General features: G+C 37.5%; 3 protein-coding genes across 5 annotated transcripts; 1 reads left to right on the plus strand and 2 right to left on the minus strand.

Moving 5' to 3' along the window:
- Window positions 1–47,672: 47,672 nt before the first annotated feature.
- lepa (leptin) lies at window positions 47,673–49,736 on the plus strand. 2 transcript variants are annotated; one of them, NM_001104720.3, is given in 3 exon segments: window positions 47,844–47,937; window positions 48,670–48,866; window positions 48,963–49,736. In NM_001104720.3, coding segments are annotated over 2 exon segments (468 nt in total). In that variant the 5' UTR covers window positions 47,844–47,937; window positions 48,670–48,716; the 3' UTR covers window positions 49,281–49,736.
- Window positions 49,737–49,781: 45 nt separating this feature from the next.
- Window positions 49,782–56,468, minus strand: rbm28 (RNA binding motif protein 28). The gene is made up of 19 exons (XM_023955911.1): window positions 56,093–56,468; window positions 55,734–55,880; window positions 55,546–55,649; window positions 55,392–55,467; window positions 55,219–55,311; window positions 55,076–55,147; window positions 54,365–54,682; window positions 54,211–54,277; window positions 53,956–54,065; window positions 53,802–53,875; window positions 53,578–53,713; window positions 53,394–53,458; window positions 53,100–53,258; window positions 52,836–52,985; window positions 52,648–52,722; window positions 52,461–52,569; window positions 51,892–52,030; window positions 51,616–51,730; window positions 49,782–50,374 (listed from the first exon to the last, which is right to left on the minus strand). Exons 1-19 carry the CDS (start codon window positions 56,208–56,210, stop codon window positions 50,237–50,239), a joined length of 2,265 nt encoding a protein of 754 aa, XP_023811679.1. The 5' UTR covers window positions 56,211–56,468; the 3' UTR covers window positions 49,782–50,236.
- Window positions 56,469–56,627: 159 nt separating this feature from the next.
- On the minus strand, window positions 56,628–60,078 carry LOC101156969 (transmembrane protein 53). 2 transcript variants are annotated; one of them, XM_004069678.4, is made up of 4 exons: window positions 59,975–60,078; window positions 59,259–59,520; window positions 58,771–59,017; window positions 56,628–58,634 (listed from the first exon to the last, which is right to left on the minus strand). In XM_004069678.4, the coding sequence occupies exons 2-4, from the start codon at window positions 59,493–59,495 to the stop codon at window positions 58,273–58,275; spliced, it is 846 nt and encodes a 281-aa protein (XP_004069726.2). In that variant the 5' UTR covers window positions 59,496–59,520; window positions 59,975–60,078; the 3' UTR covers window positions 56,628–58,272. The 2 variants fall into 2 exon arrangements, with proteins under 2 accessions (XP_004069726.2, XP_011474511.1); XM_011476209.3 differs by lacking the exon at window positions 59,975–60,078 and adding an exon at window positions 59,656–59,952.
- Window positions 60,079–60,948: the final 870 nt, after the last annotated feature.

Raw genomic sequence — 60,948 nt, forward strand, 5'->3', positions numbered from 1 at the left:
TTTACATAGTTATTTAATCTAGCCACAGGGGTTGCAAGCCAGTAACTTCTGTGCCGGTCCCAAGCCCGGATAAATAGAGAGGGTTGCGTCAGGAAGGGCATCCGGCGTAAAAAATTGCCAAAATAACCATGCGAATCATCCACAACACTTTAGACATACCGGATCGGTCGAGGCCCGGGTTAACAACGACCGCCACCGATGCTGTTAACCTACAGGGTGTCGGTGGAAATTTGACTACTGTTGGTGGAAGAAAGAGGGGAGGCAGAAGGGTCCGTGGCCAGAGAGAGAAGGGAAAAGGCAGGAACATAGGTTTGAGAATAGGGACTCTTAACGTTGGCACAATGACAGGGAAAGGCAGAGAGCTGGCAGACATGATGGAGAGAAGGAAGGTAGATGTACTGTGTGTGCAGGAGACAAGGTGGAAGGGCAGCAAGGCACGTAGTATTGGAGGAGGATACAAACTGTTCTATCATGGTGTTGATAGGAAGAGAAACGGGGTAGGAGTGATTCTGAAGGGGGAGTTTGTGAACAGTGTTCTAGAGGTGAAAAGAGTCTCAGACAGGATGATGAGCCTAAAGTTAGAAATTGAAGGGGTGATGGTGAATGTAGTCAGTGGGTATGCGCCACAGGTTGGCTGTGAGTTAGAAGTGAAGGAGAGATTCTGGAGTGAGTTGGATGAGGTCATAGAGAGTATCCCCAGAGGAGAGAAAGTTGTTATTGGAGCAGACTTTAATGGGCATGTTGGTGAGGGCAACAGAGGTGATGAGGAGGTGATGGGCAGGTTTGGTGTGAAGGAAAGGAATCTGGAGGGACAGATGGTGGTGGACTTTGCGAAGAGGATGGAAATGGCTGTAGTCAACACTTACTTCCAGAAGAGAGAGGAACATAGAGTGACATACAGAAGTGGAGGTAGGAGTACTCAGGTGGACTACATCCTATGTAGACGAAGTCATTTGAGAGAGGTTAGTGACTGCAAAGTGGTGGTAGGAGAGAGTGTAGCCAGACAGCACCGCATGGTGGTGTGTAAGATGACTCTGGAGGTCAGGAAGAAGAAGAGATGGAAAACAGAAAAGAAGACCAAGTGGTGGAAGCTACAGAATGAAGAAACTTGTGAGGAATTTAGGCAGAAGTTGAGGCAGGTCCTGGGTGGTCAGGATGAGCTTCCAGAGGACTGGGAAACTACAGCAGAAATTATCAGGGAAACGGGTAGGAAGGTGCTAGGTGTGTCATCTGGAAAGAGGAAAGACGGTAAAGAGACTTGGTGGTGGAATGAGGAAGTACAGGAATGCGTCCAGAGGAAGAGGTTGGCTAAAAGGAAGTGGGATGTAGAAAGGACTGAGGAAGGTAGACAGGAGTACAAGGAAGCGCAGCGTAGAGTGAAGAGAGAGGTGGCAAAGGCCAAACAGAAAGCTTACGATGAGCTATATGACAGGTTAGACACAAAGGAAGGAGAGAAGGACTTGTACAGGCTAGCCAGACAGAGAGACAGAGATGGGAAGGACGTGCAACAGATAAGGGTGATTAAGGACAGAGAGGGAAAGGTGCTAACAACCCAAGAGAGTGTACAGAAAAGATGGAAGGAGTATTTTGAGGAGCTGATGAACGAGGAAAATGACAGGGAAATAAGGGAGGAAGATGTGGTTGTTGTGGAGCAGGAAGTAGCAGAGATTGGAAAGGATGAGGTTAGGAAGGCTCTGAAAAGGATGAAGAGCGGAAAGGCCGTTGGTCCTGATGACGTACCTGTGGAGGTATGGAAGTGCCTAGGAGAGACAGCAGTGGAATTTCTAACAAGGTTGTTCAATAGGATTTTAGAGAGTGAGAAGATGCCTGAGGAATGGAGGAGAAGCGTTCTGGTCCCGATCTTTAAGAACAAGGGTGACACGCAGAACTGCAGCAACTATAGAGGAATAAAGTTGATGAGCCACACAATGAAGCTGTGGGAAAGAGTAGTGGAAGCCAGGCTTAGGAAGAAGGTGGAGATTTGTGAGCAGCAGTATGGTTTCATGCCCCGTAAGAACACCACTGATGCCATTTTTGCTTTGAGAATGTTGATGGAAAAGTACAGAGAAGGTCAGAAGGAGCTGCATTGTGTGTTCGTAGATTTAGAGAAGGCGTATGACAGGGTGCCTAGGGAGGAGCTGTGGTACTGTATGAGGTCGTCTGGAGTGGCAGAGAAGTATGTCAGAGTAGTTCAGGACATGTATGAGAGAAGTATGACGGTGGTGAGATGTGCTGTAGGTCAGACAGAGGAGTTCAAGGTGGAGGTGGGACTACACCAAGGATCAGCTTTGAGTCCTTTTTTGTTTGCTATGCTGATGGACAGGCTGACAGACGAGGTAAGACAGGAATCTCCCTGGACAATGATGTTTGCGGATGACATTGTAATTTGCAGTGAGAGTAGAGAGCAGGTGGAGGAACAGCTAGAGAGGTGGAGGTTTGCTCTGGAAAGAAGAGGCATGAAGGTCAGTCGTAGTAAGACAGAATACATGTGTCTGAACGAGAGGGATCAAGGTAGAAGCGTTAGGTTACAGGGGGCTGAGGTGAAGAAGGTGCAGGAGTTTAAGTACTTGGGGTCAACAGTTCAGTGTGATGGAGAGTGTGGAAAAGAGGTGAAGAGGCGAGTGCAGGCAGGTTGGAGCGGTTGGAGGAAAGTGTCAGGAGTGTTGTGTGACAGAAGAGTGCCAGCAAGACTCAAAGGAAAGGTGTACAAGACAGTGGTGAGACCAGCTCTGCTCTATGGGTTAGAGACGGTAGCAGTGAGACAGAGACAAGATGCTGAGATGGAGGTAGCAGAGATGAAGATGTTGAGGTTCTCCTTAGGAGTGACCAGGTTAGACAGGATAAGGAACGAGTACATCAGAGGGACGGCTCATGTTGCCTGTGTTAGCGACAAAGTCAGAGAAGCCAGACTGAGATGGTTTGGACATGTTCAGAGGAGGGATAGTGGATATATTGGTAGAAGGATGTTGGAGATGGAGCTGCCTGGCAGGAGGGCAAGAGGACGGCCAAAGAGGAGATATATGGATGTCTTAACAGAGGACATGAAGTTGGCTAATGTTAGGGTAGAAGATGTCCATGATAGAGTGAAGTGGAAAACGATGATTCGCTGTGGCGACCCCTGATGGGAAAAGCCGAAAGAGAAAGAAGGAGTCTTTACATAGTTATTTATTTACGTATTTATTTAGTTGTATTTATCTGCAAACCACTCGTTCAACTGTTAAAAATCCCACCCTATAACCGAAATAATATCAAAAATTAACCATGAAAAACATTACACACATCCAGTTTACCAGCCAGTCACAACACAAACCTTAATTACAAGTTAAAAATTGTTTTTTAAAGATACGTTTTTTTTTTTGTTTAAAACAACAAATCTATGTAAATGTGTGTGTGTGTTTTTTTTTTTTTTTTTTTTAGCTCAGATTACAAGTGTTTTAGTAACACAGTCTGTTTCAGGAGATTTTCTGACCACAACTGTAACCTACGCTGAAACTGAGAACCAGCTTCCTCTGGGAATTTTCAGTAGTAGGAGTTTATTTCTTCTCCTATCTGTGACACAGCATTGATTGTTATATATCCATCAGTCTCAGTGGACCACACAGTAGATGATGAATTTTTTTTCTGTTTATAAATGGCAGCAGACAAGGTGACGGACACATTCTGCATCTGACCGTATTTAAATGCAAGGCACACTTGACAGTAGATGGACCAAAGCATCAAAAGAACATATATAATGCCCCTCCTGTCAAAAGTGAGTCTACAATTTGCACATGCACTTGTTAAATCTCTCAAGTTATACAACAACAGCACATCTGTGTCTGCTTAGAGGTTGAGTGGAAGTCATTGAGTATTCTTTCAGAGAAATCTCCAATCATAGGTTATTTTGAGGTTACTGAGCACTGGATCCATATTATTAACTGTCACCAGCTGCTACAAATAAGATCACACCATAATTTACAAAGCCTCTGCATGCATGTACATTCACAAACTTACTGCACACAAACGCCTCGGAGCAAACACCTACTTTCCACCCTGTGGTTGAGATGTAAATCCATTAGGTGCTTGGTGAGGCTGCAGATGACTGCCAGCTCACACAGGTGGCACAGAACAGAGATACAATTTATTATAGCTTATACAGAAATCCAGATGGGGCTGGCTACTAAAACAACAAATATAAGCAGTGTGCTGGCAAAGAAAGACAACATCGGGAGATGGAGATGGGTTTGAAGAGCAGCAGACAGAAAAGGAGAGCAAGAAGAGGAAAGGAAGAAGAAAATTTTTAAGCAAATTGGACACAAAAAAGGAACAAATAAAAGGCAGAAACAAGCCCAAAACTTTTTCAAGAACTGCTGAGTTTTAAGACTAGTTGGTCAATGATTACTGGCACTTTATCAATTGTTGGTTAATCCATCTTTTATTTTTTTAAAGATTAAACTGACTTTCTCTTAAGCATCAATATTATCTCCATTTAAAAAGAAAAAAGCCTAAAAATATTGTCATGTAAAAAATGCTTTAATATTTTAATGATTTTCTCCATACATGGCCTAAAAATCCCCATAATGTACATAATCTCAAGAAGTCTAGCAAGTTGGAGATCTGTTTACAAAAAGTTCTTAATCTAATGTATAAGAGACAAAATATTTTACTCTATATAGTTTTGAAAGTCTTGCACTATCGATCATGACCAGGTTTGTTTACCAAATAATTTACTTCTATGCTTCACAGCTATTCTCTAAAGCAACTGTGACTCTCAAGAAGGATGCCAAACATTTGTTTTCTAAGCCAAGCAATCGGTATCTTTTATAGTAATTCCAAGTTGGCTTTTCATCCTTTTTTTACAGAGCAGTTTCACTTCTTATGCAGATGTCAATATCATCATATTATATAATACTATGCATTTTAGGAACACTATTTTCCCCCTGTTTAAGTGTTGAAGTGACATAAGTGATTGCTCACATGTGTTTTTTTTTTTTTTTTGAATAACACAGGGTGTAATTTAAAAGCTGGAAAAGAGACAAAGTTTATATCAAAGTTATTTTACTCTTTATAAAAATTTTAAACCATAATATTTATTTAAAGTTTTGTAATATGTTAGAAATATAAATGTAAAAGTTTATATTGAACATCCAGAACAGAATTTAGGATGCCTTTAAAATAAGCAATAGATTTTTCTCTCAGTATTGTTGAAATAGAAAACTTGTTAAAAAAATATTTTTTTTCCATTTTGTTCTTTAGCAACCACAGCTCCATAGTGTAATATGTGAATTTGTGCTTTCATGTGAAGAAAAAACATCTAAAGGAACGTGGGATGAATACTGCGCCATAAGAAAACTTTTAAACTTGCCCAGTGTCTGCATTCAAATGATGGTGCAGCCCTAGAAATAATTATAACCTCTACCAGAAGTGCTCATTCACACAAACAAATCTCTTCACGCACACAGATCTGCACACACACATAGAATGGGTCATATTCACTGCTGCAAGGCAAACTGTGTGGACTTGTAAAAGCAATACTTATTTGACTTCACTGTGCCTGTGGCGAGTTTTCAGTATAAAGGGCTAAATAAATGGTCAGCTCCTGAGGCTGGCCTGCAATATGCCATTCTCTGCTCTTTATGAGAGAAGAAGTGTGAGGATAGGAATGTGAGATTATGAGGCAATGAAAGACAATGACAGAGATGAGAGAATTATGGGGGTTAGGAGTCGGCACAGAATGAAGAAGGTAGAAAGGGCAGCAGAAAGTTTGCAAATGTGATGCCTCTATTAAGCTCTATTAAGTTTTTCTTGCAGCTGGTGAAATAAACCGTAAAAGAAGACTGAAGTCAAAGGTCATGTGATTTTTATTTTATTATTTTTTAAAGAAGACAAATTGTAAACAAAAGTTAAGAAAAAAAAAACTTTCGAAAAAAGTGTAATGCTTTTTGGCTGTCAATACTAGCTGCACTTAGCCAACAAAATACAGCTAAAGCTGTCGCAATTTTTAAAATGTCACTTTGTAATGACCAGTTGATGTTCCAGCAGTAAAATAGGTACACAATTAAAGGTGAAACAATAAAAGCTATTAAATAGTCGTTATATTTCCTTGTAAATATTGACATTTTGATTACATTTTCCTATTAATGGTTAAATTTATTTGAAAGAAAGTTTGTCATTTGATGCAAAAACCAGCTTTGAAACAGCTGCAAGTTTAGATTATAAGGATACCTTTAGGTCTTCACGTAGTAATGTCACGTAGTTGTTTTGTACTGAAACTCAAAGATGATTGGGATATGACTTTGAAATTCAGTCAACATAAATTCCCATTTAAATGTTTTCAAAATTTGCACCATCACAATTTTAAGACCAGGCTGCTGGTTTGGGCTCTTCCATTCTTAGCATGGTATAGTATGGTTTAAATGAAATGACCCCTGAAAACACTTGATTACACTGCTACTTTAGCCAACGCATGCCAGTTCAAAATCGTGTAAAAATGTTGCCATATTTGAAAAGATGTCATGATAATTTAACCTTGTGTGGAGCACTCAAGGATTAGATCAGGCTTTGCAAATCCTTGGCTCACTTGGAGGGTTTCCTTTTATTCATGGCAGATTAGCTGCTGCCCTTTTTTAATACTTTTAAACCCCGCAAAAATGATTAAATTTTTTGGGGTTACAGAAAAAAAGAATGAGAGAAATTTCAAAATTCAAGATATGCTAAAAATGGCTGCTGTTAAGGTTTGTTATTCTTGGCTCAAGTTTTTGTTTAGGCCCTGAGGATTATTTGCATATCAGTCTTTTAAATTTTAGCCAAATTAATTGTCTTGTGTTCCCTTGTTCATCTGCTTTTATTTGAAAATATCAAAACTTTGTGTTAAATAATTATTTTTAGTTTTTGTTTGATTTTCCAACCTGACAACTGAGTTTTTGACACAAGTGTCTCAGACCTGCACATTATAACAAATAATATCTACATGATATGATATCTGTCATTATTCTTTTGACTTATGTGTGTTTTGTTTTGTCTAGGGTTTTGTACGGTGGCCCTGAAGTGCAAAGCATTCAACAAATCACTCGATACAAAAACATTTTTAAGATCACAACAACAATTACAAAAAAAAATAAAAAATTAAAAAGCAGCATTACATTTTAGAAAACAAAACAAAATTTCAGAAACCAAAACTTGAAAAACAAAAATGACAAAAAAAAACATTTCAGAAAACAAAATTAATTTCCAGGAAAAAAAAGAAATATTAAAAAATGAAAACATTTCAGAAAAAAAAAAAATTCCAGAAAAAAAAAGAAATATTAAAAAATGAAAAACATTTCAGAAAAGAAAAAAATCCAGAAAAAAAAGAAATATTAAAAAATGAAAAACATTTCAGAAAAAAAAAGAAATATTAAAAAATGAAAAACATTTCAGAACACAGAATGAATTTCCAGAAAACAAAACGAAATCTTCAAAAATGAAAAACATTTCCAAACCGGAAGAGACAGGTACTATGGGACAACGCTGATTGGATGATGATTTTTGTCAATCATTTGAACTGAAAAGTATTTTAAATGAAGCGATGACGGATTTTATCGTCCAAACAACAATGTACTATAATAATCCACGTATTTCCCATTTATATATCAAATAAAAAATGCAGAAAACTGTTAATGAACTTTAAAATTATTTTTTTAACATTTCGCCTGACACACGGTCACCCGGAAGTAGTTTGTGAGCACTTTTACTTTGAACGCTGTGCGCTAATGTCTACGGCTGCGAGGTTCACGCTGTCAATCATCTTTAGGTAAGAATCAATTCTGTGATCTTTTCTTTTGTCAGTCACATGTCTCTAAGGATGTTAATTTTAGGATGTTAAAGTGCTGCTTTGAAAAGATAATTTCTTTTTATCTTGCGCATGCGCAAAAAGAACCCGATGGAGACGAACCGTCTTCACATGATAGCCGTTCCCGTTTTCGGTGACAACATGAGAGAAAAAGCTCCGAGCCAGCCTGATTCTGTGATTTATACAGTAATTACAGTAATTATATGGCATCAGTGTTGCTAAAAATCGACTTTAAGACTGAAATCAGTAAACAAGTTCTTATGGGAAATAATATTTAAGTGCATTGTATATTTTTGAACCATGCATATACACATATACTGAAACTTAAAAATGAACTTTAAAGTTTATAAAATACTTAATTGAATTAACATGTGATATTTCTGCAGGTGAAGTTTCTCAAAGCGAAGTTCCAGAAAGGTTTGTGCTGCAGAAGAACAGATGGCAGCTCTACATGGGAATACAAGAAGACTAAAGTCATTCATATCATTGTGCAGTGTACAGGCAAGTCACCATGATTTATGTGAAATGTAATCAATAAATATTATTTAACCTTAATATCTAATTTTTTTTTTAAAATTGCAGGTCCTTTAAAAAAACGTCTTTAACCTGCTGCATAAGCCTGATTAGTTGTAAATGATGCAGTGGGGAGTGAAAAACGAAGCACAATTCCTGGCTTTAGCGTCGGGCTGATGATCTGGAAATCACATCTGAGGAATCGCATCAAACACTTGTACAACTCCAAACAACTTAATGTTCCTTTAAGCAAAACTCCAGTTTAAAATGTTCATATTAGGCTTGCTTCATTTAGGAGTTTTTCCATGTTTACCATTTTAGGTTTTAAAGCTTTATTAACAAAGATGATGTTTGATTTTCAAAGCTGTTGTTTAGAAATGTTTTTTTGTCAATGAAAAAACTGAATGCTGATGTGAGGATTGTAATAATGGATATGAAAATAAACAAATTTGTTTCATAGCAATGCAGTATATTTATTGAAAACTTAACATGAATACGTTATTCAGTAACAGAAACAAAGAAACAGTTGTGGATTTTCCTTTATGGGCTTCTTCATGCAGTCAATCAAATGTTGCGCTTACAATCAGCATTTACTCAGCGTACCTGTCAGTCACATTTATTAGAGGAAAAAATGCATCTGGGAAAAGTCTGTTTGTGCTTAACAACTATATCAAAAAGAGTCATGTCAGGGAAGTTTTGTCCACATTGCTGCTCAGCATCCCATCCAGAGGAAGATGCACAGGTAAGGGACCCCAGTTCCTGCTCGTACATGCTTGCAGCTTCCTCTGCCCTGGACTCCAGCTCCAGCTCTTGAAATCCCTGACAGAGATAAATTAATAAATTAAAAATCCCTGACAGAAAAACATCGGCTACCGTTCATCTTTCATTCAGGAAAAAGTTGAGTTCATCAAAATGAGGAGAAAATGGGTTAAACCAGAAATTCATTAGGGAGGGGTCAAAACACCAAACTCAGAATAAAATACATTATTTCAGTCTTATAAAAAATACATTCTAAAACAATTTGGTATTCCTCCTCTGCCTGAAAGACTAAAACGTTTTTTTTAAAGATTTATTTTACACTACAGACTTTTCACCTTTAGTTACACACCTGGACGTGTCTGATGATGTGCACATCCAGTCATTTACTGTCATGTTTCTGTGCACTGACACACTCTAAAGTCACAGATCTTAATAGTGTGAATGAGAAGCATTCATAAATGTTATTCTGAGACACAAACTGCTGCAGTTTACCTGACAGCTTTGCTGATTTATGCTGCTGGTACACCTGTCTGAGAATCCTGCCCACGTGACCCCCCCTCTCCAGCTGATGAGTTAACCTGTCATTAACGTATGACTGAAGGATCTTGGATCTGTCTGTAAACACCCACCTAGAAATCACGTTTAACGCTACATTTATTAGATCAAACAAATGTGCCTCCATACCTTATCAGTGGATGGCGGGACTGCATTTCCTGATGTGCGCCGTCTTTAACACCCGTTTCTTCGCAGCTGCTGCTTTAGACAGAATCCTCTCACGACATTTTGAAACATTTGTCAACCTGGTTGGTGTTGATATTTCTGCGTGCGTTCTGTCATCACATCCGCTAAATATTCAAAGATTAACGTTTATGTTAACGTTTTACCGTCCCTTTCTTTGTTTACCTGCAGAACGGACGTCATCCACACAAACTACTTCCGGGTGACCGTTCTGCCTCAGACGAAATATTCAAAAAATAATTTAAACCTTCATTATCTGTTTGCTGCATTTTTGATTTAATATGCAAATGGTAAATACGGGAATTATCATTGTACATTGTTGTTTGGACGATAAAATCCGTCGTCGCTTCATTTAAAATACTTTTCAGTTCAAATGATTGACAAACATCATCATCCAATCAGCGTTGTCCCATAGTACCTGCTTCTTCCGGTTTGGAAATGTTTTTCATTTTTGAAGATTTCGTTTTGTTTTCTGGAAATTCATTCTGTGTTCTGAAATGTTTTTCATTTTTTAATATTTCATTTTGTTTTTCTGAAATGTTTTCATTTTTTTATTTCATTTTGTTTTCTGGAAATTAATTTTTTTTCTGAAATGTTTTCATTTTGTAATATTTCTTTTTTTTTCTGGAAATTAATTTTGTTTTCTGAAATCTTTTTTTCTTTTTTATTTTTTATGTTTTGGTTTCTGAAATTCTGTTTTGTTTTCTAAAATTTAATACGCTTTTTAAAGTGTTGCTGTGATCTTAAAAATGTTTTTGTATCGAGTGATTTGTTGAATGGTTTGCACTTCAGGGCCACCGTAGTTTTGTCCCTTTTTGCTCTCTTGTTTATGCTATTATTCTGTCATCCATCAAAAAATGAATCTTCCATTTTAGGCTGCCAGTGGAGATAACGTTTAAAACATTTATTAACGTCTACTACAGCAATGTGCAAGACAAAACAGTCTCATGAAAGACTTCATCATGATAGACTTAACAATATGAACACTATCTAAGTATTACCTGCTTTTAAATCTATTCAAAGATTTACAGTATAAAGATGTTTGTTTGTTTGTTTTTTATTCCACAGCAAATATTTTTCTTGTGCTCCTTTTTTTAACGCCTGGTTTTCAACATTTCTCAAGAATCCTAATGTCTGTTAAAAAACTTAATCCAAAAACACTGCTAATGACATTTATTACACAAAAAAGTATTAATTTAGTATCAATAGCATTTCTTACAATTGATTGCTTTTATGTCATATTTTATCTAGAAGCAGGTCACATGGACTCTGTACAAAGGTCACCATAATCTTCAGTTTACCAAAAGAGATGCTGATCCTTAAGGAGTTGAGAAACATATTATCTACATGGAGTCCTGGGTTTCCACTGATGTCTCTTGCAGTAAAGCACTCACTAAGTACTTTCATCAAAGAGCAACTTCTTCAGAAAGCATTCAAAAGGCGTCATGGCTAAATGCCAAACCACCTGAACAGAATGTGTTTTTTATTTCAAGATTACTAAATTACTCTGCCTTTCTGAAAGGGTGAGCCCAATCAATTTCAAGATCTACTGTTTTGGGTTAGTTTTGCATATATCTACAAACATTCTTGCTTGTTAATCTATAAATACACTTTTATAAATGTGTTTTTAGCCTATTAGACATTCTGTAAAGTATATGTTTAAACAGGTGGTCACAATGCTTCGGTTTTTTTAGAACTTACAAAGTCTCCTTACTGCTTCCATGTTTCTTCTTCCTCTCACCCTGTGATTCTGTAATTAGGTGATTGACCTCTGCTGTCTGGGGCTAATTAGACATGGTAATTAAGGATTAGACGTGTCAGAAAAGAGGGGGTGGGATGTGTGTGGCTGGTGAAGGTAGGGGTGGGAGGTTGTCTGTGTGTGAGTAGATGGATGGGTGTACATAAAGTCATAACTGATAAGAAGTGTCAAAGTTACTTCTAGTTTTAAAGGACAAAAACATCTGTTTGGTAAAAAGGCACTTCTATGAGGGCAGAACAGTCTCATAATTCAGAAATGTGTGTGTGTCATAAATGTACACACTCCGATTCATAACTGTAATTTTATGCAAACTTGCAACATAAATTTGGAAATGCACGCTAAAGGTTTCACAAATGCACACCCTTTGTATCACAAACACACATGTTGTGTTTCACACATTCACACTAAATGTTTCCCAAATTCACAATAATTGTTTCATACATATGCATGCTGTTTCTCACAAATGTGCATGCTGTTTTTTACAAAAACACAATGAATGTTTCAGAAATTCACAATAAATGTTTTGAGAAATTGACAGTAAATGTTTTCAGAAATTGACAGTAAATGCTTCACAAACATAATTCACAATTCACAAACATAGATTATCTCTACTGTTACTGTTCTGGCTTCATACTTTTCTCCAGAAATTTATGATAAATGTAAAACAATGTTAGTTAAAAACTGAAATTTAAGACAACTTGACTTGTCAGACTTATCTGACTATGAAAGAAAAATACTCTGCTGGGAAAAGAAGTGAGGAGTTAAAAGATAAGCCCTAACGTAAATCCTAAAACCCTGCCATGTGCAAATACCATGTTACTAAGTTGTGTATTTGCAAAAGGTTTACCAAAATGATGGCACAACATCAACCCTTCCATTTTTATACACACTTACTCCTGGTCACAGGGTTGTTGGAACTCACCCAGCCAAAGTTGGGCAAAGGCGGGGTACACCCTTGATAACTTGCCAGGCCATTGCTGAGCCACAAAAACACACTTTTAGATGAGGGACTGTTTCATAATCACCAATTAATCTATGAAGCATGTTTTTTGGACGGTGGGTGAAAGCTGTAGTGCCAGTAACTCCACAAACAAGCATATGTTTAACTACTTCACATAAATTGGTTAAAGAAGGCTATCACTGCAAACTTCTAAAGTGACAAAGATGGTACTTTAAAGCACATACTGCGAATCAAGCTCACACTATCACAAATTATTTGTAGAAAAACCTTTAGCCCTCAGCTTAATGCCTTCCTTTAGCATTATCTGCAACGCATCCACTGCTAGCTGCACGTTCAGTGTCAGGAGTCAAGAGTGCAATGGGCTGTATTCCATCATTTTACTTACTGGTTGATTAAAAAAGGGCCAAACTCTTTCATCATGAGTCTGTTCTACCTTTGGTTAAGCTCCTAACCTTTTACTTTTACTTACGAAGTTTACTGTCATATTTTTTATGGACATTTTTTTGTTTTGTTATTGTTCAATTTACCGGTCAATTTTTGTTCCAATGCTCCCCCTATGATCATGAGCTATGGGTCACGGCTAAAAGAATGAGGTCCTGAATACAAGCAACTGAAATGAACTTCCTCTGTTGGATGGTTGGGTGTTCCTTAGAAATAGTGTGAGGAGCTCGAACTGGAGCCACTTCTCGTCTACATCCCGAGAAGCCAGTTGAGATGGCATTTATTTATTATGCCTCTTGGCACCTGGGGAGGTGTTCCAGTCATATCCTACTGGGTGGAGACCCCAGGGATCACATAGGACACGCTGGAGGGTCTACGATTTTTGATTGGCCTAGGAATGCCTCATGTTGCCCACTTAGCTGTAGGAAGTGACCAGCGAGAGGAAAGTCTGGGCATCTTTGCTTACACTGAAAAAAAAAGTCATGGATATCGGTTGCGTATAAAAAAAACATGTTATGCCAACATGAAGATTGCACATAAAAAAATCATGTTCTTTCGTAATGAATACTTCCTTTTTACTACACCTAAGAATTCTACATAAACAAACAAGATTTTATTGTGCAATTCACCATAATTTTTTTAAACATTCAACAAACAATAAAAAAATGTGTTTAAAGTCCTATTTGTTTGCAATTAACAAAATATTTCATTTAAGTTTATAAATAATTTTAATCAAATTTAAATTGAATTAAAAAAATGCAGATTTTAAAGCAGATCATTAAGCAATTGCATTTTTTTATTTAAAAGCCAATATTTTCTTGTCGAACCTTATGCATTAATGACCATACAATAAATATATGACACTGAACAAAACTTTAAGGTTTAACTTTTTTATTATTTAATTAAACTTGACAAGATGTTAACAGTGATGCCAAAAGTAGATGTCAAAAAGAGGGGCTGAGGATGGTAATCTAGATTTAGGTGGTATATAAAACCAAACAGCAAAGCAACTCCCACTCTACTGTAACTACAACACTTTGTAAATCAACAACCACAACCTGCCCTTCAACGTTGTAATTATTTAAACTTAGAAAATGGTGCAAAATGACACAAAAAGTACAACTCAAATAGAAGAGGGGCTTGCTATTTTTCAATAAAACAGAACACAACAGAAAAGCAAGCAGCTGAATCCCACTCTTAGAAAAACAAAATAATTTCAGGCAACAGTTTTACTCAAAGAGTCGGATCTTAAAGGCCTGAACCCTTTTGGACACAATTTTGCCCTCCAACTCCATTATAACTTTTTGAATTACCTCAAAGGTGTATTTGAGGTGAGGAGGGTAATCCAGATTTAGGTTGTATAGACTGCTGTCCCCGCAACCTGGTCCTAGATGAATGGAAGACGATAGATGAATGAATAATGTGTTTTTTTTTATAAGAACAGTTAAAGTATGCCCACTCTGACATGGGTCGTATGCAACAACTGCATCAAAGTTGCAAAGAATTCAGCAAACAATAGAATTTGATTAATCAAAAAACACTTAAGTTGAATTGTTATTTTTTTCAATCAATATAAGTCATTACTTTATATTGGTAATTCTAACTTTCTAATAAATAATTCCCTGGTGATCATAATTGAGTTTTTGGTTTGGATTTGGAAAATTATTATTTATTTATTTATTTATTTTTTGTTGAAAATTAGCCACAATGAATCAGAGAAACCAACATACTGATGCTTTAACTTACAACTTGAAAGCCAAGCTTAACACATGGGGAGACAGTTCTGACTGAACAACCATTTCTGATTCCCCTATGTTGTTGAGTTCATGGTGCAGACTGTGCTTTGTTGGTTAAGTTGCATCACTTCATACAAACATGAACAACCATGAGCAAATATTGGGGCAAACAGAAAAGCTGTTTTTTTATTTTATTTGCATTTTTGAAAAGTGTTGTTAAACAAAACAAATCAGTACAGATGAAAATAAATGTTATTGGAGGGGCACATGACAAAAAGGTACTTTAGTCTGAATATGGCTGCAAGTCTCCTGACTCATCTGAGAGTTTGCGTCACACCCTCTGCCTCATGTATTCCCTGTTGTGCATAGATAAGTGGAGGTGTTTAATGCTAGATATTTTATCCTTAAGACATTGGTGCTGGGAATATTGTTACACACTCCATTATCTTTATAGGCCTAAGGCTTGCATCAATTCAAGAAAATATTGACTTTTACTTTGCTGCATAATTGTTTGATTCTCTGCTAAACACTCGGACAAGTAGACAGTAAAGAAAGAGAAGAGCAAAAGGGGCAATTCAAGAATACCTCCTGAAAATAAAGATGATTTTTCTAAACTTGCTGTCTATAGTGTTTGATGTCATGCTGCCAAATCATTTCATCATGGACTAATGTGAAGATAGTGGAACATCAGAAAAAGAGGTCTAAATTGATTTTTTTTTCTATTTACTTTCAACATTTTTGTTTAAATTAAAATAAGTTTCCTTCAAGGCATTTTAACAAATAATCAATATAGTATAACGAAGAAAGGGAGCCATAATGCACATGTCATTCTTATATCTTAAATTAATAAATGTAAAACTCAAAAGCCAAGACGAAATGCAGCTAATATCCTCTATATCTCAGAGTACCACAGGTATATAGGATGAATTTTTAATAGAGTTACCTGCTTTCAGTGTAAGAAGGGAGAGCATCCAGCTCCTGTCAGATATCCAGAGCCAGGCTTTGATGCTGAGGCTCTTTGAGAAGAAAGAATTAGCTTCTTTTGCTTTTAAAGTTTTAGACTTTAGGGAGGTATGGTGGATTCTTTGAACTGGCCAGATTAAGTATTTTATCAGCCGTGCAGTCATACATTTTCTAAAACCGCCCCATCTTTCTGGGGACTGAGGTATCTGCCATCAAACGGGGGGAGGTTACACCTTGGACAGCTAAGCCAAACCAGGGGTTAAGATGTATAAAACCATTGGATTTGAAGATAAAGTCCTTATTTATGTGTGCTTAGATGGTATGTTTTGAGACCTTTTTCACAAAAGGTCATAGAGATGCTTTGTTTTCTTATTTTACAACCTACCAGCTTGTCAACTTCCAAATTATAATTCTCATTTTCTGGCTGGGCAGCCTAAAACAAAACTAAACCATAAAGGTTCTCTAAAGTCACTATGAGATACCTGTCATAAATAGCCAGTCTAATATGTTGCCCCATTATAGGTAAAGTTTGCAAACAGTCACCTTCAGCTGCAGCACTATAAGATAAAGGAGAATTCTAACTCAGATTTGAGTCTGGTTACTTTACAAGAAGTAATGGGACTGATGTGTTTTTTGCTCTTATGCAAGTGAAGTAAAAGAGACTAAGTAAAAGTCAATTCTAGCTATTTGTCTGTAAATTAGCATTATTTAATCGCATTTTTTTTTGTTTGTAAAAACCTTTTGCATTTGTCCTATTTCCAATAAGTGTTTTAGCCTGTTGTCATAGCAGCAGTTTTAGATGCTCACAAATCCCACATATTTTGTTTTAATTTTTTTTTACTTTTATTTATCCCACAATGGGGAAATTGTTTTACTTTAACCCATCCCCTAGGGGGAGCGGTGAGCTGCAGACTAGCATCTCTCGGTGGGCGACAGCTGGCTGGGGAGAGCGGGGATTGATCCGCCAACCCTTCGGTTGTTGGACTACCTGCTCTACCGCCTGAGCTACACTGTTGCCCGTATTTTATGTATATACATATTTTTTTTATTATACTGAGGTTTTCTTCAGAACTCCACAATTCACCACTTAAACAATTTCTTGCTCTAAGAAAGCTGTTTAATTTCAAGATTGCTGCTGTCTTTTCTTTCTATTTACACATCACTTTTCAAGGTAAAATGCATTAGATTGTGTTGACTAACAAACATTTGGTGTAATTCATCAAGCGGGACATGAGGTGTGCAGCAGAAAACTGTGATGTATTCCCTGGTTCCTTAAAAGAGACAGGTAAAGTGAAAGTGACAGCAAAAACAATGTCTTCCTTTACAATGTTGTTTTTGTTAATTTGGAGTGAATGTACACATGCAGGAAAGGTACAAATGAAGTCAGAATGTTGTATCGTGCTGTATAGAGGCTGATTCTAAAGGTGTGGGACTAAAACAGGGAGGTCATGATGGTCAGGTCTTTGAATCAATCACAATGGTCAAGAACACCTCCTAATGCTGACCACTGAGGAGGGACTTCCTAATGAGAAACTTGTTATAGTGAAGCCAGTTTCTGCATTTTGTATACTAAACAATGCTTTAAAAACTACATTTGGATAAGTTTGTTCTCCCTTCAAAGTCCATAGCGTTTGGATTGAACAATATTCTCATCAAAATAGATATTATAAACTAAAAAAAAAAAGAGATATGTTTGTGAATCGAATTCTCTGGGATTTCCTTCCTCAATAGCACCTGGTATTCAGAGCAGCTGCTCTGTGAGGATAACAGGGAGAGAGCATGAAAAGAAGCAAAGGTGTGAACCAGGGGAAGATGACTGTTTGACAGGATGTGCTTTGTTACACACTCTCTGTTCCTAAAAGCACAGACAACCCACCAAGGCTACACACGACAGATGAGAGAATGAGGAAGGCGAATGTGGGTGTTCTTGTTTTTGGTATTAATCAGGAGCCATTTTTCTTGTGCATTAACTAACCTTGTCGGATGCATTTGTCTCGTTGGAGATAAAAGCCATGCCCTAATGCAACAGCCAGAGAGGTTCACAGTAAGCATGAACTGGTACAAACTGAAGTTGGGCTTAAGGAATCACGAAATGGAAGTCAATAAAATGTCTTCTTAAAGATTCCTAGGCATAAGAGTGTGTGCTGGGACGAATTTGTGTAAGTGATGCAATCAAGAAAAGATATATCGTCCCTCTCCTCTTCCTGGAGAGACTTCGAAATGCATCCAAGATGCCAGCAGCAGTGACAGCATCATCAACAAATTGTAGCTGTGCGACACACACAAACACGCACTCACAGATTGGTGCGAGCCACTTGAGAAAAACACTCCAAATGTGTTTCGGAAACTGCTCTGCCCCAGGAGAGAAAATCTCTTTTTCTTTTTTTTTTTCACAAACAAACAAACAAACAAACAGCTATACACTCTTTCTATCCCTACTCTACAATGCTGAAGTTTCTCAATCAAGAAAGCAGCTTGTCTACAAGAATAACTGCTTTCAGGAGAAAAGTGTTCCTTCTTTCTGTTCGGCCAATTAGAGCTAAATGAGTCAAAGTGGGCCAGATTTAACAGTCTCAGATTGCTCCTGAAGGTCAGACGGCACTCACAGTGAACGGCCTCCATCCATAAATCCCTCAGGTCTAAAATGTGCTTATTGGGATCTTACTTCAGTACACCTGTTTATCTGATGAAGCTATTTCCTTGTAAAGACAGATCTTAAAAGTCTGGCAATTCGCCCAGTTTACCTTTTATGGGGCACCTCTAGCTCCCATCTCTTTCTCTATCAACTTCGTTTCATTTCCCAAGTGGGTGCTCCTGTTCTTTGCAGTCGTAGACATTCTTCTCTCTGGAAGCCACTTGAAAATAACAGGTCAGCATGGATGAAGAACTAATGAGCAGAATGCTGGTCACTTAAGATCAGGAATGCAGGGCAAAAAGGACAATGGAAAATGAGTTAGTGGCATGCAGACGGTAACATCTTTGTCTTCATCTCTAAAATTACAAACACTTTATATATTTTTAAAAAGCACACATTTTTGCATAAATACAGTTATTAGTTACAGATGTTAGAAGGCATGTAGGCACATTCTGCAGACAGGATGCCAGAGAGTAGGAGGCATTGCTGAATAGACCAAATGCTTAATGTTGCCAAATAGATCTAAGGGGAATAATGACATTTGTGTAAATGAAATATGTGGAGAAAATGAGGATTTTTTTTTTTAAAGTTAAGAACATTCTAGAAGTTCAGTCTGGGGAAGAAAAAAAAAAGAAATGCAAAAATGAACCGGAAGATTATGGATAAAAATGGAAGGAACCTTTTGACATAACAAGTAGGAGGGAAAGTAAGAGGAGTGAATGAGTGCAACATATGCTGATGATGAGGACTCCCCAAGAAGGAATTTAATTTTTTATGTGTCCTAGATTTCAACCCCCCAATGCAACACTCTTCTCGCACACAGGGAACACCCCTCGGGAAGAAAATTGGCTAAACAGTCAGGAACAGAGAGAAGATGAGAAGAAAGGAATGAGTGATTTAAAGAACAGAAGGGTGAATGCTGCTTTGGTGTCAGTTAAACCATTTCTCTCTCAGGATCACATAAAAAGAGAAGTTTATTAGTTTTGAAACATCTGGGGAAGTCTGTGTAGCAAATAATGGAACTGAAATCCATTTTAGAAACACAAAAACCCTCTAAGTTAACTTTTTGTGTTTTGTGCAGCTCACAGTGAAAGTGATGTGGCCTTTCTTTGTTGTGTGCTCTCGGTGTGTGTGAGACAGATGAGGTTAGGGAGAGGACTTCAGGCTTTCCTTGGGATAGAGGTTTGGGATATATGAAAAATGTTTTTCCTTTTTTTGTCATTATATTTTTAGCTCTAGGACTTCATCGTCAAAGCCTGACAAAGGCACAATGGCTCACAGGCGCCGTGCGCAAAAGTCATGACACCACACAGTGTGTGTGTATGTGTTGTGTGACAGTTCAAAACTGACAGGTGGAAGTCCGACAAAAGTTTTGTGAGTGCACTGTTGACAGTTCTGGGTGAAAGGAAAGGACCGGTCAGGACATTTGAATGTGCAGCAGTGACTTTGAGTGCTGAGATGAGGAGCAGCACATTTTTGAGGGCCTGTGGGTCAGAGGAGATCTGCTGGTATGATGGTGGCGCAGACTCCCCCTGATGTCGGACTGTAAGCTTATGTTGATCCCCTTCATTTGTTGAATTTTCCAATGCTTTATAATCAGGATCATTCAGTTCACAGTTATTTTTTTTTTTTTTACTTTGCTGTTTCCAGCCTCAGTGACATTGCCAAATCAGTCTTTCAGATTTCAAAGACCTCCGAGTAATTCTGAACCCGTCCTGTGTTTGATCCTGATCCCGATATTTGATTAGATGGATGATGATAGATGTATTTCGTAGGACAAGTATTGAAATTTTAAATGCAATGAAACAATATCTGTCGTTGTCAACCACTTCATTGCAGATTTTTTTTTGCTGTCGTTAAATTAAGACTTCTGCACCTGTTAAAAAGTATTTTGTGCCAATCCTCGTGAGCCGTCAACTCATTTTTTTTTTTTTTTTTTCAGAGAAACCCTGCAGGAGTTGTGAAAAAAATTTAAATAAATATTTTTCTTTTTTGTTTGCCTGATGGAGTAAGTTTTAGACAAGTGGTGCTCATTACTTCAAAGGATGTGATGGTAAAAAGTATATTTTCAAAAAATCCATCAGCGAATCATCACATTGCGTCAGTAAGTAAGTCACTTGTTTAACATGAACAAGGACCAATCAAACATCCTCTGAAACATACATCACTGTTTTCAACTACACTGAGTGCACTTTTTTTCTTCTGTCTTCTCTCGGTTTATATATATATATATATATATATATATATGGCGTGTTTTAGGCTATAAATCAGATATTCCAAAGTAATGCTAATTACTTGTATACTTGTATATTTATTTTAGCAGATATCTAACCTACCTGAGTAGATATTTGGATGGCTACTTCTTACTTCATAAACAGAATTTCTTTTCATTTAATTTTTGGTCCTTGTATGCACACCAAAATTACAGTATCGTGCTCTCAAGGTGTTTAAAAGAATATATAAAAGTCATGATTAGGACTAAGAACATATTTTAAATTATATAAAAAAATCTAAAGATATGTAAAGATAACAAAGTTCTTGTTTTTCGTTTGTTAGATTGACAGTTCTGGGGCGGAAACTGTCCTACAGTGCGTTTGTGTGGGCCTTGTGAGATCTACTTGAGTAACATAATTTTTATAACTTCATCAGCTTAAAAAATAAGGTTACCAGTGTATTTGTTGCCCATTTTAGGTAATTTTAGTGTACTTTAGAGTATTAACATAGCTATGTAAATGTGTGTGTCGGATAGAGCTAATGGGTGTGAATATTGGTTTCTTAATGTCTTGCAGCTCTAAGTCCTTGCTGAGAGTGTCTGCCTCTGTAGATCAGGCTTTGCCTGAAGCCTTTGACCCTTCTAATCAGCTCAAACCACAATAACCCTCCAAATGGCATTTCAATTAATCATGTTACACTTGTAGGATGAAGCCTTGCATCTTAATGGGCAGTGCTGGGCTAACACAGAAATGGTACAAATATGTATAATTCGACATTTTTCCTTTGACCTTTTGCTCTTTCACTGTAACAGACCTCACCTACTGTACATTTGTTAAGAAGCAGCATAGAGGCTGCACTTGTGCTCAGAATAGATTCAGACTATAAAAAATGATTTATAGGTGATGAGAAGCCTAGAAGCTTTCCATTGTCTGTGTTATCTTTTGGAGTGCCCTGCATTTCACTCCACAATTTCATTCCTTTCCGAGATAACGTTTGCACGCCTTCTGAACACAGTTACACACAGAAGAAAGCACACAGTTACCATACAATCACTCACATGCATTACCATAAACCCCCCTTCTTATGCTGGAGCGGGAACAATGTCAAAAACTATTTTGGCTTATGCTGAGTAAAGAGGACAGCAAGTAAAAAATAATATCATTGTGCGTGATTAAAAATGTATCACAGTGATATCCTAGCCATAACTCATAAACATTTTTGTCTTCATTGCGGATTTTGTTTGTTGCAGAAAGCTTTCAAATTAAGTGTGCCTCAAACAATAAAACTCCTCATGGGGTCTGCATGCTCTACACTTCCTTGTCATCCTTTTATGGAACAGCACGAAGGGAAAAGATACCATTTAAATTTTCTTTCTCCACTTCTGTCTCAGCTTGCGGATAAGTTGAGATTTCCTGGACTAAACCAGAAATGGGAAATATCTCCATTTTCTTTTGTTATCACTGCAATTACAATATTTATGAGAATCCCAGTACAGAATAAAAGCTGTTTTGTTCTAAAGCTATTTCCTTAACCTCCTTGTACAGTTGTTTTTATTTTTTATTTATTTATTTAATAAAACGCCACCAAGAAAATCCCTCAAGCATTTGTCACTATAATTGTACAACACAATGCCCTGAATGAGTATGAGCTTGCTGTGTGAAACTGCTGACAGGCAAAGAATAGGATACCTCGCAGTGAACAGGGATTAGAACGGAGGAATGAAATGAATTAGAAAGTGAAATGAAAGCCCAGAGGACACATGTTACTGGTGTTACTTCTGTTAAGCATTGAAAAAAATTGAGTGAAAATACTCTGATTATTTTGACCTTTCATCCACATTATGAAAGCTTTTCAGTAAAAAACACATTTCTGACGGAGGCCTGTTCCTCAGACATTTGCTTTTATTAGAAAACAGATATTTTATGATATTATGTTTTGATCAATATGTTGTAGTCATTTATGGTTCTTTTGTGTAATTTAGGGATGTCTCTTTGAGCTAAATAACCCAAGTCTATTTGTACAAATGTAAAATGTGGTTCACAAATGACAGCTTTCCCTTTGTTCTGCAAAAGAAAGCCTCCTTTCAACACACTTTTCCGCACAAGTAGTTTTTTTAAGAGTACCTTGGAGAGATTATGCCAAGGTAATGCATATGCTTGAGGACCTCAGCAGCCTCATGGGTGCCCAACAATAGGGTTGCTAATAAGTGGAATGATGAGGGGAGAAAACTTGTCAGCTGATCTGCATCTTCTGAAGAGGTAAATCAAATGGCGGAATAATCTGTTTAACCTCCAAGGAGTTGTAAAGTTTAATTTGTATAAAAATATCTTAAGTACTAGGTTATTGTTTTTTTTTTTGTTCTTTTTTTTTTTGTTGCTTTTTTTCAGTGCTTCTGACCCCAGCAGTTCCGCAGTAGCTCAGCGTTTTGTTTCTATCTCTGCAACACCTCTAGAGGTTGTGCCAGACCCGTGTAATGTGCATCAAAAAACTCCCACGTTGTTTGAAAGCACGCAAAGCAACTTTCTAAATGAAACCTCTGCTCTATATTTCAATTTTTGCCACGTGTCCCACCAGACTTTTCCTTTTTGTCCCTGTATTTAACAAACTTTTGGGCCCATCAAACTTCAAGATTAAAGAAGCAACTCAAGATACAACTAAAAATGTCAGTTGCTGGAGAATTTCAGAGACTGCAAAACACATTTAATGGGATCGTATGCACATAGATGGCATCAGTTCATTGGTTAGGGGGCTTTGAGAATTGATAGAGGCAAAATAAAAAGGACCTTGGTTTCACCTTTTATTGCACAATGGCTGTGTGAACACAGATATTGAACCGTAAAAGATTTACCTAAAGATGTCTCTTAGATTAAGATCATGATACTGTGAGGGTCAGTGTGTTTGGGGTTTGTTTCTTGTAGGTCGTTACACATTGTTTTTGTGTTTACACTTAGGTTATCCTTTTCAGTAATTGACGTTTCTGTTCCATGTTCCTGGTCTGCACACCTGGGGTGAATTATAATCCCCTCAGGTGTTTCCTATCAATGGATTATTCCTCAGTATGTGGATAACTCCACGGTTTCACTTTCTCACTGTCTGATTCGCATGTCACTGGCTTATCATATTTTAATTTAAGCTTGTGGTCCACACTATGTAAATTAAAGATCGGATATTTGAGTGTAATCAGCTTGGGGCCAAAGTTTTCTTTGATGGTATTTTATGGTTTATAGACTTAACAGAGATTTTTGCAAGGACGCATCGAATCGCTTTCGCTCTAAACTTACCTTAGCTTGATGTCTACTTGAAAGCAAAACATGTTTTTTTTTTAAATAATTTAAAAAATGTAGGAATCAAGGGGTTAGGTCAATTTAATTGATCAGTTTATTTTCTGCAAAAGTGATTGTCTTCAACCGATTTTAGATTTTATAGCAACATCCAGGATAATTCTATGTTCAATTTTATGGAAATCTTTGGACATTAAACATTTTATTTTAGTAGGTATGAGGCAAAGAGAACACAGCTTTTTATTGTTTTACTGCTGCTATCTAAATACATAGACATTAAAGTTTAGAAAAAAATGCCTAAAAAAATGTAAATTTAAATGTTTTATTCTAGAAGATATTTTCTAAACCTTCATTGATTCTAAATTCTCAGCCATTTCTTTGCTCCTTACTTAAACAATAAAATATTCCAAGGAAGGTGTCTAGTTTTTCATTAAACTGTCCACACTGACAGATGTTCTGCTTCCCTGTAGACACATAAAGAGCTTTAAGCCATTTATGAGAAACCAGGACACAAAACTGCAATAAAAATACCTCTTAATAACAGTGGCAATGGTTTTTAAAAAATTCCTTTACATGTATAGCTTACAAATTTTTTATTAACACGTTTCATTCTACAGTGAAAAAAAAATTTGTTCAACGAAGACACGATACCCTGACTCATGCCAGGAGTAGAAAGCCATAACTACCCCCACCACAGCTGATTTGTGTGTGTTTTTGTGGTGAAATTGTTGAGTTTGGGAAAAAACAGCTGTGTCTCACCGCAGTACAGTGATCGCTTTAAATTCAGCACAGCAAAGAATATGGTTGCTCCTCTGAATTTAACCAGAGTTAACTATGCAACTCTAACTTGTTAATTATACAAAGAGTTTTTCCCTCCAAAGCTCATGGCCATAGTCTTATTGGCAGCACCGCTAAATCTGAGGCCATGGTCCTTGACCGGAGAAAGGTAGTTTGCCATCTCTCGGTCGGTGGAGTGTCCTTGCCCCAGGTGGAGGAGTTTAAATACCTTGGGGTCTTGTTCACGAGTGAGGGAAGATCGGAGCGTGAGATTGACAGGCGGATCGGAGCAGCGTCCGTAGTTATGCGGTCGCTCTATCGGTCCGTCGTGGTGAAGAGAGAGCTGAGCCGAAAAGCAAAGCTCTCAATTTACCGGTCGATCTACGTTCCAGTACTCACCTATGGTCATGAGCTATGGGTCATGACCGAAAGAACGAGGTCCCGAATACAAGCGGCTGAAATGAGCTTCCTCCGCAGGGTGGCTGGGCGCTCCCTTAGAGATAGGGTGAGAAGCTCGGTCACCCGCGGAGAGCTCGGAGTAGAACCGCTTCTCCTCCACATCGAAAGGAGCCAGTTGAGGTGGCTCGGGCATCTAGTTCGGATGCCTCCTGGACGCCTCCCTGTCCCACTGGGCGGAGGCCCCGGGGAAGACCCAGGACACGCTGGAGAGACTACGTCTCTCGGCTGGCCTGGGAACGTCTCGGGGTCCCCCCAGAGGAGCTGGAGGAAGTGGCTGGGGTGAGGGAAGTCTGGGCATCTCTGCTCAGTCTGCTGCCCCCGCGACCCGGTCCCGGATAAGCGGAGGAAGATGGATGGATGGATGGATGGACAAGAAGATTTAACATTGTTTTGTCAATTTTTGTAAAAAGTAAACATGCATGTAATTGGGTTACAATTTCTCTAAAATTCTGTTTTAAAATGTTTTTTTTTAAGTTCAGTTAAAGGGCATCCTTTTTTAAAAATGGAAACTAAAATCAAATCTGAATCCATGAATTGTCACTCCACATGTAATCGCAAAATTAGTTTTATAATTGTGGAATTTTAAATGTCATTCCAAATGAACTATGTGCTTTAAGAGCTTCAACATCCATTTCACATTTGACATTTAACAGGCTCTTACTGTTTTACAGCCCTTTATCTCCAGCTTAGCAAAAGCAGAAAAAACGTTAATTGTGTCTGATGAAAATGCTAAGTCTTAGAAGTGTTCTGAGTAATCCAAGCAACTTTTACTGAGCTTGAAAGAAATACATTTATTTGACAGTCTCCTAAACACAGTTGCCATAAACTTGGGCATCAAATTGATGACTGTTCGTCCCTTGGCATTTTGTTTTGTTTGTTTGTCTGTTTTTGGTCATGTTCCCCTGAACTTTACAATATAAAAGTCCTTTTTACTTAAAAATGCTACCCAACTCATGGAACAGCCACAATAATCTCCATGCGCAGTTATTTGTTGTCATTGACCATGTTGAGCACTGGACGGAGTGACCCCTTCACCATTGCACCCGCTGGATCCTCAAAGCCAAAATCCCATACACTTCTACTGAGAAATAAACAGGCTTAACTAGTTTTACTTTTCAGAGTAACCATTCTTGCTCTACTTCTTCTTGTTCTTAACTTCTTCTTGCTAATCCTATTTTTGTTGTTGCAAGTTATTCAAGTTATAAACTGACCAATTAGAAACCTCAGCAAAGGTCCTTCAGTATGATAGATGTAAAGTGCCTCGTAAGCTATTACTTAAGCATTTCACACATGAAGAAATACGTCTTTTAGTAAGTCAACATTTTTTCACTATAAGTATAAGGACATTGAAAATAATTTGCAGGAAACTGGGCCCTTTTTAGAAGAAGATTCTTGACCCACAAGGAGTGGATTTTCGGTATACTTGCAGAGGTCCAAATGCATTATGGTACAAGGATTGCTATGATAAACGAAAGCCTCATGCCATCACCATAACCCTTGTGCTATCCTAGGCACTTTTTTACATTGGGAGTTGGGTCATCTAGACCCACTAGACAGTGCTCTGAACCTTTTTTCTTCAATGATTTGTGATCTTCACTGGTGTCCATGGATTACATGAAATCTTTCCACCTTTATCCACCTTTTTCATGGTAGGGAGAACACGTCAAAGTAAGGGTGGGGTCATCTAAGATAGCACAAGGGAGAAATGTATGTGGTTATTTTATTCTGGTTATTTTATGGAACCCCAAGCAGAAATCAGAGAGCCCTGTCATAGATGTAAAGTTTTTAGAAAAGTACCAACCAATGTTGTTCTTGGCAGCTTTTGTGCAGTTAAATCATAAGCTTACCATCAAAACAAGTTGTATTCAATTCAAAATAATCTTAAAACTCTCCTGTACCAGACAACCTTTGTCTGCAAAGTTTGAGCGAGGGGGAAAATGAAGGCATTACTTAAGCCTACAGTCTTTAGAGTTAGCATTACATTTTATTGATTTCTTCATTCTGTTACTTCCTTTCTCTTATTTCATTTTTTAAACAACATATTTATTTTATATGTCTGTGAAGACTCTCATTCATCCAGGTTGATTCCATTGCAGAAGTATGTTTAAAAATTGTCACAAGTCCAGATGACAATTTTCAATTCTACTACTACGATATTTCTTTTATTGTTGTACCAATTGAACCTGCTCAGGAAAAGGGAGCTGCTTTCCCCTATTTAGCCATTCAGGTAGGTGGAATTTCCCTTTGGTGGGAGGTTCTGTTGGGAATCAGAGGCAGCAGTGAAAACAGGCTCTATTCTATAATAATAACAGCAAGTCTTTTTATTTTTTTTCTTCCTGCTGGTAGGCACCCTCCCACAAAAACCCCTTAAGCTTTTAATTAGCTTCTCCTTATGTCCCTTCTTATTTGCCGCTGTTGCTGTGTGGTAAAGCACAAGGGACCGTCTTTCAAAAGTGTTTTCATTTGAGACTTAAAACATGCAACGAGCCTGCTAACGTTAGGACAGGGTTTTTTTCTAAACCTGTTTTAGCTGTTTCATCTTGCCAAAGATTTGACTCATACTGTGAATGCAAGAGTTACTTTACTGAAGGAGCTCTTACAGTTAGCGTTTCAGAACTGCTTAGTCTCTGGAGCACTAGAACTTTAAGACCTTCCCTACTTTAAGACCTTCCCTACTCTTTGGCTTTTGACTCTGATTAGGATTGATGTTCCAGACTTCTTTTGTTTAATTTTATTTTTTAGTGTTTAGATTCAAAGAGGTTTATTATCATATGCACAGTAAAGAAACGGGTTTCCCTGTACAATGAGATTCTTTCTTTGCTGCCTGCTCCGAATGCCAAAAGGAGAGGAAACTGAAGAAGAAAAAAAAAATTCAAACACAACATACGCACAAAACACAAGATGTCGGGTGGCAATACTAAAGTGCAAAAGTGACAATAACAGTAGCGGACAGTGGGGATGTGCAAAGGTGCAGTTGTTGTTTCAGACTCCTGTCAGCTGTTAAGGAGTCTGATGGCAGAGGGAAAGAAAGAGTTTTTGAGTCTGGTGGTCCTACACTTCACACTCCTGTACCGCCGTCCTGAGGGGAGGAGAGTGAACAGTCCTCGTTGCGGGTGGGTGGGGTCCTTGACAATGGAGGCAGCTCTCCTGCAGACCCTGCGTTTGTATATGCTCTGCAGCGAGGGCAGAGGAGTCCTGGTGATCTTGGACGCAGTCTTCACTACTCTCTGCAGGCGTTTGCGGTCCATGGCGGTAGAGCTGCCATACCACACTGTGATGCAGCTGGTTAGAATGGACTCAACCATGCAGCTGTAGAAGTTACTGAGGATCTTTGGGGACATGCCGAACCTCCTCAGCCTCCTCAGAAAGTACAGCCGCTGATGAGCTTTCTTCACCAGCTGTGATGTGTTTAGTGCCCAGGTGAGGTCCTGGCTGAGGTGGACCCCCAGATATTTGAAGCTGCTCACCCTCTCCACTTCCAGACCCCGGATAAGAAGCGGCTGATGATTAAATGTTGTCTTCAGCTTTTGTCTTTGCTGTGGTAATAATTGGCATTTTTGGTTTTAATTTTATTTATTTTTTAGTTATTTTGTATTTCAAGACTTTTTTATTTCTATGCCTTTATTAGGCATTGCCATTACATAAGTGAATACGTGTATGTGGATCACTGTGGTCAGTATAGGATGGACAAATATGGGTACATTGAGATTGATCACTTTCTTCACTTAAAAGTTGATTTGGATCTGACAAATGGCTTAATGATTAAAAAAAATCCAATTAACATTGGTTGCTAACAGCTCAACAGTGGAGAGCTAAAAGGATGGCAAATAAAAACAGCAGTGTGAAAGGGAAACTTGGTCAAAAATATTTTTTTTCAAGCAGTTTCATTGTTGTTTTTGTCATAACTATTAAAATATCTGTTCTTTTAGCTGAGCTGCTAATAAAAATGTTGCTTTTGTTATTTTTGCAATGCTTAAAAAAGCTTGTATTCATGATTTCTTAATTTTTATCAATGACACTAATATTGATTCAAAAATTGAGGGGAGGAATTCCTCCCCCCTGTAGCTTCACCCCTGCAGCCCAGATAACCCATTTTTAAAATAAAATAGTTTTTAAATCATTCACTATTTGGAAAAAATAAGAAGCTGCTCAAAATAGACATGCAAAATTGATTTTTGGACATGAGGAATAATTGCTAAAATAATTTATACCGGTAAAAGATGTACCATGTGCCTGTTGAATCATGAGCATGGGCAAAACTACTAGACAATAAAATGTCCTAAGAAAATTAGTGATCTGGGATCTCCCTTTTTTTGTTTATATAAAAATAAACACACACTTGTTTTTAGTCATAATGCAGTTCTATAATTTCATTCAGCCTCTGGTGATCACCCCCTGAACCCCCCCCCCACACACACACACACACACACACACACACACACACACACACACAAAGCATGTGTATGAGCATGTGCACTACATCATGTTGCCTCATGAATCTATTTATGAAAATTCAATGCCAGAAACCCGCTGCTAAAGCAGACACCACTTCGCCTTTTGGTAATTAGCATGCCGCATATTTAGCATATCCAATTTACTATTTAATATTTATCATTTAAATGTCAGCTGTCGAGGCTGCAGGTGTTTTGGATTACATGCCCTCGAGTTGTGCTTATGCAGGTTTGTGTTAGCACGTGTGGGCCAAAAAACATCATTATGCACCACCTGTTTGGGCAAAGGACGCAGCAATGAGCGGCCTGTCACTCATAAATGTGCCATTTGGAGGACAGGCGTGGATCCAAAATGAAGTGAAAATGTCTTGACAGTCAGCATCTAAGTGATAACTCCTTGAAGAACGTTTGCCAAGGATAACCTTGGTTCAGTCCATTGCATTAGGATGAAACCATTGTCCCTTTCTTTTCTAGTAAAAATATTTATTTATCTTTTCCAGGGACTTAAAGATGGAGAATTCTTCATGTCCTCTCACAGACAATACACCCCACAGTCACTCACAGGTGTCACTAACAGCTTTTGCCTGTTAGGAAAAATTGCTTTGCTCCACACAAGACAAAGATTTATAACAATCCTTCACCACCTACTCCCCCATCCACATAATTTCTGCACAATAACCATCTGCCTCCATTTGAAATAAGGTGACTTGACCAGCAAGTGATCTGTTGTGTCCAGTCTAAATCTGTGCCCAACATGTTGGCCCAATGCGAGCGCCTCAGTGGGAGTGCCACGCTGTGTGTGCATGTGAGCTCCCGTGTGTGTCAGTGATGCAGCAATGTGAATCACAGAGGAACAGGGGGCTGTGTCTCTGCTGCCCCACGCAGGACAAAGGTTGCATCTGCAGGCCGTCTCCTCCTCTCATTGCAGTAAACACTTCCAAGGATGAATCTTACACAAGCAGTTCTTCAGTGTCAATCCAAATCTTTCATGGAGGCTAATAACAGAGGTAGGACTCCTGCTGCGTCTTCACTTAGCCGTGCTTTAAACACACAAACTCCATGCAGGCTCCTTGCCAAGAGAGGGGGTTACAAGTGGATGACACACACACATTTTCTCTGCAGGCAGTCTTAGTCTGCTTGCTGCTGTACTGCATATATTTAAAAAGAAAAAGAAATGAATCCCAAAAAACGGGGTTACAGTAAATGTAGTCAGTTGAAAAACAGGTGAATAGAAAGTGGATGCAAAGGGAGTGATTGGTTCTTAGAGCATTTGTAACTCTTGGATGAACCCCATTAGAAGTAAGAAAAAAAAATAGAAAGTGCACTCCTTTGCACTACATTTTTAGTGCAGTAAAGACAAGCGGCATGTGCGTAAAAAAGTACTGCAGAGAAAAGCAGCCTATCATCAGGCTTAGAATTCTGCTGCTCATGGCGTTTGTGGTGAGCTGACAGGAGAGGCTTGGCTTTGTAGGTTTGAGTAAATATATATTCTGCAGCTAGGAATTCTTTTGAGATTCTGGATTGATTTTAGATTCAACATCCCTTGCTAGATGTTGTTTTTTTTTTCCCTACTGCAGTGATAAAGTGCTGTAAATGCTCCAGGATTACTGCTGACCCTTTTTCCATTGTAGAATCTTCTAGGGTCCCCACTGCATACAAAGCTATGTTTGTGGTAGATTTTTTTAATCAGGAATGTTAAAACATTTCTTTTTTTGTTTTTAATTTACTCCAGACTGTAATTCTGTAGAAGTAAAAAGAAACACTATCACTGAAATCAACAATGGGTCTGTTCTATTCCGTCTCACTAAGATCCATGTCTGTGAACCTCTAAAAAACTCTGCTTTATTAGGGGTTTTTGCTTTACTTCCATAAGAGCAAAGTCAATATGTGCCTAATTGGATTGAACAGACCTAAATAATTTAGTTTTAGTTCAATTTAGCTTATTTATATGGCCCCGATTCACTGCAGAGGTCATCTCAGGGCACTACACTGAAGAAGCTAATCATAATCCAGACAGACAGCAGAATGTATTCCAGTTATGATCCAAATTCCATCCAACAGTTATGTCCATGTATTCTTCTTTTAGAATCTGTGTATTATGGGAAATTAATGAAAGAAGAAAATATACATACCCTGCTATATAATTGGATCACTCTTTAGCGGTCTAGAGTGAAAGGATGGTTTGAAAAAGCCCACTGAATTGCTGGAGCCAACCCAGGTGCTGTTGGGTGAAGGCATTACACCCTGAGCAGGTCCTCAGTCTGTTGCAGGGCCACACATACACTCACACCAATGGGCAGTTTAGAGACACCAACTAACCTATGAAGTATGTTTTTGAACTAAGGGAGGAAGCTGGAGTGCCCAGGGAAAATCCACACATGACCTGGGAAAACATGCAACTCCACAAAGATGGGTCCCAGCTGGGATTTGAACCAGTGTCCAATTGCCATGAGGTGAAAGTGCTAATGACTGTGCCACTGTACAGCCCAGTTTTTAATCCAACCATGAAGGCGAAAAGACTGTGTTCCCCTTGGATCTCCTCAATAAACATTTTTGTTATTGGAGACTTTAAGCTAGTGACAGGATGGAAGCTTAGGAAATAATACTGATATTGATGGAAATTTGTTTTGAAGATTTTTTTAAAATTATTATTAGACCAATACGACAGAGTAAAACGGCCACCATAAAAATAATTGTGAGAATAAAGTCAAATTGTGTGAAAAAAAGTCCTAATTTTCTTTGTCACGAGAGAAAAGTTGTAGCATTAGGAGTAAAAGAGTCAATTTTTTACTATGATAATGTTATAAATTAATGAATTATTAATTGACAATTTATTAGATTAATGTCATAAATGTATGAGGCAAAAATCTCTTTAATAAAAAGTAAAAGCAAAAACAAAAAAAAACATTATTGTCCTTCAGTATGATAGATGTAAGGTGCCTCGTAAGCTATTACTTAAGCATTTCACACATGAAGAAATACTTAGTCTGTTAATAAGTCAACATTTTTTTACTATAAGTGTAAGGACATTGACAAGAATTTGCAGGAAACTGGGCCCTTTTTAGAAGAAGATTCTTGACCCACAAGGAGTGGATTTTCGGTATACTTGCAGAGGTCCAAATGCATTATGGTACAAGGATTGCTATGATAAACGAAAGCCTCATGTCATCACCATAACCCTTGTGCTATCCTAGGCACTTTACCATTGGGAGTTGGGTCATCTAGACCCACTAGACAGTGCGCTGAACCTTTTTTCTTCAATGATTTGTGATCTTCACTGGTGTCCATGTATTACATGAAATCTTTCCACCTTTATCCACCTTTTTCATGGTAGGGAGAACACGTCAATGTAAGGGTGGGGTCATCTAAGATAGCACAAGGGAGAAATGGGTGTGTTGATGGATTTAGTCCGCACATGTTGATAGAAGCATACATGCAACTTTGTTTTCAAAAAACCTTGGCCTATCCCTATCCCTTTTTATCATAATTTTATGACCTTATTCTCATAAGTTTATGAATTGATTTGTTTTTATGGTGGTCGTAACACTCCGTCATACAATTACTATTATTTATTATTTGACATTTTTTGAGTTTTTAAAGGTATTGGCAGTGTGCAGTTGGGTGTCTTATCCAACAGTACAATGAGGTTAGAATCTCTTATAGAGCAGCAGTTGCTCTATACCCACTAAGCAAAAGCCTCTTAATGCATTTTGCAGTGAATAAGTTAAATTAATTTTATGAACGTTTCTTGGACAGAATGTTCAAAATGCTGGGAATGAGGTCCACATCTGTCTCAAGATACATTTTATTAAAGCACAGTTTGGAGGATGACCATGGAAAAAGTTCTTCTATTTGAAAAGCAGTTTCAGACATTTAACACACTTCTGAGGGTGGTCCAATGCAACACTCATATAACTTTTATGTATTTTTTTCAAGAGGAATAGACAAACTTGTTGTCACATTTACTGCCAATTCCTGAAAGCAAGATAAAATGAAAGAAAATCTGAAAGTTATGTAAGTCACTATAAAAAAGCTTAAAAGTGTGTTTTTTTCTGAGTGCAACTTGCTTCATGTTACTAAAAGGGGAAATCAGGGTGCAATTCAGCTTATCCTCACGCATTTTTAGTCCTCATAACAAAGCACAGGCAAAAGAGAAACAAATATTTGATTTTCTGATAAACAGAACGTATAGAAGCTATTTCCAGGGAGCAAGAGAGTCCTACAGTTTCTTTTTATTATTTCATTACCATGTGCACATATTTTCTCCAAAGATTTTCAGGAAAACAAACATTGTTTACAGAATATCAGTCTCTTTTATCCTTCTCCAGTGAGTCTCCTTTGGGCATTCTTGCAGAGTTTGTGTTTCTTTATGTTTGTTTGATTTTCCTTTTTGAGGCCAGTATTTCATCATCCATTACGCTCCAAGACAGTGTAAAATGATTCCATCCACTTCTTGACAGGGATTTTTATTCATTTCCCTCTTGGTTATGCAATTTTATTAATATTTGCGGGAAAAAGCAAGAGTGAACGCCTGTAGCATTTCCTAGTTTTTTTTATTTGATTTTTTTTTTAAGATTCTGTTTTTCTCTACTCTGCTGGCAGGTGATAAAAATAATTCATGCAAGTTGTTCAAAGCAATCTTTCAATGACATCTTATTTATATCATCAAGCCCAACATGTGTAGCACACTATGGATCCACCAAGGCAAAGACTGACAAAGGAGAATTGATGGGACGTTAACAGTCCCACAAAGAAATTACAGCCATTGGGAGGCAGAGGAAGAGATTTAAAAAGAAAGTGTGATTAAATTTAGTGCTGATTGAGATAAAAATCAAGTTTGAGGCAGAAATTCTCCACGTAGAGTTTTGCCTTTTGGGTCAAGTACCTTGAGGCTGTATGCTCTACAGAAGGAGATGGGTCATGGAGTTGTACGTGTCAAAGCCAATTTCCAAGATACCATGATCCTGTAGAACAGCAGAATGATGGCATCAGCAATGGACTGATGAGTAAATGCCTCAGGCAGCAGAAACCTATAGAGTAGAACAAGCCAGTGAATGTACTTCCGGCTTACTGACAGTGTCTGAAGGCCCGTTCACACCGGGACGAATTTCGCCGGCGATTTTCGCCGACGTTTAACGCCTCGTGACTAAACAAAGGGCACCAATGAGAGTGTGCACACCGACGCGAAAAAATGCCACGCGCCAAAGCGTAAAAAAAAAAAAACGCCTCGGGTTCGTTTTTTTTTTTCGACGCGTCGCGTCGAAATGTATTCGACCAATGAGAATGGCGCTTTTGCACACGTGTCTGGAGCTTCTGAAGTTACAGTAAAACACAACTTGGGGGCGCTCAAACACAAAACTGCCTTGCTGAGCACACATACCAGCGAAGAAGATAGACGCCAAGTAGCGTCTACGCTGCCGCAAAGAAATAATGACGGACATTCTAAAATATCCCCTTACCAAGTACCAGTTGGAGCTACTGATGCTTGAAATATTCATGTTTTCTTTGTATTATTCTGACAAGCGCGTAAATACTTGCTCTCTTCTTCTAAGTGAAAAGCGACTTTAAGAATCGTAAAGTTGCGCAGCGCCACCTTGTGTACAGGAGTATTTCTGTTTACATTAAGCGCCATCTAATGTCAGGGAATGAAATTGCATGTTCGCTCGGCTCACCATCAGCGAAAATCGCCTGGGTGTGAACACAAAAAACGTGGCGAAAAACGCTGGCGAATAACGCCTGGCGAATATTCGTCCCGGTGTGTACGGGCCTTGATGCTGTGAAGTTGTAGCAGTCTTTAAAAAAATTGAGTCAAAGTTGTTACTACTTCTGTGGGCCCACCACCTACAGGAGAGCTCAAAAGGGGTCAGTGCACTGTGGTTTGAGTGGCAGTCGTAGGCGGGTGCCTTAGTGGCTGACGGAAGCCTGAGCCTGTGCAGTCGGTTGAGAGATACCAGCTAGATATTATTATAATACTGTTGGGCTCATCCATCCAGTCCATCCAGCTCAGCCGTCGAGTGTTGGAGTTCGGTCCGGTGGACCAGAGGGTCATGTTCCTTTGCCTTTGGGTGGGGAACAGGTCTCTGACTGTGGTTTCGGCCTACTGGTCAAACAGCAGTTTGGAGTACCTGGCCTTTTTGGTGTCTTTCAAAGGAGTACTGGGAAGTGCCTCAACAGGGGACTCCATTGTCCTTCTGGGGGACTTCAATGTGGGCAACGACAGTGGTACCTGGAGGGGCGTGACTGGTAGGAACAGCATCCCTGATCTGAACCTGAGCTGTGTTGTGTTGTTGGACTTCTGTGCTTGTCATAGTTTGTCCATAACTAACACCATGTTCGTAAACAAGGGTGTCCATCAGTAAACGGGGCACCAGGACACCCTATTTGTAGTTGTTTCAGGCGAGCTTCGGCCTTGTGTCTAGGACACTAAAGAGAGGGGCAGAGCTGTCCACTGATCACCACCTGGCGGTGAGCTGGATTCGCTGGTGGGGACGGAAGCTAACATACTGTGAGGATCTCCTGGGAACGTCTGGCTGAGCCCTAAGTCAGGGATGTCTTTAACTTACCAAAAAGCTTTACATATTAATTTTACATCCAACCCAGATGTTGATGGAAAAAATACATTTTCCCAAAAGGATTGTGGTTTTGTCAGATGATTTTTTTCATGCCTTTGTGTTAGAAGTGGTGTCCTTTTGGGTCTTCTAACATAGCACATGTTTTCATGTCATCAAATAGCAGGAACTGACACTGTTGTATCCCACCTCTTAAATTTCCTTCCTTGCATGTTAATCTGAGTTCTTTGTCCTTTATTTAAACAATCATTCATTGTATTTTTTTTCTTACTTTTTCATCCTCATACATGGGGGTTAGCTACAACACCATGGGCTGCAAAACTCTCAGTGATATCACACACAGTGGACGCAGGAACATTCAGGTCTCTGGAGATGGACTTGTAACTTTGAGACTGTCCATGTTTTTTCGTAATTTCCTTCTAAGTCCCCACACATTCTTTACACCTTTATCGACGCTCAGTGTGACACAAAAGACGAAGATTGAGTTCTCCATTTCTCCCCCTTAACTGATTGCAAATGTGATAACTAGAATATTATATTTCCCACACCTGTTACTTGTCACATATTAGGCAATATGAATGGCAAAAGTCTTTTATCCTTAAAAAAATAAAAAAATTATTAACTACATTTTTTTTAAAGTACCCATAATTCTGTTAAAGAGTTTTCTTTCAGGGTTTGCTTTTCTGCTTCTTTTTTTGTTGCTGTTCTAGGATAAACAAAACCAGTAAACACCTACTGCTTTTGTCAATGTCTTACCAAAACTTTTGCATTTGAAACAATTTACTGTCAGATTTACAAGGCTGCTTATATTTTTACCCATAGCAGTACTGTACATGATGCAGCACAAAACATCAGAGCCTTCTTTACACTGTTGGATCAAATTATAAACTGTTTAGCGCAGGAGCACTCCACCAGGTGAATCCATGGGGCTATTATTCCTTGCCAGAAAGTTATAGCTGATAAATCAGGAATACGTGGAGATAAAACCACACATAACGCAAGTGCAGAGCATTTGTCTCTGTGTCAGTGATTTACAGCAGACTGAGCTAAACTGCTTACTGTCAGGGGCTGTAATGGATGCCAGCGTCTGCTCTTAATTTCTGAGACTCCAGATAGAAATTGTGGCTGTTATTTTCTCCCAAGGCGATTTCACTGATGACTCCCAAGGTACCCCACTGGGGTATATTTGAACCATATGCATGCAAAGTGATGCATTTAAAATGCAAACCCCTGGAATGAATCACTAAGATGGGCAATTTTGGTTTCAATGAGGGCTGTAATAAACTTAATGTCTACTGTTTCTCCTTTGGTGGGGTTGTGCGAGTCCACCGGTTCAAATCCTGGCTGGGAGACATGAAAAACACAACATCAATAGGGGAACCCTCTCTGTGTGGAGTTTGGATGTTCTCCCTGTGCATGCATGGGTTCTCTCCAGGATCTTCAGCTTCCTCCCACCAAAAACATGCTTCATAGGTTAATTGTCAACTCTAAATTGTCCATAGGTGTGAGAGTGAATGGATGTGTGATTGTGGACATTCTACCCTGCAACAGACTGGTGAACTGTCCAGGGTGTCCCTTGCCTTCGCCCACAAGTGGCCAGGATAGGCTCCAGCAGCCCCGTGACCCCAAAAGGGACAAAACGGTATAGAAAATGAATGAATGAATGAATAATTTTAGCTACCTTAGGGTAAAAATATGTTATTATCAATAAACAATCCTTTTCTTAGCATATTTGTGTTATTGCACCTAAAGGTTTGCTGCTACTTAGACAATGACAATGGATGACATATTTTAAAATAAATATGTTTTAAGTCTCTTTACCTAAATAAGCTGTCTGTATAATAAAAAAATTGACATGATATCTGATTAAAAAAAACTGTACATAATCCACATTTATGTTTTATAAATTTCAGCAACAGGTTGTTGTGCAGATAATGTTTTCTTTGCCACCTGCTGTTGATGAAGAAAACTGCAATGTCTTTCAGTATCGCCACTGAGTCACAGAAATAACTTTAATTTTATCTGCAGCTTTAAGTGTTCATCCAATTTTTAGTTGTTGTTTTTCTTTAGAGTGGTCAGATGTGTGGGGTTAAAATGGTGATATAAATTATTCATTTTTTAGTTCTAAAAAATTGGATTTTATTATTATTGTATTTTTTTTTTTTATGATGGGGATGTATCTTTATGCATTGTGTATTTTGTTTTTCAGTGTCATATAAGCCCGTGTGGGCTGGGCACATTAGTGCATGACACTTAAATAAATCAAATCAAATCAAAAAATCTAAAAAGCATCATTTTACCAAATTCAGTATTACAAGGATGATGGCTTGGGAGTCACAAGGTCCCTAAATCATCCATTCATCCTTTACACTGAGCACAATTAGTTTAAAAAAATGTTTCTCTGTTTTTTACCTTGCTTGACCACTAGATGGTGCCATTACTTTGAGAGTGGCTCCTGGTCTTACAGTGATGTAGCTACTTATGCCATGTGAAAATAATTGTGTTCTTCAGGACAAACAAAGCATCAGGATCAAATGCTGTACAATGTTTTAATCAGAAAGGAAAAATGGGAAGCTTTATTTCTACTGACCTGAATCAGCAAATGTTTTGAATGTATTTGTAATAATGCATACATGGCATAGTCTTTCTTTTGCATGTAAATGTCTAAAAATAGATTTTACATAGTGGGGGAAATAGAGAAATAAATCCTCCAGAGTAAAGTGATTTTGTGTCACTCTTCATTTAAAGTCATCAGAGTTGGTCATGTGACATTTCCAAACAAATTATGCTGATGTGTTGATCACAATATATTCAAATACAAATTCTAAATACTTTTTTTGTTTTTTGGAATAGCAACCAGAGCGTAATAGAGATGCTGGCCAGGATGGCGCGGGGTCCTGCCTCTCCTCCCACACCTCCACCGCTGGCTGGCCGCTCTTTTGCTATTTTTATCCCAGCAGTGCTGCTTCTGTTTCCTATCCAGCCAACAGAGAGGAGAGCAGAAGTGCGGGCGTCTCTCATCACTCCCACCTCTCTCGTTCTCCCTTGCTCTTTCCAAAAATAGCGTGAGTCGTGATCTGCTCGTCCTTGAGAGAGGAGCAGTGAGAGGGAGGACTGTATTACCGTATTGCTTAGATTCAGAGAAAGGGGTTATAGATTGATACAAATAGTCACCCCCGCCAAGCCAACCCCAGCGCAGGCTGAATTAATGTGTTGCTATTTTTGGGAGCCCCGTGTTTCCAGGGGAGACCTAATGACGCAATGACGTCAATGCGGGTCAATCGCAGACTGGAGGAATTGAGTGGCTTCCATTTGGAGGTTTTGCAGTATTTCTCACAGAAAGGATGGAAAGGAATACAAAATGGAAGTAAATCTCTTTCTTTCTTATTTTTTTCCTGAAATTGCATCGTAAATTGAGATGAATGAAAATGCTGAATATGATCCCGGTGCCATCATTTCGTCCCAACCCTTCGAGCATCTGCGATAGTAAGGGAGGTGTGTATGGATGATTTTTTTTCCCTCCTCACCCACGGTGCATCTGTGGGATGATGCCTGCCATGATACAACCATGTGGAATAACATTTTTGAAAAAGAAAAAAAACATTTATAGGGAATTTCTTGTGATGTGCATTGCACCAGTTGTTTATTCTGTGTGCAGTTTTTGTGTGAAGCACTGCGCTGTTTTCTCTGCGTAAAAGCTCACTGTCATCAGCTCCAAATGAATCTGCTCTTTTATTTGTATTTTTTCCCTTCTTTTCTGTCTTTCTGGCTGTCTGTCTATCCAGCTCTCAAGAAATTTACACAATCCCGAGCAATTCCAAGCGCTCGCATCCAGACGCACAGAGGCTACGAGCACCTTCGCCCTCATCTCAGGTCACAATCAGTAACGCAGCTTTTGGCCATTTACTCCTGGATTCGGTCTACTCGTGTGCCAGATTCTGACTTCAACGTGTTTACTGGTGCGTATTTTGGCTGTGAGCGGAGTATCCGCAAATTGTAGATCAAGATTGCGCGCGTCATGGTTGCTCAGACGCGCGCAACCAAAAACGCATGGAAGTAGTAATTTAATCATACCCAAAAACTCCGAATTGTGTCTGTCAGGAGTGCACGTTTATATGATGTGTGAAGTGTTCTATTCCTCATTCGTGTGTGTGTGTGTAGGTGTGTGTGTGTGTGTGTGTGGTAGCAGAAATGGTAGTTTATTTGTCATGGGGTGTAAGTATAGGTTTCTGGCCAGGTGACGTGGGTGTAGGCAGGATACATTGACAGTGCAACCCCACAGTAAGAAAATCCTCAGGAGATTTTCTTTTTATTTTTGCATAAATCAACTTGATGTTTGGCCACTTTTAAAAGGACACAAATAGCTCAGAGTTTTCCAAAGATAGTCACACGCTTGACTTAAACACAAGCACGATGTCGTGAGGAGAGACTGGGGAGGAGGGAAAGGAGGTGTGGGGGGGGGGGGTAAGGGCGTTTACCGGGAGGGTTTTGTAGGAGCCTTTCAGAACCACGGACAGCTCACGTGAATCCCATTCAGGGAGTGTGCTTTGTCCTGTCCGCCTTTGGCTGCTGCACCCTCCGTCATGACCCTCCAGAAAACGTCCCCAAAAACAATCCCCCAAAGGATTGATTTTTACCTTCAGCCTGGAAAAATACATTTTATGAGACATCAGAAATTTCTATCAGTTTTAGGTCCTCTGCATGCAGACACCATGATCTTTTTTAATCATCTGGTGTGGGCAGATATCCATCATTTAGGAACGAGTTGGCACAGTAGAAGTTATGATCATTTTTATAAGAAAATCAGATCTTTTATTAGACCAAAGAAATGTGGCTAAGTTTGAGGCTATCTGTGACTGACTATAGCAATACCGTTCCAGCCTTTCAGATTTATTTCCAGTTAAAAAATAATAACAAAACCCTAAAATCCTGCTCCCAACTTTTGAGCATAGTTTTAGGTTTAATTTACACTGTTTTCATTCCATACTAATTTAAAACTGTAGTTACGAAATAATCAAATGTAACATTTCTTGGTATTATTGGTTTATTGAATGCAAAAAAAGTCATTTTAAAAAGAAACCATTTGACATTCTGTTCTGACTTCAGCTGCAAACTCCGTAAAATGTGAAGTGAAAGGCACTTGAAAGAAGATATAAGTCGACATTTTTTTCTGCAGATTTATTACTGTCAAGTCATTTAGCCCCTTATCCGTTTTTTTCCTCAGATGAGACCAATATGGATCAAAAAAATATTTTGCAAGATTTTACTTTTGTAAATTTTCTCTGGTGAAACTAGGATTTCTTTTGAACAGATTAAAAATAATGAAACAATCAAATATTTGGTCAAATTGAAAATATTTAGTTTAGCATATCAAATAGTACACCAAGTCCTGTTTACTGTTGTTCTACTTGAATACTCAAACTCTAGTCACTTTTGATTGTTCCATAAAGCTGAAAGATTGACACTACATTTCCTAACTCTTTGTTTCAGATGCTGGTCCACCTGGGTATGACTCTGGACATCATTTCTGCCAAAGATTGTGTTCTTTTCAGGTCTTTTTGCGGTCTGGGCTTGCTGTCAAGTTAATATCCAGGAAGCCCTTACCCCAAAAAGCATCTGCAAGGGATAAGTTCATCGGGAACCATTTTAAAATATATTTAAATAATCACTGCACTCATATTTTGTCTATAGAAACGATTGTGAAGCACTATATGTGTTTCTTTGAGTTACAAAACAGAATGTGTGTGTTACTGTGTTGTTTTTAAACAAATCAGGTAATATTCCATTTAAAAAAAATTGGCCAAAAGAATAACTTAGTTGTCTTTAACAATGTTTAAGTAATGTTGTGCGTTGTGTGTCAATGACAGGTAAAATCTATGCTCTGTGCTCAGGTGGTTTGAATGAAACTTTAGGGAGTAAGTGATGCATCCACAAGATGGCAGCCTTCCTTTGGAGGAGTTTTTCCTCTGAACATTGAAAATTGGTTGCATCCTTAGCAAGGTCACATCCTACCTAACACTGACTGGATACTCCTCATGGCAGCTGGAAGCTTCTGGTGACAAGATGTTGCCAGTAACTCATTTCAGCTCTGTTTGTGGTGGATTGTATTCTGTTCGTACTGGGCATGCGGCCCACATCTGCAGATCTCTCTTCAGAGTGCTTTTTGTTTTTGCTTTGTTTTTTATTATTTTGAAGTATTTGGAGGAATGCCTTGATTTGAAAAGCAACATGTTTGCCATAAAGAAACCTCTGTGTTTGCCAGATTGTAGTTTTGACCCTTGTGCTATTCTAGGCACTTTACCATTGGGAGTTGGGTCATCTAGACCCACTAGACAGTATGCTGAACCTTTTTACTTCAATGATTTGTGATCTTCACTGGTGTCCATGGATTACATGAAATCTTTCCACCTTTATCCACCTTTTTCATGGTAGGGAGAACACGTCAATGTAAAGGTGGGGTCATAGGATAGCACAAGGGTTAAACGAGTGACAGAAGAAACAGAGGTTCATGTCATGTAGTTTTCATTGCTGTATGTGTGATGTAGCAGATGTATGTTGTAACGCTCACGGGTTGTGCCAAAAGCCCACAGGAACTCAGCAGAGAGAAAGGTTCTGTCCATAGATGCTTGAAATAAGTTTCAATCAAAAACAGATGTGTTGTTCTAAACTGCTTTGAGTTCACAACATCACCGCATGATGAAGGAAACACAATCTGGCAGAAACATTTTATCATAAACCTGTTGCTCCAGCTAACTCTATAGGATTTGGATTATTTAGCAGATGCTTTATCCAAAGCGACTAACAAATCAGGAAGAAAACAAGAAAAGAAAAAAAAAGTTCTAGGAAAAAATGCCTTACTCACAACAGAAAGAGCTTCTCTTTTATGTGCCCAGGAAAACACAAACAGGTTTAAGACCAGTGGCGGAGGTTACAACACAAGCTTATTGCAGAAATTCTTGAATGAAATACTTCCAGAGAAATTTGTCATGCCTTTGTTTTGCATTTATTGCTTTTTTTGTTTTCTAATTCCCGTTTTTCGTCACTGAAAAAAACCCACATCCATATATGTCAGTGGGAATCCCAGAGTAACCCTAAAGCGCTGGTTTTAATAGCTGCGTCATGTTTAGAAATCATGAGAAGCGTTTTCCTTTAGCGAAACACAGAATTGAACCATTCTCAGAAGCAACAGTTTTCATAAACAAAATTGAATTTTCCCTTCTGACTTTGTTTAATGTGATTTTTATTTATTTATATGTTTTGTTAAGGAGAAGAAAAAAAAACTCTTGTATTTGTTTAATTATTTATTTTGTCATGTCCCTGTATTTGTTTAACCTTAGTTACAAAAAACAAGTTGGACATAATGGACATTATTTCACTAAAATGTTTTTCTTTACATTATTTTCACATCTGTTACGCAGGCAGAGAGATGTGGTTGTTCTTGCTTTTATTCTGCAGATGTCATGAAGACATGATCTTTCTCTTCAATTTCAGAAAAAGTGACAGACTGTCATCCAAATGTTTGTTGTAGTACTCTGAAGGTTGAATTTGATAAAGCAAAGATGTCTCATAATCCACCCGACAACTTCACTTTAGCTGGACCAGACAACAGGACGGGCCTCAAAAATCTAGATTTTGGAAACTGTAAGTCTTCACTTATGCATAAGTGAAATTGTTAGAGACGAATTCCATTTATGTACATTTCTGACCAAAAATAAAATAGAATTTAAAAAAAATGTAAATGTTTTTTTCTCATTTGTTGAAGAATTAAAAAAAAGACTAAAGGACTAAATTAAGGTGCCGCTCATATTAACAGCAAACGTAACTGCTTGAGTTTTGTTACCTAAAAAAGAAACCTGACGTGCATTGTAAAGTCCGTAAAAAGATAAGCTCTTTTACAAAAACAGATTATTTTTCTACCAAAAATGAAACTCAGAACTGGCTAAATATCACACAAATTTGGAAGTGATGCACATTTGGAAGTGTTGCAAAAGCAGTTGTAAGGGAAGGTGCTAAATCAGGAACAAGAAATTACACGACACCAGCATAAAATGTATTGTTAAAGGTTTTCCCAATCTTTCTTTTTGTGTTTGTGCTTTCTATTTTAGCACATGTTAGCGAATAAGACAAGACATATTAGTTTATTGGATCCAAGAAAAAGAACAAAAAATCACTTTCACCATTTTCTGATTTTTCAAATTGAGTATTAAAACTATGGTGCATTTAGGGTCTAAAAAACTTTGTTGTAAACCAAAACTGTGTAAGAGCCACATTCATTAAGAAATGTATTTGAAAATGTTAAATGTATCACCTTTAAAGAATTAAAGTTACAATTTTATCTCAGAATGTTGTTTTATAGATTTTTAAAGCTATTTTTTATCATGTGTGTTTTCATGTAACCCTTGTGCTATCCTAGGCACTTTAACATTGGGAGTTGGGTCATCTAGACCCACTAGACAGTGCTCTGAACCTTTTTTCTTCAATGATTTGTGATCTTCACTGGTGTCCATGGATTACATGAAATCTTACCACCTTTATCCACCTTTGTCATGGTAGGGAGAACACGTCAATGTTTAATTTTCCCTCCCAGTCAATAACATACATAGATCCAGATGTTGATTTTGTCGTCGTCATCTAAAGAAGAGGTAAAAAGAGAAAAAAAAAAATTAGAAAAATGAAAGTACCGGTAATCCCATAAATCATGAATTCTCTGGTATTTACAAATGTGGTTTTTTTTGTTTGTTTTGTTTTTTGGTATTGTGAGACACAAAAGAGTCTGAACCTCATTATGCTGGACAAAAGAAACTGAGAAATACAATTACAAAACTAAAGCTCACAAGAGACACATTCTAGTAGATGTTATTGAATTTGAAATAATTGTGAATGTTTAAGTTGACATATAAAAATAGAAAGAATAATGTAGGTAAAACTCCCACAAAAAAACAATTTGTGTTTTTTCAAATTTATCAGCTGTATTTTACATACAAAGAAATATGTGCCGTTTTAATTTAAAAGAGCACATATAAAAACAAAATCGGAATAAATGTTTGATAACCAATGAATAAAAAAAAGCTTTTGTTTTATCAGCTAAATATTCTCTAGATGTTTTTGAAACTAAATGTAGTGTCATTTATTTTTACCTGGACCTTTTAGATAATATTAGCAGATATTTTTATTCTTTGTTGCATTTCCTCTCTGACTTTTTTCCTTTAGTTTAAAAAAAAAAAAATCCGGTCCCACAGGAGCCAAACTTGAAAGACATAAAACTTTCATGCACACTTACATGAATCCTGCATCAGAGACTTTATCGGAACAAACTAAAGCAAGCCACTAACTGTAACAGTGTGCGGGTCAAGATAAAGACATGGCTGACAAAAGTCCCCCATTTGGTGCACATGAGTTCGGCCTCATTAAAACTGTGAAAAGGCGTCATCTGCATGCCTGCATTACAATTTTCACTGTATCTGACTCATGGACATGGAAAAAGAAATAACATCAGTAATTGTGATCAGATGTGATCAACAACTTCTTGTAAAAAACATTCTGACAAATCTGCACTGTAAACTATATTTTGTATTAAAAGGGTTTATGTCTTTAATCTTCTCAGAATGGTAAAAAAAAAACAAAAAAACAATGAAAGTTAACAGATAAATGTGTTTGCATAAATTAATCCCATAAAGTTTACAAAGTTTATTTTGTTTATGTACCTTGGTTAAGTTTTGGTTTCCTAACTTAACTTTATTCTGACAGGGCTCCATCTAACTTCCTGGAAGGTGGAAATTTTTTATGCGTGTCAAATGTATTATTTAAAAAAACAGGAACAGAAAGTGAATAATGGTGGGAAAGCCCTGACTGCTGCAAAATTTCAATCATTGTGACGCTGTGCAGCACAAAACTGACATAATTGTTTTCAGGCTGGACACGAGAAACAACACATGGCTGCTGAGTGACAGAGCGTAAACAAGTCCTGCTAAGTTTGACTAAATTCCTTATGTGTAGAACCTCAACAATTAACTTGATAAATCTGTAAAACTTTTTTTTACCATCAGATCTTTCTGCCCCATTAGCTTCTGATGCAGTTTTTCCTTTTCCCTTACTTTAGGAGGTAAATAAAGGACGTGTGCAGTCTTGTTGCACATCTAAGTGGGCAGGATTTGATAAGAAAGAAGCAGACCCTTCCGGATCAGTGACTCATGTCCTCCCACAAATCATGTGATACAAAATCTCATCAAATATTGATAATTATTTCACAGTGTTTTGGTATTTTTTTTAGTATAAGAGCTTTTTATCTTGCAAAATTACTAAGATCCCAAAACTATAGCACAGAAACATTTCCTTTAGCCTTTTGAAGTCTGATAGACACAGATTATAACTAAATGTGTTTGGGTGTCTGATATCCAATAAAAGGATTCGTTTTTCTCATAAAGAAAATAGTTTTTAGCAATAGCATTTCTTCAGACTAGGACATCACACACAGACGTCAGAGACAGACGTGCAAAGCAAAGGCTTACACACACAATCTTTAGTCATTCCAGATGTTTGGCAGGGTCTTGACCGATCAGGGAAACGTGTTTCCAAGCTGCTGGAAACCTTTCATTGCACAACTTTGAGAAATATCAAAGTTCTCCCCATTTTTTATTTGTATTTTTCCATAAATATTTTTTAATCACTGTATATGATCTGAAACTTTTCAGTGCTGTCTAAAATTGTGTTGTCTAAACTTTTGCCCCTTTTTACTTGATTTCACTGACTTTGCTTTCCATCTGCCTTTAAACAGAACAGTTCTTCTGAAAACTAGAAACTGCTTTACCGTATTTTTTCCATTTCTTTGCCACAGTTAAAGATTGTCAAAATGATTTCCTTTTTCTTGCTCAGACAAGCACTAATATCTACTGTACAGTTGATGTTTCATTTCTCAAAAGTAGAAAGGCAACCTTCAGTTTAAAAAAAATCAATTGAGTCTAGAGCATAAAACTTTTGAAGCCGTTGTTTGAGAGGAAAAGTGAAAAAAAGAGTGAATTCTCTGGTTCTATTGAAAGATGCTGATACAGGAGACTGTATTCTCAAAAACCTTTAGCTTCTCATCTGAGTCATTTTTAAAGTAAAAGTTATGTTGTTTGCACACAAGCCTTTTCCTAAATCTTGCAATCTGGACTCATAAACCAAATGACAAATTATAAAAAAAAAAAAGAAATAAACAACATAAGTATTCCTAAACAATCAAAAACTTCCTTGTCATTGTTGTTCTGTATTATTCCCTAGAATATTACATATCTAGCAGTTTGTTTGTTTTTTTAACTAGTGTGGCAAAAATATATAATTTTACATAACTGGTCTAAAAAACATTTACCATTGCCAGGATATCAGCTCTGTTCGTCAAGGTGAAAAGACACTGGGTAGAAATATAAAAGATCATACATGTTATTTGGTTCTTATTAAACACTGTATGATCAGAATGATTGTAGGTTGTTAGATCAGACTACAGAAATTCTGTTTTTTTTGTCTTTTTTACATTTTCAGATGGTTTTTTGTGCCATATCTTTTTTTACCTAGAAAAATGTAATTTGGCTGAAAAAAAAGGTTGAAAACTGCTAATGTAAAGGGCAGTGATCAGAGGACAATGTTTTTTTTTTTTCTTCCCCCCACAGTTCTTTTATACGTAGTACTTTTGGAAAACGTATACTTTTTTTTTCCCTCCTGCCCCCTACAACCTAACCGGGATATCCAGGAACATGAAGTAGGTAAGTTCTCAGGATGGAAGGGGAGTGACTGGGGTTGTCAGACAGAGGTGAGTAAGAGATGAGTCAACAGCCTCACTATAAGATGCCTGCACTATGGTGCCCAACAGCACCAGACAACCAGACTCAAACTGAGGTAAGGTCAACTCTGCTTCATCTTTTTGCATGACTTTTTTTCTCCATTTGTTCTGCTTTGACACAAAATCCTCACTTTATCATACTTTAGTCTAACTTTGTTTTTTGGGCTTGTGTAAAAACAATGTTTTTGTTATGAATATTATTCTTGTTCCATTTGTTAAAGATGTCCTAAAGCTGTATAGATGAAGTGCTGTTTACCTGTGGGATCAGCCACCACCTGAGCAGAGATTAGTGCCAGCCAAACGCCGTGATCTTTGTACCTGTGACAGTCAGAAAATTGCTGGTGTCTCATCTCAAATATTTGCTGCTCCAGTCAAACACACAGGAAGGAAGCAAACGTACTGCAAAAGTCAACAATCTGATATGAACTCAAGCCCATTTTTATGTTGCTGCTGTTTTTGGACAAAATATCAAAATGCAAAAACAATTGGAAAGACATGTTTACTCTTTACACTGGAATCTTAAGAAAGTAAAAAAAAAGACTGTTGTTCCATGAAAATGTGTCTTAATTTCTGTCTTCCAAGAAAATTTACCTTATCAAGACATGTCTGATATTGCCTAGAATTTTTTTCCTAAAATAAGAATTCTTGATAAGATCCGTTTTTGCTGCACATATGGGAATTTTTTCTTGCTTAATAAGAAAGAAAAAAATATCCCAATCGGGTAAGACTTTTTGACTTATGTCCAATGTTTTTGCAGCATAATCATGTCACTTTTTTTATTCTCATAGGAAGTCTTGCACGCCACATACCTTATTTCAAAGGAAAAACTGCGACCATGGACAGCGCTCTGGTGCTTTTTGCCTTTCTATTCCATTGTTTAAATGTGGCTACAGCTGCCCCCGTGAACCCGGAACTACAGGAGATGAAGTCTAATGTAATAGACATCGCTAAAGAACTTTCTCTAAGACTGGAAAGCATCATACAGGTAAAAATTTGCTCTTCCTTTTGATAAAGACAAAAGTTTTGCATCTTTTAAAGAACTTCTCTCTTGATTGTTTGTGTTTTTTTCAACGTTTTACAGACTTCTATTGGCCCAAAGTTCTCGCCACCTTCTGATGAGCTGAATGGACTTTCCTCCATAATGGCCGTCTTAGATGAATGCACTAACCAAATTTCAGACAACTTTGATGAGGCCAAAAAGATCAAGGTTGACATCTCTTCACTGATGGACTCCATGTCTGAATGGAGTGACAAGCACTGCGGGGAACAGCCCTCGACTCAGGCAGAGAATCAGACATCCAGACGGTTCAGCATCACTGAGAGCATGCAGGCTGTCACCAGGCTAAAGCACTTCCTCCTCCTGCTGCAAAACAACTCCGATCAACTTGAAATTTGTTGAAAGACATTTTACTCCCTAATTCCTGGATTATTTTTTATATAACTTACAATGAAGGACATTTGTGATACATGCACGTGACTGAATATGTATTTAAGCGTATATATGGATTATTTTGCACCAAAGTAACTTTGCTGTTATGTTATTGCCATTTTCATATTTATGAAGACACCTTTTCTGTTTTATACTCTCAATGTTAAATATTGCTGCTTCTAAACAAGCAATAGAATCATTTTAACATTACATAGTGTAATGATTACAGCCTGTCAGGAACAAGGTTGTCTTTTAAGGAAATTCCTTAAAATCAACATTGGTGAGTTTCTATGACAACCCACAGGAATAAATTAATGGAACAATCCCGATTGAGTATTAATAGTTAGCCGAGGAAAAATGTGTGAAATGTTTTGTATTTTGTATTTATTTTTTTGTACTTCTTGCAATAAAGGGTTGATATAACGCTGTACTTTCCACATTTGTGAAATTAAGATTAGATTTAGATTAAAATTAAATCAACAGAACAAATGTTTTTATTTTGAATCCAAATCTTAAAAAACAAAACTGAGATTATTTCTTCATTTAGAGTTTCTTTTGGGAGTGGGCATGGTTGCATGTTATCAGATCACATTACTGGAAACAAAAGGGTTAAGGGTGATTGAAGGATCTTTACAATTATGGGAAATCATCCTAAAATACAACTCATTACTTTAAAAGATATTTATGAAAAAGCAATGAACAGAACACATTTTTTCTTTACATAGTTCACTTATTTGTTCAAAACAAACAAAAAAAAGAACTGAGATTGGAAAATACATCAGAATAGAGACTTCTTTTTTTACACAGGTACTAAATCTTTGAAAATTGTCTTTCTGCAGTGACCGAAAACCTCAGATTTTGTACAATTTGACATTTTTGACATGTCAAAATGAGAAATCTCTCATCTTCTTTGCATCCATTTTTCTTTAACCATCAAACCACTTGTTTCTTTTAATAGCTGCTCCCTTGTTACCGCTGCCCAACAGTTTCTTCTTGTATTGCTCCACCAGGTTTTCAAAGCGGTCGCCTTCTCTTTTCTTGAACCGGTTCTTATTTTGGACTTTCTGCAGAAGAGAAGAAAGTGTCATCAGATATAATAAAACAGCTGACAATAATTCTACATCTACTACAGTTGTTCCAAGATAACAGAGTTCACAGGGTTGCCCCACACCAGTTTTCTCCGCACCAGAACTCTTTTTCTTTTTTTTTTTTTTTTTGTGGCAGCTCAGTCAAACACACTCAACACAGCTGAAACCTTTACAACAGCCAACAGTTTACTCTTGCCGACATTCTTAGGAAGATTCAATGGTGGAAGTATTCTGCCACTAACCTAATTTAAAATGAGACATTTATCTTTCAGGTCGTATCCCATTAAAAGCTGAGACAAAAAAAAAGGATTTTTGAACACGCTTTCGTTGTTTCTTTGAAAGCGTCAGAACAGCTCCAAATGTTTGAGGGCTTTGGTGGCATCTATTGTTAATAAAGAATTAAGGTTTACATTTAAAAGGTCCACAATTAAAGTACGGTACAAACACCAAGTACATATGAATTCAAAAGTACATTTTAAACTTCAGATACTGCATATAAATCCAACTACATAAAGGGCCCCAAATCAGCTTAACGTTTGTTTTTCTTTATGTGACTTTACAAGATTCCACATTTACCATCCGGTCATATTTTGATGAAAACCACATTTTTTTCTTATCTTAGTTCTGAGAGCTGAAGTCTTTTTCTTTGTTAATATGGACCACATGTCAGTAGAAAGTGAAAATTCTTAGGTTTAAAGTTAGGAATGGGCGCGGTCGATATCGGTGCCAGTATTGGTATCGGACAATTTTTAAAAATCTACCGATCTTCTTCTGACTGTTTTCAGAAATTCTCTTTTTTAAATGTATTCTTGTTCCTAATAGAGTAGGAAGATTATGTCTACAGTCATTGTCACTAATTAACTGTTTTCAAGTAGATGTTATTTTTGATAGGGATAAATTTAGTTCCTAATAGATCAGTTATGTCAAATATTCAATAAATGGTCTGAATTCTTTCAGATATATTCATATGAAACCCTTAAAGTGTTACTTATTCCTATGAGATCCTTTGCTGTGTGTTAAAAAGGTCAAGTACAGTGTGATTGTCCAGTAAAAGAAAAGTTGTACATTTCTAATAAAGAAACTTAAAGGAAATCTAAACTAATCGGTCGGAAATAATTATATCGGCCCATCCCTATTTAAAATATTTGTTTTGATTTTGTAGATCATGGCTGGCAGTTAGGATATTATTAGATGGAAATCTTTGAAAGCATACAAACCGGATTTTTAAGCTGTGACGGCTTTTCAACCATCAACCTCCTTTGATTGCTTCTTTTAGATCCTGGCTTTGCTTTTTTAGGAGGCGGGGCTTGTTGCTTTCCTTTGTCACGCATTCTGCAAAAGGTCAGAGTTTATTTTTTTATCGTCCAGATCAAATTTAAACTAATATTTCATCTTTAAACAAAACAACAACCTAATGCTTAAAAATCTACAAAACAATTAAGATTTATTTAGGGAAACAATAAGTTATGAGTGTCTGTAACCAGGAATAGTACCTGATCTTAGGCCCTCGGTGAGATGGCAAAGGTAGAACCTTCTTTCGTTTTTTTCCATTCTTCAAATCGACATGCTCGACCGCAGCTTTGGTCTGGAAACCTGAATAGAATCCATGTTGATTCTGCTTTTCGGGATTACCTGAGAAATAAAATAAACAGGAGAAAAAAAGAGACATTTCTAACTTGCTGAACATTTTAATGGTTAGCATTCAGTGTAAGGAGAAAAAAAAGAAACCCATCAGTGATGAAATGTGCAACTGCTTCTACGCAGCTTACTGTTTCTTTACAGTCGTGCTGTTGTCTGGTTCAAACTGCTTTGTCAGACTTCCCTTTTCCTGCGTCTCGTCATGAGTAACAGAACAACTTGAGCACAAATTCTTCCAGTTTACTATCCCAAGGAACACTTCTGTCAACCACATCTATCTACCACTTCCGCATATCTCAGTCAGTTGAAGGTCTGAAAGTCCTGAAGAATCGTGACACATTGGTGTCTCCCACCTCGATCTCAAGACTTTTAACCTGTTCTCAGTGCAGCTGGTTTTCCCCAACTGAAAAGAAATCAGACTTACCTTTCTTTTGATCTGGTTCTTCATTTCCACTTTTCTGAAGTCTGGCGTTGTCTCCAAGGGTTTTCTGTTGAGGCTTTCCCCCTTTAAAAGCATTACTTTTCAAGAAATCCTGTCAAATCACCCACAGTGTCAACGAAAGCCATTAAAGCGTATTAGTTGCAGAGCAAACATATCTGTGAAGGCGTACCTTGTGTTTTTGCTTTCTGATTTCTTTTATTTTGAGTTTCCTTGAATCTTCCAGAGAAAACTCCACAATTGGTCTCTGTGTAAAGAAGCAAAACACAAAAATATTAGAGTTGGTGTATGTTTTTAGGAGATAAAAAAGAATGGCAGCAAAGACTGATTTCACAGACTTTAAGTTTGTAGATAGCGTACCTTATGTGCACTGAAGATGTCTGGGTTATTATTTAGGTACCGCAGAGTGCTAAGAGCTTGTTCGTGCTCCTGGAACTGAACAAAGCCGTAACCCAGGGACTGTCCTAGAACCTGACCCCTCTCTGGCTTCTTGTCATACATGACTCGACACTAAAACAACAGAATTCAAAACAGATTTAGAAGAAAACCGCAAAAAGAAATCCAAACAGGCAAAAACAGATATTTGCTTAAAGCTCAAAACTAGGTGAATCCATCCCAATCTACCTCCGTGATCCGAACTCCTTTCACTCCTTTAACAGCTTGAAGGCAGAGAGCTTTCAGCTTCTTATTGTCCACCGACTTAGGCAGGTTATGGATGCACAGGCGAGTTTTGGACACGAACACACTGATGTCCCGAAGCTTGGCTCTTTTCATTTCCTCAAACTTAAAAAAAACATAGAATGTCTTTGAATTATTTTTAAAAGAAGAACAAATTAGAAATAATAAACAACATAGAAGACTGAATGAAGCCTGGTGCATAAAAAAAATGAAAGAATTTTCCCATAAAGATCGACTGACTCGAGTCCTTTTGGCCATGTCTGCCTCAGAAACCCCCTCAGCAGCCTTCGTCCCAGAACGAATCACTGAAAGTTAAGAAGAACATTTACACTGAAAAGCTTTCCATGGGTAATGCTAAGATTGCAAAATTAAAGCCCCTCTCGACATTATCAGAGTTATGAAAGGCTAAAATGTGCGGACTTACGCCCCTCCCTGGCAAGGTACAGATTCCTGCTGCCCGTTTCTACTTTCTTCTTATCGACTTTCAGCTTGACAGCGTCTTCTCTGGACACTGCTGCAACAATCGACAGCTTTCTGCCATCCACACGGATGCCACCTTTCTGCAGCACAGGCGAAGAAAAGGTCATCCGTTTTACTAAAACAGTTGATGAGAAACAAAAAAAAAAAAGAGAGAAGCTTATCCGTTACCTCTGCTTCATCCTGGGCAGCAACTATACATCGGTCTGCAGCGTCTTTGGTCTTAAACTGAGCAAATGCACAACCTGGAAAAGTGACATACAAGGTTGTAAGGGTCAGCGATTTGATTTAAAGCAGAAAAGCCTTTTAGTTGTTCCCTTCTGACCTTTTGAATGTTCTGTGTCTGGATGAAGGAGGATCTTTATGTAATTTAGCTCTCCGTACTGAAGGAGAACGCTCTCCAGTCCTTCTTCATCCGTATCAAAAGACAAGTTCCTAAAAACCAGAAGGAGGCATTGTGATTTGACGCGACAGAATGTGAACGCTAAAAAACGTCTGTTGTGTGTTCAGCTAGCCTGAAAAGGATTCAAGTTTATTGACTTAAAGGAGCATTTAGGTTTAAGTTGGAGAAGAGGCCAACCTTATGAAAACTGTTCGGCCCTCTTTCACATCAGAAGGGAGATCTTTTTTCCGAGCTTTTCTTTTAGCTAAAAATGAAATCCACACATAAAATATACATTTCTTAGTTTCCATAAAGACCACATTCTATGTTCATGTATATGAAATATTTTTACCTGATTGATCATCATCATCATCTTCTGCATCCTCACTGGCTGAATCGCCATTGGCTGAATCGAGGCCATCATCATCATCATCATCATCATCATCATTGCTATTGTCGTCATCGTCATCTTCCTCCTCTTCTTTTCTATGGTCATCCTCATCTTCACTGTTTCCCTCCTCATCTTCACTTTTTTCATTGTCCTCACTGTCATCTTCATCCTCACTTTCATCTTCCTCCTTTACCTTAGGCTCTTCTACTGGCTGCACAACTTGGCTCTGTTCTTCATCCTCATCACAAGTGTCACTTGCTTGTTTTGTGTTCTTGTTGCCTAAGAAAAAAAATGAAATAACATCTCTGCGAAATTTTCAATCAAAAGAAAAGTCTTTGAACAGTAAAATGTGTTTTTCCTCAAGTCACGCATTTATTACTCTTGTATTCCCAGTAGCTACAGAGGCAGAAGACAAATGTTCCAACTAAACCAAAACTTTTTCTAATAAAATGAGAGCCTTTACATTTGTAACTCATTAGGCATTAAAATATGTAAGGCCTTCTTTTTTAGACTCTGAAGAACAAAGGTTGTTACCAAGCTTTAACAAAGGCAAAAATAATATTGGTTTTGAAGCACAAGACTTCAAAATCTAACATTTACTTTTGGAAAACTGTCAATTGGAGCTTTTTAAAACCACGACCTGGCTCTAGGGCTGCTCTGAGTCTTCATTACCTGGATGTGATGACTGTGTTGAGGCGGTATATTTGTCTTTAGGTACAGCCCAGTCAACTGCAACAGGTCGACCTGTGATAAAACGGCGTCAAATTAAGTATAAAGAAAAAAAAATGTCAAAGACAAATGTTTTACCCTCTGACCTTTTATCTCCTTTAGGTTCATCGCCTTCAGTGCCTTTGCTGCTCCACACACATTTTTAAACAGCACAAATGCAAATCCTCGCATTTTTCCATCTATTGAAATATTTCTTAAAGTTAAAACAAAGCTGTAATATTTTTGGAATACTGAAAAAAATGAAGGAAAACATGTTCACCGGGTTTCAGGGGAATCTTGGCCTCCAAAACTGTTCCATATTTTTCAAAAACCTCTTTAAGATCATCCTCTGAACACTGAAATGTTAGGAGTTATATGAGATTCTGTGGCACAGACGACTTGCTGTAGAAATCTTTACATGAATAAGTCTGTACCTTAAAACTGAGATTCCTGATAATCAGTCGAGATTTCAGCTGTTGTTTTTTGATGCCAGGGACTTTCTTTGCACCAGGATTTGGTGCTGGATCTGTCTTTTTAACTACAAAAGTGAAGACATGATTACAAAACTTAGACAAGAGTATGTAAGTCAGATCACAGATTGTATTGTTTTCTTCATCCAAACCTGCTTTCTTTTTGTCATCGATCTTCTTCTTTGCCAAAGAAAGAGAGAGCCTCTTCCCATCGAAGTCTTTGATTTCTTTCAGGGCTCGTTGTGCATCATCTTCCATGGAATACTTGACAAAACCGAACCCCCGACATTTTTCTGTACCTGAATTAAAAAACAGGCATAATTAGCTCGGTTTAAAAAATGTCATAGATTCACATTTCTAGTAAATTAATAATAATAATAATAATAATAATAATAAAACTTTGTTTTTCACACCACTAGTGCTTTAATTTGTATGTTATTTTAAAATTTCTCGCCGTTATTTAACATATTGTCATGTGTTCTGTTTTATGGTATTGGGACAACAACAGTACCTTTTTCTCGGACCACGAAGCATTGTTTGACCGGACCGATTTCTGAGAAGATTTCTTCAAGCCGCTCGTTTGTCGCTGATTCTGGTAAAGACCCAACGAAGATGGTTTGCGTGTGCATGGCCCTCTCGCCTGCGGTTACCGCGAAACACAAAGTTAGCACTAAGTAACCGACTGTATTTAAAAACCGTAAATAAGATTTATCGACCAATCACTCAGCTATTCAGTGAAGGTCTGGGGAGGGGAAAATCGCTTTTAAGGGCACGCGATAACAAACTTAAGTCGCATGTTTACATGAGGGAGAAACCATCTTGAAATTGACAGGAAGTTTGTCGGTTGATGCTTTCTCCCACAAAGCCAGTGTGCTGCCACCTACCGCTCCGGAGGTGAAAATGTCGCTCCGGTTTTGTATAGATCTTTCAAGTGAAGCTCATTCTCAATTAAAATGCCCACTTGATCCTAATCTACAACTGACCGTGTCAAATACATAAAACTTGCAGACAATTGTGTAAGTAATAAAAGGCATTACAAAATCAGTGACGTAAAATATTATTTCTTATATGTTAGCAACTCTTTCATTTCAGCATATTTACACCTTAAACTACAATAAAACCATTTGGCATTAGTTTTAAAAAAGCCACAAATAAAACATGTAATGGGCTTTTGGTTGGTATTTTAATAGCTTAATTTTTAATTAATTTTATTTTTTCATAGGAATTTGATTGCAGTGAATTCATTGTTGGCCATCTTAAAACGTTAAAATCTACATTTTGTTTTTATTTCTTAGTATGTAGGCCTGTTTTTCCCCAACCATTTCATTGTAAGCTAGATGTTAATTTTCGTTTGTTAAGCAGCATTTTCCCTAAGAAGTTTCTTATATTTTTTTTATGGACCGATTGAAACTGACTAAAGTTAAATCTTTTTTTTTAACTTTAATAGAGGCAAACGAGTCACTTTTTATTAATCCATATTGCCCCTCATGTAAATGTGAAATTCATTTCCCACTTCAGAAACTATGTTTTCTCTCTGCAAGTGTCATGAAGAAAGGAACTGAAAGGTACTAGAGGACTTATGACCCATTATGAAAAGTATTACAGATGACTTTTAAAAGACAAATAATTGATAATGTAATACAGATTATAGCTTGTTCAACATTGATTGGGTTTATATGGAATAAATCAAGGAAAAAACACACAAAGAAATCAATTTCATTCAGTTTTTCACATTTTTTTTCCCTAGTAATTTTCAAGTTACAAGCATAAAAAAGTGCCACATTTATAATATTCCATAACAGAAATGTTCAAGTACAGAGATGTAGTGTCATAATGAAGATTTAAAAGCATCAAGTCACAGAGAAAATTAAAATTTGAATTTAAAATGATTACTGGTAAGTCAGCTACAGATAACAGTCCTTCATTTCTTTAACAAAACTCAATATGACGATGCACAAAAGCGATTTCTCCCTGGTTCCACATCGTTTCATGACATTTAAAAACAGGCTGTTTCAAATGGACCAAAATCAGTCAACAACACGTCCTCTAAATGTTAGAGACCACAATAAAAAAAAAAACTGCACCCGTCCACTTGTGTCAGAGTGCTAAGAAGAGAGAATCTCGGAACATAAAACTGATTTAATTTTCTTCTAAACAGTTAAAAGTGTCAACATTTTGGTTGTATTCATTTCACATCTTTAGATTTCCAAATAGCTACTCCTTCCAACAGTTTATCCCGTCTCGACCGATTTGTCACCTTTTGATTGATTGTCAGGATAAAATCTCTTAATCAAGTGAGTCTAAAGGAGTTGTTCAGCTCAGTGGAGATCCGTTATTGAAATGGAAGACATTTCTGGAAGCATCTCTCTTCTCCACAACAGTTTGTCTTGTGTTTAGAAATGCTGAGTTCACATTTGCATCGGCTTTGCAACTTTTTTGCCAACATTTAACACGTTAAATATTAAGATAAGAACGTTTGTAAAAGCCAAAAACAAGAAACAAACGGAAAATTTGTCAATGAAGTTGTCAAAACAATAACTTCAGTAGATTTATAAAGTTCACAGTAAGTGTGTAAAACTGACTAATTTGATTTCTGGGACTTAAATTAACCTTGAAATGGTGAAACTGTTATTTATGCTGAGAACATTTTATTTAAACCCTGCTTTGGATCTGCATTTAAAATGAACCTTCTTACATCTTTGCCTTAAGAGGGGAGATTTGAAGGGAGTGTAGGAAGGAGTTTAGGGTGGTCAGATATTCTTGAGGATACCTCCTTAAGTGACCCGCATGTGTTGAGTCCTCCCACTTCTTTACAGAGACGTCCATTCCATGCTTCTTCCAGTAATCAATGAGTTTCTCCACCGTTTGCGCATGGCTCATCACATCATTCTCGCAAAAGAACATTAGTGCAGGGGCTCTGACTGGATTGTTCCAGAAAACATCAATGCTGGAGTTAAAGTGGTCCACCGTTTGGGTTTTAAAGATAGTGAAGTACAGCAGGCTTATTTGTTTAATCAAGGTCTCAAAACGAGGAAAAACTGTTTTACCAAGACCTAAACAGACAGACAGGAAAAAAACAAAGACATCCAATATTATTTTTTACCTAAAATAAAAAAAGCTGGTTTTATATACATAATTTATTGAAGAAAAAAAAAATCCATTCAGTACTTGATGCTTGAACCCACTTACCTGTGGCCATTTGCTCCAATGAGCCTACCACCAAGCTGTCATAAACTTGACCTTTGATCCTACTGGCAAATTCCTGGTATTTCTCTTGGTCGTGCGACATATGAACAAGCAGTTGGGCAAATGTGTAGCCGCCAATTGAGAAAGCGTGGACAAGCAGAGGCCGGGACATAAAGCGATCACTCAGAAGCAAATCCAGCAATGTTTTCCCACGGTCTAGTCCCCATCGAGGCCACAGGAAATCCTTTACCTAGTAAAAAAAAATTAAAAGAGCAATTTGTAAATAAATGTAGGTATTCAATTCAAGATCAGAAACCTAAATAAATAAAAAAAATGCAATTTACATAATTTTATTCCATTCCACTGCAGTTGTTGCAGAAGATTTTAACATCTCCTGCTTAATTTCACTGACCTCTGTGATTTTTATTGCATGTTTTAATAATATGAAGTTTAAATAAAGTTATTATTATTTTTTTTAAAGAAGTCTTTACCTCACTCTCCACCACGATGACGTCGAAGCCGGTGCGAAAGTAAATCTCACAATACTTATCCACGGCTTGTGGACGTGAACCCAACCACGGCAACATCAGCATTAGTGGTTTGGTGATCGGACTTCCGGAACCCGTAGCTGTTAGTTCACTCATATACAGGGTCACGTTTTTACAGAGGTGCTGGGCAGTAATGCCTCTGCTTAGCGCTGTTCTGGCCAACATGGTCGCCGACAACATTCCGAATATGATGACAGAGAAAGGTCTGCAGAGGACACAGACAGACCGGAAACCAAATGAGAAGTTAAAGGAAATACAGTTTAACGAATAACATCTTAAGTTTCTGCATCTAAGCTACTAAGCTAGTAGGCACTCATTTTAAATCACTTATAGTACTCACTTTGTAGTACTTTTTAGCCATACGTGTACGCTAAAATGTAAAGAGATTTAAATGTTTGTCGTCTTGCCTTATTCCACAACAATGGCACAAATGTCCAGAGGCAACATAACATCTAACAGTAAATCAGGGAATTTTCCAATGACAAAACAAGTTAAGGTCGTCAGGTTCATGTAACTACAACTGTTCCGACAAATAAAAGAAAAAGGCTCTAATTTGCAAATAAAGCTATTACGAAACACATTACGAGCAACGACACTTATTTTTTTTATATAAATACAGATGTTATTCAAACGAAAGCTAAAATAAATAATAAGTTTACTCTTGTTTTCCTCTGCCCGCTCAACACAATGATGTCCACGTCTTCTTCTTCGTCTGCTTCAGTTTTTGAAGCAGAACTTCTTTTTCTTGTACTTTAAATGGCGGGAGGCACCAATGACAAGGAGCAATGCTGCCATCTACTGTGTTGGAGTGTCAGTCGGAGTAAGGGACTACTTTTTTTATTTTTTTCTTTATTTTCAATGAACTTTATTGCACATTTTTAAATTTACAGAAATTCACATTCACTTGCACAATAAAGAAACAATTGTTTCACATATAAGACCAAAAATCAATAATAGTAATAAGCCCTGTGTGTGCCTTTGTCTTTGTTTTTTTTTTATAAATGCTCATATACAGACCAAGTTAGGGTGAACTAACGTTATAAATAAAGAAAAAACAAAACAAAATTAACAAAAAAAAGGCAAAAGGCAAGGCAAAAAATAATTCAAAATAACAATAAAATAAAAATGATTTTCTTGTTTTTGTTTGGAATGCATTTAAGACACTTATAATAATAGAAAAATAATTTAAAAAACTACTAAACAAAGGGCATGTATTTTTCCATTTAAATAAATGAATGAAATGTTTGCATAAAACAATAACAACATTGATGACATCAGAAATTCCCAGGTCCAGATTTTCCATATAGAAAAAAACATCAGGTAAGTAAAAAAAAGGGAATATTTAAAACTTTGAGTGACGACCAATTGTGAATATCATTCCAAAATATTTTTATCTGGTTGCAACTGTCAAAGAGATGTTCTAACATTTCAGTTTCAGATTGAAATTTGTATATTTAATGTAAAAAAATCTCCAATGGGGTAAATTTTAGATATTATTTTAAAATGTGTTTCTTTCATTTTAGGTGGAAGTGGGTACTTTGTGTATAAAGAAAAAGATTTGTCCATTAGGGTGGTTTCTAGGTCGTGTCTATTGTTTGTACTAAAGTTGCAGAAAATTATTTGTTTAAAGGTT

The sequence above is a fragment of the Oryzias latipes genome, chromosome 6 (genome assembly GCF_002234675.1).
Source record: "Oryzias latipes chromosome 6, ASM223467v1".
Lineage (NCBI taxonomy): Eukaryota > Metazoa > Chordata > Actinopteri > Beloniformes > Adrianichthyidae > Oryzias > Oryzias latipes.

Bases quoted from the DNA above. Each gene is read 5' to 3' on its own strand.
- lepa (XM_023955369.1), top strand. From the start codon at position 48,627: ATGTTTTTGCAGCATAATCATGTCACTTTTTTTATTCTCATAGGAAGT. The intron at 48,867-48,962 runs GTAAAAATTTGC...AACGTTTTACAG, and splicing joins GACTGGAAAGCATCATACAG to ACTTCTATTGGCCCAAAGTT.
- rbm28 (XM_023955911.1), bottom strand. From the start codon at position 56,210: ATGCACACGCAAACCATCTTCGTTGGGTCTTTACCAGAATCAGCGACA. The intron at 55,468-55,545 runs GTACAGACTTAT...CTAACATTTCAG, and splicing joins TCAGGAATCTCAGTTTTAAG to TGTTCAGAGGATGATCTTAA. The intron at 53,459-53,577 runs GTAAGTCCGCAC...CTTAACTTTCAG, and splicing joins GTACCTTGCCAGGGAGGGGC to TGATTCGTTCTGGGACGAAG.
- LOC101156969 (XM_004069678.4), bottom strand. From the start codon at position 59,495: ATGTTGTCGGCGACCATGTTGGCCAGAACAGCGCTAAGCAGAGGCATT. The intron at 59,018-59,258 runs GTAAAGACTTCT...TTTTTTTACTAG, and splicing joins TCATCGTGGTGGAGAGTGAG to GTAAAGGATTTCCTGTGGCC. The intron at 58,635-58,770 runs GTAAGTGGGTTC...CTGTCTGTTTAG, and splicing joins ATTGGAGCAAATGGCCACAG to GTCTTGGTAAAACAGTTTTT.